We start from the raw sequence: 54,010 nt of genomic DNA, 5'->3' as shown, positions 1-54,010 counted from the left end.
TTCTCCTGCTTCCCCTGAGAGCGTCACCTGCACCCTCTGTTCATTCCTCTCGCATTGGTTGGGCCACTGAGATACAGCATGAAACAGATGGCACTTCCTCACTGCAGTGGGGGCAGCGGGGTGAGGCAGACACCCCCGAGGCCAAAGTCGCCCACACCTCTCCGCGCTGCCTTGAGAAAAGGCGGATAGGGACAGCCACGCACCATAAGGAAATGACATCGTTGGTCGATTTCTTTAGAGATCATGTCACTCGCTGCTGGCTCTTCTCGATGTTTTATCCAACATCTATTGAGCACCTAATGTATGCAAGGCAAAGTATTAAACAAAATAGACCCTCCTTCTTTCCTGATGGAGCTGCATCCAAGAGATTGAATGGTTAACTAGATCTGTGATCTGCCAAATGATCCAACCAAGAGGAAACTGTCATGGTGATGTTGTGCATGGGATTTATCTTCTGTCCTTCCCAGCAAGGATACGCTGGTGGGTGGATCCTGGAAGCAAGCACGTTCAGAGCACCTACTCTGTGCCAGACACTCTTCCAGGCACCGGGACACAGCCGTGAGCGAGGCAGACCCATCTCTGTTCCTCATAGACATGTTCTAGTCAGGAGAGATAGGCAATCAACCAAGAAATGAGAAGATGGCAAACGCTGGCGAGAGTCATGGAAAAAATGAAGTGGGGGAAGCGGGATTGAAATTTTAAATAAAATAATGAGAGAAGGCTTCAGCACAGGCCCAGAGGAGGGGAGGCAAAGCAGGCAGTCACCTGGGTGACACGGAGCCCTGGGGCTGGGGTCGGGGCATGTGCAAAGGCCCTGCCACGGGAGGCACATTCATGGAGCATCATGGCAGGAAGCAGGTAGGAGATGAGGTGAGAGAGGAAACAAAGGGGGTCCATTGCAGGAACCCAGGGCGCAGGGGAGGGTGCTTAGGCCAGGACAGATGTCCAGAGCAGGAGTAAGGCACGGCCCCAGAGCCAACTCAGCAAGGTCCAGACTCACCAGCTACATAATTGCTTTAACTTTTTAGGCCTCCATTTCCTCCTCTGTGAAATGCACGTGGCAAAAGCGTCTTCCTCCTCAAGTGCTTGTGAGCTGAGCTAACACGTGCTGGGCACGTGTCAAGCCCTGATTGTCAGCTCTTTAGGGTTATGGTGGACACCCAGCCAACACCAGGCAGTCCAGTTGCCACCGCCATGGACGTAGTCGGTGATGCCACACGCTTCTAATACGCCCTGAGAAGGCGTTTCTCCTGCTGTGTTTTCCAAAGACCCACAGCCCCAGACCCCCCAAGAGAAAAGCATCAGGCAAAGCCAAACTGAAGGACTTTCTAGAAAATACCTCAACAATGCCCCCCAAAACTGTCGAGATTGTCAGGCGCATCCCAGCAACTCGGGAGACTGAGGCAAGATGACCTTAAGCTGAAGCCGGGCCTGAGCTACTTCATGAGATCCCGTCCCAAAAACTTGAGGGAGGGGGTGTGCCTCATTGGTAGAGCGCCCCCTGGGTTCAATCCCCAGAACTGCAACAGCAACAACAACCCGACAAGGTCATGAAAACCAAGGAAAGATTGAGAATCGGTCACAGATCAAGGGACGCTAAGGAGACATGACAGCTAAATTCAGTGTGGGATCCTGGATTGGGTCCTGGGATGGAAAAGCACTTCCATGGTAAAAAAGTGGAAGCAGAAATCCAAGTCAAGCCTGGAGAGCAGATCACGGGCTGCACCGTGCTGGTCCCTTAGCTTGAGCAACGTGCTGAGGTCGCACAGGGCAGAGGAAACCAGGTGGGCCAGGGCCAGGGAATACGAGCTTGTGGAACACTCCCCAAGCGCCCACGTGGCATCTTTATATTATTCATTCAATAAATAAATAAAGCGTGGTCGGGCCGACTCCATTCAACCTGCAGGGTCCCAAGGCAAGAAGCAAGAGAGGAAGTAGGGAGTAGAACAGGGGAAGGGGGCGGTCCCCAACACTCGAGGCCATGCACCCCTGAAGAGGTGGCTCCTCCACCATGGGAAGGGCTCAGGCAGGCTGAAGAACCCTTGCCTGTAGACCAGAGGCTGCCATCCAAATGAGAGACTATAAAAGACCCACGAATTTCTAGTCCCCACCAGCACATCTGAGCCTCTGCCGTCCTCGAAGCCTGCTCCCAACCACCAGAAGAGGTGGCCCAAGTCATGCTTCTCCTTCCTACCCTTGACAAGGGCTCAGCTGGTGGAAGCAAGTGGTTCAAATCCTTCGCTGTTGACACAAACGCCCACCACTGCAGGTCATCACTATTAATCATTCAACAAACTTACTTATGGCAGAGCAAGTATGACACATTGTTCAGAACACAGGCCTTGGAGGAGTCAGGTCTCAGCAGTGCCACCCCCGCTGTGTGACCATGACTGAATGCCTTAACCTCTCTGAACCTGTTTCCTCATCCAAAAATAGGAATAATAATGGAACTACCTCAGGGTTGGTTCAAGTGCTCATTAAAAGATAACCATTATACTTATGTGGCAAGGACTGTATTGAACACAAAAATGATATGAAGTTGAGTAGATCAGACTCTGACATTCCTGGGACGGAAGGAGACATTTAGCAATTAATTACAACATAGGTGATAAGTACTATCAGGTCAGAGTAGCCACTCCAGGACCCCCGTCCCCAGTCTCAAGGCTTCAAGTAAGGAATCCTAGGGCCACTTCCTCAGAGGCTTAAGGATTCTGATCTTAGTTGGAGTTGACAACCTGCCAAAGACGGCTACCAAAACCTGTAAGAGGCAAGGAAGACATGATCCAGCAGAGACTGGCTGCATCTGAATTAGGGAAAAACTCTTTTTGACATTTTAAAGACAACGGGAGACAGTGTTGCCCAAATCCTCAAGACCAGTTCTCTGGTCAGCCCTTCTCCTCCAGGTCACACCACTGGCTAGTCACCCCTGCCGGCCTTGGCCTCCTGCAGCCACCGGGTCCTGTGGGCACCCTGGGCTCCACTCCCCCTCAGATGCCCACTGCCCTGTGGCTACACCACAGAGGCCTCTCCTGCCCCAGTGACGACCAGCTCCGGTTTGGCCAGTGGGCAAGGACAATGCGTCAGGACCAGGCTGTCTGGAGGCCAACATGGTGCAGAGGACCAAGTGGGTGGACCAGGAACTCGGTCAGCTGCCCAGGGCAGCAGGAGGGAGTCAAGGGCAAGCGCCTGCTGTTGGGGGCTGCGGAGCCCGTGGGTGGGCCGCGGGGCCTGGCTCGCGGGGTCGGCCATTTGTTTTGCACACCTAGTGTGGCAGGTGCTGGGCAAAGCCATCTCATCCACTGACTCACTGCCTCCTCAACCAAGGGGAGCCATTGTCCCCCATTCTGTAGACGCGGGAAGGAACACTCAGAGAGCTGGGAGCCCAGGTCAGCAGCGGAGGTGGCAGGGCCTGATTCCCCGTCCAGGCCTGCTCCGTGGCCACCACTAGCCTGCACTACTCGCTCTCCATGTCTCCGGAGCTGCAGACCTTGCCCTGGGCTGTCGGGACACGGAACTAAGACCCATCCCTGTTCAGCTCAGAGTGAGGTGGACCAAGAAGGGCAGGTACTTCTAAGAAATGTGAGGCTCGCCCTGACAGAAGGCGACCCTGGCTCTTCAGGGAGGAGTGGGCTGCTGCTAACTCTGCTCCGGTGGTCCTCAGGGACTTCCTGGAGGCGGCAGCGCTGGAGCGGGGCCTTGTAGGACTCGCTCTAGGAACTGTCTTTCCAGTAGGTTGAAGCCCGAGGCCCCTCTAACGTCTCGAGGCAAGTACAGGAAATGGGTGTTGGTCTCCTTCATCGGGCCTTGCGGGGCGTCCTGCTTCTCACATCACGATCATGAGCCAGGGTTTTAGAGTCAGGCAGGCTGAGGCAAATCCCCCCCGCCACTTCAGAGCTGTGCAGCATTAATATTCAAAACAACAATGATAATAATAATAATAATAATGTTCATGTGGGCACACAGCTCCTGGCTGGAGAAAGGTCCGTCCTGGCGCCTGGGCTGGGTTCAACAAGCATGCATTCATGCACAAAAGCAGCACACATCAGGGAAGCACCTACTATGTGTCAGGCACTGTTCTATGTGCTGGGGATTCAGCAGAGAGCGGATAAGCCAAAATCCCTGCCTTCGAGACCCTCAACTCTAGGGAGGAAGATCAACTATAACTAACAAAGTAATTATAAATACATCCCATCACCAGGGTTATGCTATAGACAAAGAAAAGTGGGATAAGGACCATAGGGAGGGCCCAGAGTAAGGAGGGCTTTATTCTTAAATTGTAGGGGTGAGAGCACATCCCCAGGGACCTGCAGGAGGCACAGGAGGGGGCAGACATCTGGAGAAAGGGTTCCCAGAACAGGGAAGAGTAGGGGGCACCGGGTTGTGTGCCGAGGTGCCCAGGAGGCCAGCGTGGTGGGGAGGCGTGAGGAGCTTGTGTGGCGAGGCGGGGGCTCAGGAGGCAGAGTGAGGTGGCAGGTCAGATAGAGCAGCCTGCTGCGCTAGGAAGAGAAAGAGCAGGGTGGCCAGCAGGGCTCTGCAGCTCCAGGTGACAGACGGCAGCATCTGGCCCGGTGGGAGGGGCAGGGTGAGTAGGTATTTTGAGGCAGAGCTCATGACACTTGCTGAGGTTGAACGCGGGTGTAGGAGGAAGAGGGGAGTCAAGGATGGCTCCCAAGTTTTGACTCTGGCAACTGGAGGCAATGGACTTCCACGCCGGGATGGAGAAGGCTGGGAGAGGAGCCATCCAGGCAAAGATGGCGGGCTGAACAGGGACGGCCACGTGCGCCTGCTTAGGTCAGCCCTTGGATGCTACAGCAATAAAGGGATTAGCCCTTCTCTAAGTGTTGGAAAGTATGGGCCCACAGGATGGGAGAACAAGCAGGGAGATAATAGCCGCCACATTTGAGAACTGGAAACATAAATGGACTTCTGAATGAAATGAACCAGGAAAAAAAATAATCCCCCCAAAGTTCAGGATTTGGAAGCACCAGTTACTTCTGGAAATTGGGGCAGGGGGAGACAGGATAGTTAAAATAAAGATTAATTAAGACCAGAAACCCTCCTTCTAAACTGGGGACACCAGGCACAGTACAGAGGGTGGCACTCGATTGACAGGAGGGAGGGTCTGTGAATGAGAGCAAGTTGGACGTCAAGACCCAAATCCTCTCCACCGACCACCCCTGCTCTCAGGTCACTGGAAGCCAGCTGTCTGCCCTCCAGACAGACTCTTGGAAGAGCCTTCCCTGGGGAACGTGAAGGACCAAGGACAAAACACCTAGAGAAACAAGAGGCCCCAGCGTGGGAGACTCTCCAGCTGAAGGGCCAGCCACAGCTCTCTCCAAGGAAGCCCACGGCCCAGAGCCCCAGCCCAGAGCTTCTCATCAGCCCTGCGTTCCTATTTTTAAATAAATTCAAGATAACAGGTTTGCTAGACATCGGAAGAAAGCCTCTGATCTGAAAGATAAGGAACAAAACAAAACAGAAAACACAGCTGGCAGATAGCAGAATAGCAAGGAGCACGAGATGCACAGGTGAGATCAAAATAGGATTCTAGTGAAAAAGAGAACAAAATAGAAGAGCTTTTAAAATTTAACCAAACACGGGCAGAAATTAAAAAGGAAATGGTGGAAGATAAGGTCAAAGTCTTCTAGAGAGTCAGATGTGGAAAATAGGAGAGAAAAATGTTTTAATGAGAGGACTTGTTCAGGATTTTCATCTTCAAATGATAAGAGTTCTAGAAAGAATAGAAAAAATGTAGTGAAAGAAATCATCAATATGATAATTCAAGAACATTCCACACTGGGTACCAGGGGGAGTGGCTCAGTGGCAGAGTACTTGTCTAGCATGTGCTAGACCCAGGCCCAATCCCCAGCACCCCCCCAAAAAAGGAAAAGAAAAACAAAATTCATAGACCCAAACAGCTTTCCAGAATTCAGGACTCACCATAGACCCAGTACAATAAATGAAAATGGACCCAAACCAAGACACATCATTGAGAAATGTTACTGCTCTGGAAACTAACAGTTCCTAAGCTTCCAGATTGAAAAGATTAGGAACAAGAACAGCTTCCTTCTCCTCACAGAAATCCTGAAAGCCAGAAGGCAGTACGGCAAAGACTTCAAGTTCTCTGAAGGAAAATAATTGCCAACCCAGAATCCCACACTTAGCCTAACAGGCAATCTAGTATGGAGATGGAATAAGAACATTTTCAGATACACAGTCTCAAAAAACAACACTCCATGTATCTCTTCTCAGGAAGTATTGGAGGGCGTGCTCCATCAAAACAGAATAAACTGAGAAAGAGGAAGACGGATGGGGTCCCTGGAAACTGAAGATCCAACATGAGAGAGAGAGAAATGCTCTGCCCACTATCTGGTTGATAGTGAAATCAGATACCTACACACCAGGTGTAGGGAGCAACCAGCCCAACTTCAAGCAGGTCAGAAGGCTCTGGAAGACTTATGAAAGATGAAATCAGCAGAAACCATGATGCACCTAAATGTCTTGAGAGGAGACTCACACTATTGGCCAAGAGATTGGGCAGCCATAAGCAAACAAATGTACTTTTAAAAAAAAAAAAAAGTCAACTAGAAACTCCAGGGAAAATGAGAACTTGCACATAGCATTATTGGGAGGAAAGGGGACTGGGAAGAGCAAGGTAAGGACCAGGGAGGGGAGCAAGAGCTGAGCCTGCCTTCTTGGTGGAAAGTCAAATAGTGAGAGTCGCCTTCTGGCAAGCACTGTGAGCTCTGCAGACTTGCTCCCCAGTGAGACTGCTGAAAATGATTTTAAAACAACAATCTAAAGTCTCTAGAAATGTCCTGGGGGTATACAGCAAATGAAGTAGTGTTTATTCAGAATTTCATCAGAAAAAACTACTGTGTGACATTCGAGTCAGGATCCACTTCCTCCCGTTCCCATCCCACCTCAGCTATATGGAAACACCACTCTGGAGTGGTGTACCAAGCCACACAGGGTATTTACCATTACAGAGGCTGAGTTCTAGGGGATGCAGCTGAGAAAGGGTTCTCCCAGCCCACACCAGTCAGATGGAAGCTCTAATTTGAACATGAATGATGAGATACATGGTGGTCCCAGGTGCCCTCGCCTTGGCTTATTCCTAAAGCAGAGGCTCCACACCAGGAGAGGCAAGCCTACACCACCAAGTGCCTACCACCAAGTGCCCAACTCCTGAAGTAGAAGTGTCCCTGACAAAGAAACATGCCACTACCCTCAGCCCCATCTCCAAAACTCTGGCTCAGATATTTTTCCAGAGAGACAGAGCATAAAATAGTGTTCAAAGCTTGTCTCAAGAGAACTGATTTCATTTACAACAGAATGTGGGAAAGTTAAGCTCAAGGGTGCCCTCAAAAAATAAAATCAAAGTTGTGTTGAAAATAATTAAAAGGGGCCTAATAGATTCATTTGTGATATGAGCTAAATTATAGGCTACCCAGTTCACCAGACAAAACCTGAGAAGAAGACAGCTAAATAAATAAATAAATAGGATAAATGCAAAGTTGTAAAAATGTTGAACAGCAAAGAGAAAGGGAAGAAAATCTCAGAAGCAGTAAGAGAAAAATGAATCATCATTTCCAAGAGAACACAATAAGATAAACAGCTAACTTCTCTTCAGAAACAATGACATTCAGAAGGCAATGGGATTAAACTGACATATTCAAAGAGTTTTTAAAAAGCTACCAAGAGCCCTAGACCCAGAAAAATTACCTTTCAAAAAGGAGAGATAAAGACATTCCCAGTATTATTCTGATGCCAAAACCAGAGAAAGGCATCAGAAGAAAATTACAGAATTATGAATATAGATGAGAAGTCCTGAACAAAATGCTAACTAACCAAATCCAGCAGCACACAAAAATAATCACACAAGGTGATCAAGTGAGATTTGTCCCAGAAACACGTTTGGTTTAACATCTGAAAACCAATTAATGTGACACCCTGAATCCATGAAATTTTTAAAAAGCACACAAGCATCTCATTAACAAAAAAAGTCAGTAGACAAAATTCAACACCCTTTCAAGTTAAAAACACCCACCAAGTTAGGAATGTAGGGGAACTTTCTTAACTTGATAAAGGGCATCTGTGAAAATTCACAGCTAACATGGTACTTAGTGGTGAAATACTGGATGCTTTTCTCCTAAAATCCACTAATAAAATGAGGATACACACTCAACACTTGAACACTGTGCTAGAGGCTCTAGCTAGCAAAATTAGGCAAGAAAAAAAGAAAAGAAGAAGTAAAATACTTCTAGCCACAGATAACACAATCATGCACATAGATAATCCTAAGGAATTCACTAAAGCCTTTTAGAGCTAATTAATTAGTTCAGCAAGGTTGAAGGATAAGGATCAGTAGTGGAAAAAATTGTCTTTCTTTACATTTGCTAAGAGCAATTCAATTCAAAAGTGAAATTAAAAACATAGCTCTATATATAATACATCAAAAAGAATAAAACAGGAATAAATTTAACAAGAGGTGTTAGAACTTATACTCTGAAAAGTACAAAACATCACAGAAAAAAATTTAGAGAAGACCAAAATAAATTCAAAGACACCCTATATCCATGGATCATCAGAGTTAATATTTTTAAGATAGAAATCCTTCCCATACTGATGTACAGACTCAGGGCAAAGCCTGTCAAAAGTCTCAATGGTATTTTTTTTTTTTTTTTTTTTTGCAGGAATGGAAAAGCTAATCCTGAAAATGTAACCACAGGAAGCTCCAAACAGTTAAAACTATCCTGAAAAAGGAGGACAGATTTGGAAGAATCACACCTTCCAATTCCAAAGCCTACTACACAGTTGTAGTAATTAAAACAGTGTGATACTGGCATAAGGATGGACATTTAGATCAATGAAATAGATTGAGAGTCCACAAATAAAGCCAGGAATCTATGGGTGATTGATTTTTGATAAAAATGCCAAGAGCATTCAAAGGGGAAATAACAGTTTTAATAACAAATGATGCTGGACAACTAGGCAGCCACATAAGAAAGAAGGTTGACTCTTACCTCACACCATCAACTCCAAATGAATCAAAGATCTAAATGTAAGAGCTGAAACTATAAAACTCTTAGAAGAAAACACAGGGTGAGTCTTCACGATCTTGGATTTGGCAGTGGAATCTTGCATGTAACACCAAAACTTGTGCAACAACAACAACAACAACAACAACAAAAATCAGACTTCACCATGATGAAAAACTTTCGTGCATCAAAAAAAACAGTGAAAATAAAACCCAAAGAATGAGAGAAAATATTTTCCAGTCACAGGTCTGATATGGCACTTGTATGTGTAAGGAACTCTTACCAACTCAATAGTAAAAGGTCAAGTCATCCAAGCTGAAAATACACAAAGGATCTGAAGAGATATTTCTCCAAATAAGATACACAAATGCCAAAAAACACACAAAAATATAATCCACATCATTCACTTTCATGGCAATGTGAATCAAAGTCACGATGCAATATCGATGCACACCCTCTAGGATGGCTAAAACAAAAGGTCAGAGAATAGTAAGTGTTGACAAGGACATAAAGGACTTGGACCCGCATACATTGCTGACAGGAATGTAAGATAGTGCAACCAACCATCTGTAAAATGGTCAGGAAGTTGCTTAAAATATTAAATATAATATTTCCCTATGACCCAGTAATTCTGCCCCTATGGATTATAGGGGAAAATGTTTGTTCACATGAAAACATATACATAGATGTTCACAGCAGCATTATTCATAATAGCCAAAAGGTAGAAATAACCCAAATATCTGTCCACTGATGCATGGATGTGTGGGTAAACAAACTGGCATATCTATCCAGTGGAATATTATCCCTCCAATAAAAGGAATAAAGAGCTGACACATGCCACCATATGGATGATGTGCTCAGTGAAAGAAACCAGCCCCAAAAGGCCACCCACCCTCTGACGCATTTATACGAAATATCCGGGATGAGCAAATCCACAGAGAGGGCAAATCCATGCAAATCCGTGATGGCAGGCGGAGACGACGCAGCGATTGGGAGATGAGAACGGAAAGGTACTAAGTTTCTCTCTAAGGTGACGAAAATGTTCTAAAATTGATGGTGGCAATGCGACGGCCACACGAACCACCCCATTAAATGAGTGAATTGCATGGTTTGCAAATTGTATCTCGATAAAGCTATTACCACAACGTCAAATAGCTAGCCCCCCGAAAGGAAGCATCAGCTGAGAGATGCGAGCATTTGTTTAGAAACATGAATACAAATACCAAAGTCAGCCGCGGAAAGATGCCAAGTGGCTTCCCCTCTGGGACGGAGGAGCCAGGCGTTAAGGTCAGGGCTGCTGATGTTTATAATAACGCTTGTAGAGCTCTTTAATTCTTTAAACTCCATGCATGGACCACGTGGATGAAAAATAAGTCTTTTTGAATTTGAAGGGCAACTCTGGCCTTGGGGCCTAAGCTGCCCCACTGCAAAGCTTGGCGGGGGAAGGGGAGCTGTAGGCCGTGCAGCCGGCCGGGTGCCCCAGATTCGCTCTGCAAGCTGAAAGCTCATGCAGTCAGCCAAGGTCCAGCCCCGAAGAGAGGGGACAGGTGGGGCTCTGAGGGTGCTCCCAGGCTGCGGACCTGCCCGATCCTGCCCACTGCCTTGCAGACCTGGGCTTCGTCTCAAGGGGGATTCTCTGAGAGTACGTGATAGTCTAAAGGAAGCAGACCCACTGCCACCGACCCTCAGTGCTGGCACCCACCCAGAATTCACTGGTTCACTTATTGAACACCGGCTGAGTCCTGGGCACCTCCACGGATGTCCTCTCGTAATCCTCTCAAGGACTCTGGGAAGTGGGTAGGTTTATTCCATGTTACAGATGAGGAAACTGAGGCTCAGAGAGGCCTAGCTAAAAAGAGGTCCCAGGTCTGGCTGCCTCCCAGTCCAGGGCCCTGTTCACTAGGAGCTTTCCCATCCAGAGGAGCCCCGCAAGGGCCTGGAGAAAGGGGAGCTGCTTCCTCTCTGGGCAACAGAAGCCACAGTTGAGCCCAGGACGTGGGTTGCAGTGAGCAGCCAAGAGTAATCAAGAGTCGATGGAGAGATGCCGCCACGGGCTTGGGTGTGGGAGCCCACCCAGCCTCCCAGACCCCCCAGCAACCCCGTCACTAGTTGGCCCGTCCATCACTTCTTACCTCTCTTGGGAGCACCCAGGTGTAGAACTGGATTCAGGAACATCCTTGGGCCTCTGAGGCCGTTGTGGCTGCCCCCACCCGACACTAACAACCTTTTGGATCTGGAGGAGACCTTAGTCATCACCGGCTTCGCTATCATCGGGCACAGGCAGAGGAGAGAGGGGCTGGCTCGGGTCACGAGGCAAGCGAGTTAGTAGCAAAGCAGACCCTGCCCATTAGTGCCCGTGGCCTCCAGCCACCCCCAGCAACACCCCCCAGATGCCCTCTGCCCTGTCACCTGTGCCCCCTTACTACTGTCCCCTCTAACACCCAATCTCAGCACCACTGAAGAGCGACAGAAGCCTCCACTCACCCAACCTCCTCCCCGGCCACCACCGCCATGACATACAGCTGCTGCTCAGTTACCTCGATGACAAGTGGGAAAGGTCACAGCGCACCACAAACACGGCGAGCAACGAGGAGGCCAGGTTTGGATTCGGAGTTGGGGTTTAATTTAGTCACTACACAATCTTGCAAAGTCACTCAAGAATTTTCTTTCTTTTGTACCAGGGACTGAACCCAGGAGGGCTTCACCACTGGGTCACACCCCCAACTCTCTTTTTTAATGCTTTATTTTGAGACAGGGCCTCACTAAGTGGCCAAGGCTGGCTTTGAACTCGCAATCCTCCTCCCTCTACCTCCGGAGCTGCTGGCATCACAGGCCTGCTCCACTGCGCCGGCTCAAAGCCACTCAAATTTTTGAACCTGTTTCTTCACTTATGAAGTGGGGACAAGAGTGTCCACCTCTCAGGGACATGGCAAGTGTTAAGGGAGGTGATGCTTGGAGAGTCCTTTATACACTGCCCAGAGCGAAGCAGGCAGCAGAGGACGTTGGCTACGGCAGGTAGACCCCAGCGGGACAGGCGGGAGCCGGAGCATCAGACGGGCTTCCTGTGTTCGGGGACATTCTGACGTTCGTGGCTGTCTCAGCACGGGCCTGTCTCTCCAGCTGGAGCTCCCTGGCGCCTGAAGCATGGCTTGCACTTCCGAGGTGCGGCACAGCCCAGGACTGGCGGCAGCTCCCGAGGCTGCGCGCAGGTGCAGGAGGAGCGCTCAAGGCAGAGCCGCAACCTTGATCTGGTGCCGGCAGACTCCTCGCCACAAGTTCAGGGCAGCCGTCTGGGGTCCCTAGGAGGTGATCAGAACCAGCTCTGTCCATTTCACAGACAGGTAAACCAAGGCCTCGGCAACAGCACCAGAGACCCAGGATGCTGACTCTCCATGCTCCCCTGGACGCTGCCGGTCGGCTCAGCCTCCCACGGCCACTTAGATCCCCTTCTGCCCACAGCTAAGCCCAGCGTAGTGACACACACCAACGCCCCTGCTTCATTTTTAGATGCTCCGAGACTGTTATGGAAGATAAAATCCACTCTCCTGCTCGAAATGCTGTCACCACTTGAAAACGCCACCTCTTCTCTGCCACGGGAATGCACCTGGGCCTTCTGCTTGCACATCCGCTGCTCCAGCCCACCGGCCCACCGGCCATCCCCAGCCGGTACTTCCCCGCTGCCCCCCACCACGCTCGGCCGCCCTGGGTGCCTGGACGGTGCTTCCCCTCCCACTCACGAGCCGCAGCCCTGCCCTCTCGCTCCTGCTCCCGTTTGGATATGGCCTGTCCCCAGGAATCCATGGGAGCTGAGTCCCCAGGCTGGCAACGATGGGACCTTTAAGAGATGGGACCTTTAAGAGATGGGACCTTTAAGAGATGGGACCTTTAAGAGACAGGACCTGCGGGAGGCCTTTAGGTCACTGGGCTCATGTGGTCAGTAAGGCCAAAGGTGAGGTGGTTGTAAAAGCCTGCGCCTGGCCCACCCAGCCTCTCTCCAGCTTCCTGTTTGAAATCTTGATTCCCTGCTCCCACACACACCCCATCACCATCCACCATTGATGTGATGCAGCCAGAAGACCCTCACCAGAGGCGAGCAGAGTCCAGCCCCACACCCCTGGGGCCCCAGAACTATGAGCTCCCGGAAACCTCTTATCTTTATCAAGTAGCCTGCCTCAGGCATGTCATTATGGTGAGGAAGCTGACTAAGACCCTCCTGTGTGGCTGGCCCCTCCTTTAGCACTTACTGAATGTTCGCCATCAGTCTCCCCTGGTGTGCCACATGCCCCACACATTTACAATTACCTAAGAATCCAGGGTTAATTTTTAAATAAGTTTTCGCTTATGTCTAACGATTTCACCCCCACGAGGTTGAAAGATCCATGACACTAAGCCCGTGTCTACCTGGTTCCCTGCTGTCCCTCAGAGCCTAGAAGAGGCCCTAGCACGTTATAGACGCCCACTATGCTTTTGTCGACTAACGAATGGACCTCGCTGGGCTAAGGAAAGTGCCCTTTGAGTGCCTATGGTGAGACGTGTTCGTCCGTGTCACTCTGCCCTGCCCTCCCTACTCGCCTCTGAGGCTGGTTTGGTTGCCCCCACTTCACAGAAAAGAAAACGAGCCTGAAGAGGTGACGTGAGTGGTCCCAGGTCACACCCCAAGAAGCGTGGGGACTGGGATGGAAATCAGGTTCTTTCCTTTCAGGTCTCCACCCCGCAGCCCCCCAAGGCGCCCCCAGCTGGACTTCTGCTGCTTCTTCCTGGGGTGACCATGGCACCTGAGCGCCCTCTAGTGGTGGCAGGAAAGAGTCTACCAGGAGGGGAAGGCAGGGGGAAGGGAAGGGGGCACCCCATGGGGCAGGAGGGAAGGGGGCACCCATGGGGCAGGAGGGGCCATGGGAGGAGATGGGAAGAAAGCAGAGCAGGGAGAGGTGGGGCGAGGGCAGAAGGAGGCAGGCGGGCTTGCCCCGGCCTCCAGAGTCCTTCCCCACTCCGAGGCTCCTCTGCTGGCTGAGCTCGGGGTTTCCGCCCTCCAGCTGGGCTGAGGCTCCCAGGGGGGCCTCAGAAGAACACCCCTGTCCCAGAGAATCCTTGAGACAAGGGACACCATCCTCTGCCTCCACCTGCAGCCGTCCACTTCCTGGGACAGATCTGCCACCTGCCCTGGGCAAAGGCTGTCACCCCAAAGTAGGAAGAAGGTGCTCCTTCCCCCTCCTGCCTTCAGCCCTCCTCCCCATCAGGGAGAGACACGGGCCCCGAAGATGACCCCGAAATCGCAGGGACGCACAGGCCCAGGTCTGCCCCAGCCCCCCTCACGCTCCTGGCCCAGCTACCCCCAAATCCCAGCAGCTGCCGTTGCCATGGTGACAGCACCCCCACCCCACCCCACCCCCTTGCACATAAATAAACTGCAACCTGGGGAACGGGAGCTGCTGGCAGAGGCCGAGAGCGCGGAGCCAGCTCATTTCCCGCTCCTCTCACTTCGGGATAATTAGTGCAAATTAAACTTCACACCCCTTCTCCCAGCAGTTAGAGCTCCGGGAACGGGTAGCACAACTCCCGGGGAGCACGCTTCATGCCTCCACGATGCGGTGCGGACGGAGCCAGAGAACATTCCTCCGCTGCGCCTTCCCAGCGATTCCTGCAGCACCAGGACAGAACCCAAGCCCCGGCCGGGACACTTGACTCCTTCCCTGTCCTGACCCCCACACAGCCGTTTCTCCTCTGTGACACTAGGAAACTGGGCCACGTCGCCATAGGAAGGTGGGCCTGCGGGCCGTGTCCCCACCCATGCCTGCTTCAGGGCCCCCTCGCACATGTGGCAGGTGGGGTCACGCCAGGCCCAGGGTCCCCGTGGTCGGGTTGAAGGCACTGCCTAATTTTCAAACGAGGGCTCCTCTTCACCTTCACTTCCTTCTGGAGCTTGAACACTGCATCCGGGTCTCCTTACTCTCATTTATCTATAAATACGAAGTATGGGGTGCTGGGGGGCGTTCCGTGGGACAGCGCTTGCCTGGCGTGCGCAGGCCTGAGTTCAATCCCTAGCGCTGATTTTTTAAAAGTGACTGAGTAAGAAAATATACGTCACCCCCTTTGACGCAAATCATAATAAGAGCGCCAGTGGGGCCCGGATGTACCAAGTCCCCAGTCCTCGAAACCCCCAGTGGCTTAACCCTGAGCTTCCCCAAGGTGCCGGCCTGGGATCCTGTTACACGGCAGGCCCTGGGGCCACCATTCTTGGGGAGAATCTGTGACTCTGCATTTCTAACAAGAGCCCAGAGGAGGCTGGCGTCCTAGTCCTGGGACCTCACCGGTGGGCTCGAGAAGGTCCAACCTCCTGCTGCGGCTGAGTTGGCTTCTAAGGCAAAATCAGCCACTTGTCTGGAATATCGCCCTCGGGCTCCGTCACTGACAGATGCTGGGAGACATGTCCCCTCCACGGCCCAGACTGGCTGTCAAGGGCTGGCCTCCTACCTTAAGGGGCCATCGATGCCCTGCATGGGATCAGGCTGGGACCAGATGCCAGCCAACAGCACAGCCCCTCCGTTCGTCCTGTTTCCCTCGTTCCTTTTTGAGCGTCTCCCACAATAAATCGCTTGCGTAAGACGGCCTGTCTCGGGCTCAGCTTCCAAGCAGCCCAGCCCACGATGGGGAGATGCCCTCCTTTGTTCCGTTCATTCATGCAGGAACTGACCAAGAGGTCAACTCGCTCTGGACACGCGTGTGACCGAGCCACGCTGTGAACAGATGGTTTGGCCCAACTACCTCTGCAGGCTTGAAACGCAATGCCATCCACGCCCGTACCGGCAGACGGGCGCTCACACAGAGGCACACGTTCTCTGCATGCAGATCCACACCGGCCTCACACACGTGCACACGCCCCGGACACCCATACCCCTGAGGATGCCGGTGTGCACGTTCCCTCCCCGAAGAGCGGATGGTCCACACACGCTTGGACGCCTTCCTCGGGTCTCAGCTCAGACGGCCTGCCTGCTGGAGACTTCCCGCCTCCCTTCCTCCCATGCTCATCCCTGTCGCCCCTGGGCAGGGGACCTGGTCTGATTTGTCAGAGCAGCCCTGGGGCCTGGTTCAGAGCTGGCCCCACACTGGGGTTCCGTATGTATTTGCTGAGCTGGATTTAAGCCAGCTCTGCCGTTCACTGGCCATGGGGTCTCGGTAGGTCCCTTCCTTCTCTGAACTTCGGTCTCCTCGTGTTCCCGCCTCCTCGAGGTGGCACTGAGGAAGACGGTAGCGGGTAGAACCAGTCCTGTCTTAAGGGAGGCACTAGGAAAGACTCCTTAAGAGAAAGGAAGGTACACAGAGCTGAAATCTAAGGGGTGAGCAGGATTTAACCATTTGAAGAGGGAGATGGAGAGTTCCAGGCAGATGGAACAGCGTGTGCAAAGCTCAGAGGTTAGGGGCCGGGGCTTGTTCAAGGAGCTGAAAGGGAAACCCAGCCCGTGCCTGGATTGCCTATGGAGGGAGACTTCCCCAGGAGGAGGCAGCTTGCATTTCACCTGAGGGCAGTGAATTTTTGTTTATTTTTTGGTGGGGGGTTGTTTGGGGGTGGAACCCAGGCACGTGCTCCACCACTGAGCTAGACCCCCACTTCCCGGGGGGCAGTTTACCTGGGCCGACTGGTTTGGGCTTTTTAAAGAGCACCCAGACAGCTAGTAGAGAATGGGTGGAGGCCAGGGTGGGGGCAGTGGACGTGCTGAGACCACTTAGCAGACGTGAGGGATGCAGGGTCAGCTGAGCCACAGGAAGTGGATCATTTAAGGCAACTCAAAAGAAGAAGTGAGAAGCCTAGCAAAGGTTTGGATGTAGAAACTCAGGGTCAAGGAGGAATCAGCTGGTCTCCCCGACCTCAGATGGACTCGGATCTCACGCGCTTCCCTGCCGCCCCCATCCCCTCGGGAAGCCCCGACCAGCCCCTCTGCCCTCCCCGCCATGGCCAACCCCTTAAGTGTCCACGGCCAACCCAGGCATGGGCTGTTCCTGCCACCTGTCTGGTCCTTCCAGGCTGTGGAAGCTTTGTCCTTCCGGGCCTCATCTCCAGCAGGGATCCTACAGGCGGAGACCCATCACAGTCCCCCTACAAAGACCCAGCAGGCAGCTCTGCTCAGTCCACCCGGGTCCAGCTGACCCCAGGCCCCAGCTGCAGCAGAAACAGCCCTACCCCGAGCGCCAGTCCTCGCTCCACCGCTCACTCCCTGTGTGCTCTCGAGCAAGTCTCTTTACCGCTCTGGGCTCCAGTTTCTCAATCTGCCATACAATTTTGCCTAAGAATCTTGCCAATCAAAGCACCAAATCCCCAAGACTGCAATGACCAGATCCAGGGTGGGCACATGACCCAAACTGAGCCAGTGAAAGTCCATCATGGAGCTCAGGCTGAAACTGTTGTATAAAAGTATCTAGGGAAACAGCCTGCTTGAGAACAAAGCCGATACTTACCCCTGAGGGCATGGTTCAAGCACCTGGATCCAGCCATGCCTGAAATCAGTTACATGGGCCAATAAATTCTCCTTTTTGCCTAAGCAGACTGAATTGCACTTCTGGTGCTTGTATCTGGTGGAGTCCTGACCTATATAAGCCTTTCCACTCAGGGTATCTAATGCTTTCTCCCATGGCGCATTTAGGATGCCTCCTTGATCTTACCTGATTCGCCCGTCCTCCTATCCTTGATTGACACTATTGAGGCGCCTCCTCCTCCGGGAAGCCTTCCCTGGACACCCTGGCATTTCTCCTACTTAATAAAAAGGATTCTAAGGCCAAACAAGCTTGGGAACCACTCCGTACTGAATCCTTTAGAGGACTCACTGCGCCCGTTGAGCATCCTGAGTTCTAGGGTAAAGAAACAGGTTCGGTCCAGTGTTTTGCAAACTAACTTCACCTTGGAGCCCTTTGTTGTCCCTGGAAAACTTATTATCGCCCTGCAGGGTGGCGTTTTAGGGTCTCGCCTGGACAAACTTGACTTTCTCCTTAGCTTCTGTTGAGTCTCTCTGTGTGCCCTTCAGAGGGCTTCCCAGCTTCCCTAGAGCTCATTAAATGCCTACTGTGTGCCAGGCCCAGAAAAGCTGGCTGTGAACACAGCAAGGAGCAGACACGCCCAGTCTAGGAGGGCACCCAGGCTGAGGGCTGAGCCTCTGTCCCGGGCTTCCCGCGGCTGTGTGACTGAGCAGGTCAGCCTTCCTTCTAGCTCCAGCCCATCCATCTGTACAATGAGGCCCAGAGATGCCATGACCCTGAAGATGGGGCCAACCAGGGCGCCAAGTCCCTAGGCTGCAGCAGCGGCGCCAGGGCGGGCCCGTGACCCGAGTGCAGCCCTGAGTCCATCCTGGAGCCCTTCGGGAACCAGTCGTCCCCTAAAGTCAAGTGCCAAAAGTGGGTTTGAGTGCATGGGGCAGGGGACAGAAGGTCTGTGGTGTTCAGAGCATTCTCCAGTTTTGGCATGACCCAAAGGAGGTTTATAAATGCCAGCAGTCATGAAAACGCAGTAACAGGAACACGTTAAGGTGGGGGGTTTAAAGCCCTGTGGGAAAGGGTAAGCAGGTGACGAGTGTGAGCCCAGGGCAGTGTGAAGGGAGTGCTTCACACTCACAGAGAAGGTGCTTTCCATCATCTGGCAGGTTAGCTTGTCTCTGATGAATTCCAGTGACACCACTTAATAGCTGTGTGTCCTCAGGCAAGTTACTTAACCTCTCTGCACTTAAGTTTCTTCATTTGTGAAAGGGGGCTATTTCCAGGTCTGCTCTCATAAAGAGAAGATTAAATGAGATCACTTAAGGTGGAGTTTTTAGTCCAGGGTTGGACACAGAATAAACATTAAATAAAGGTTAGCTAGTACCGTAACAGCATGGTGAAAATTAAACAGAAAGAGAGTCTCTAAACAAATAGAACATTCCTGAACTTCTGCAGGATTCCCCTGAGAGGAATCCCTCGCTCCCTCTCTTGCTTAGAAAGAGCTTTGCAGACCCCTCACCCCAAGGTGTCCCCAAGATGCCTGTCAACCCTCCTTACCTGACAGTTTAGAGACTGATTTTGAAGCTCAAGGCCTTTCCGGCTTGGGGCCTTGAGGCTGAGGGTCTGGACCCCTTGCATCCCATGACAGCTTCAAAGATGGACCCAGCATATCCCCACCTCCTGGTCTTCTTGTCCTTGAACAAGTCCCTCCTGCTGAGTGCACCCTGGACCAGGTGGCTGACCTCGAAGGAACAGAATACAACAGAAGGGTTGGGATGTCACTTTAAAATTAAGGTTCCAAGGCAGGCTTCCTGTTGCTTGCGAGGCCCTCTCAGCCTCTCCCTGGTTTGCTCAGATGGAAGCCATCTGCCATCTTGTGAGTGTCCTATTTAGAGGCCCATGTGGCAAGGAACAGAGGGGATTGTGGCCAACAAAGAGCAAAGAACTGAGGACCTCAATCCAAAAGCCCACGAGGAACTGAATTCTGCCACAGGTGAGTTGGGAAGCAGCTCCTTCTTCAGTCAGGCCTCGGGAGGCTGCGGCCGGAGCTGACACCTTCCTTGTCAGCAAGATCAGAAGGGAACCAGAGCCAGAGGACTCAGCTAAGCCACATCTGCACATCTCACCCACAGAAACTGAGATAATCAATATTGTTGTTGACAGCCATTAGGTTTGGAGGTCATTGGTTTTGTAGTAAATAGGTAACTGATATATGTAGAAAAGAAAAAAAAAAAGTGGGAAAATTTTTGACCCACTTACCTGGAAAGCCCAGGAGTAGAGTTGGTTTCAGGTACAGCTGGATCCAAGTGCTCAAAAGGCAACAGGAATATGCCTGTCTTAGTTCAGGTTTCTATGAAAGCAGATCCTGAAGTCAGGACATGGGTGCAAGTAGTGTATTTGGGAGATGATTACAGGAAGCCAGAAAATGAAAGGGAGAGAGGAAACTGAGAAAAGAAAGGAGGAAGAGCCAATAAAGGGTGTGTTTTCTAATTTTCTGCAGTTAGCAACAGGGACTGGACTGTTCTGGAATCTTTGAAAAGCTGAAAAGTGTCCTTTGGAAGAATAGGAGCCACGGTGTTTCCCCACTAGCTCTGGTTGAGACTGTACCCAGTTTCAGGCTAGAAGACCCCTCCAGCTCCGGAAAGCCCGGCTGGTGTGCACAGGACCGTCCCCTGCGGCTGTCCCCGAGCTCAGGCACAAGGAGATGAGGCAGGATGCCAAAACCCTCTGCACACTGCCTCCTCCATCCTTCCACCCGCCTCCTGGGGCGTCACAAGTCAGGCAACTCCCTCCCCAGTGGTGGCAGCAGCACCAGGGCAGCCCCGGGCTTGCTTCCTCCAGCTCAGCAACCCCAGGGGAAAGCACCTCTCTTTCCCAGGAGTTGGAACAAAAGCTCAGATTGCATCTCATTGGATGACAGAGATCACATGCTCATTCTGAGCCAATCACTGCTTCAGTTGATCTGGGAGTGAGAGGAAATGAATACTGGCCAAAAAACAGATGACAGCCAGATATCTGTCAAGTCTACATGAGTGGTGACTCCTATTTGTGGGTTATAAGATCAATTTAGTAGGTGGTAAATCAGTGTTTTTAAAATTAGGAGTAAAACAGTAGTAATCAAATGCTAAATGCATCAGAATTAGCCAGAACATAAATTGTTCTCACCCAGAGTTTCTGATCCAACAGATCTGGGTAGGGCCCAGAATTGACATCTCTAACCGATTCTAAGTGATCTTGAAGATGCTGGTTCAGACACCGCACTTTGAGAACCACTGGTATAGAAGGCATCAGAGTGGACTGTAGGTAAGATTGGCTGAGTTTTGTTCCAGAGAACTTTCCTTTCATTTGCATATGGATATGAACATTGTGCAGTCATGTGAAAGGTGTTTTTTCCTCCTTTTTTTTTTTTTTTCTTCCAGTACTGGGAATTGAATCCAGGGCCACATGCACGCTACACAAATGCTCTACCTCTGTGAGACATCCCCAGAATTTTCCTTTTCTTTTTATTTTGAGACAGGGTCTCTCTAAGTCACCCAGGCCAGCCTCAAACTTGGATTCTTTCTGACTCCTAAGTAGCTGGGATTACAGATGTGCACCACCCTGACTGTGAAAGTCATTTCTTATTGAAATCACCCTAGTGCAAAGACATCAAGTAATTTTCCCAAAGTCACACAGTCACTAGGTGAGGGGCAGAGACCAGGAGCAGGTCTAATGTGCCTTTGACCACAAGGCTATGCTGGTTCTGGCACTGGCTAAACTACTACTACCAGCTAACCACAGGATATGGGTTAGTTACCAAGCCACGTATGGCACATGGAGAAGGCAGGATGCAAAATAAGTTGTTGAAGCAAACAGACCCCAAAACATGCTGGTTTAAAAAAGATCAAAGCAACAGTTCAGAGGTGCATGTCCAGCAGGGCAGCTCCACCAGCCTCATGTGGCCTCCATCCTGGATCCAAGGGGTCTGCTCCAGTGACAAGAAGTGGGAAGGGGAAGGGGAAGCACACCCCCGTCCTGTTAAGAGCACAACTCAAAGTTGCCAGCATCTCTTTCATTCACTTCCCATTGGCTGGATCCCAGTCATGTGGTCAAAGAGTTGCAAAGGAGGCTGGGAAATGTAGTCTTGAGCAGGAAGTCCATGAATACTGGGGGAAGACTAGTGGACACTCTGCCACCAGGTAGGATGACCTGAGGTGCCTGCTCGAGTCACCATCGGGAAGGAGGGCAGCTCCAGAAGGACCCCCAGGTGGTCTTTCATCAGGTCCCACAGGGATCAGTGTGGTGGCATTACTCCCAGAGACAGGCTGCTGCCACCCTCCCAAGCTGCTGTGAATCTAGCGCCCAATCCTTACCCAGATCGTTCTTGGCTTAACACTTTCTAACAGGTTTCTACCGACAGCATGTTTTCCAGAATATGATACTACGTCAAGGAAAGCTTTCGATTTTCAGCTTCAAAGTTTATTTACTTAAAAAAAAAAAATGCTTGCTGGATCTGAAAGACTGCCGTGTAGCTATTAATAAAGCCGTGTACCTCCAGCCAAGAAAAGAATCGCCTCTGGCTGAATGGAAGTGGGACCACACTAAACTTTATGCCAGGGCTCATTTTTTAACTGGTCCTGCCATTGAACTTCACCTCCCTGTCTTATTCCCAAACTGCAGACGCCTCTGTTCCTAATTTTCCCCATAAAACAGTGACTCATAAACGAGAACAGATTTCTCTTGCTTGCAGAAAAGGTAAATTGCTGGCAGAAATAAATTTGCAGATGCTAGAATTTCACAGAAAGGAGCTCATTGGTGGGGAAGGTTTGATGTTGGCCTCCGTCCCCTCCCCCACCTATCTGTATCCTTTGTCATCCTCCCAAGCAAAGCTGGGTGCCGTTGAGGCCCGGGGTGGGTGTGGTGGGGAGGTGGGCTCCGCCTTTGTTAGTGACTCCCTGTTTATCTCCCGTTGTGTCCCAGTTCCTGGGCCTGGGTTTGGGCCGGGGCCCCTGAGGCAGAGGACGCCGGCATCCCAGCTCCACCCAGTACACCGACCTGGATTTATTTGGGTTACACTCAGTTAGACCTGTCTCCAGGAGAGGAGAAGGCCTATGGGACCTGCCTAAGGCCAGCAGGAGGTGGTTCCTCGCTCCAGCAGATTGCAGGACCCAGGCCAGCCTGAGATGACCTCAGATGCCAGAGGATCCTCCCTCTAAGAGTGAACACAAAGGACCAGGTCTAGAATCCTCCCTCTCTGACACAAAGTCCACATCAAATGGGAAGAATAGTGTCAACTGCCATTTCCTTAGCAGCTGCTGTGTGCTTGCCCTGTGCCAATCCCTCTCCCTGAATTTTCTCTGGTCCTCACAGAGTCTCAGGCAAGTTATTGTACCCATTTTGCAGACATGGAAACTGAGGGGAAACCGCTCACCCTCACACACGCACTGCCCTCTGGTGGCAGATCACAGTCTCAACGGACCCTGGGACTAGCCTCGTTCCCTCAGGCTTCTTTCCACCTCTGGGTGAAGTTCTCCGCCCCACCCACCTCATGCCCATCTCCACGCTGCTTCCCTCTGCCCAGCCTCCACTGGAATCCTGACTCCCTCCTCCTCCTCTGCGCTGCTTCCCTCACTAAGCACAGAGCATCCAAGGAACAACATTTCTCCAAAGAAAACAAATTTAAAGGAGCCAGGAGCGAGGGAAGGGAGAATTTCTGAGCCCAGCAGAAGAACTCTGCTTACCCACAGAGGCAAAGGCCTCAGAGACCCAGGCCAGATGGGGCGTGGGTGCCTCCTGCCCCTCATCCAGGCATCCAAGGACGAGCTAGATTTGCAGCAGACCACTGCAGACCCAGAGCTACCTTAGCAACTAAGTTTAAAATTATTTTATATTCCTACACCTCCCTCTCATGGCTAAAATCTTCCCTCTTGATGGTGTGTTAATTTAAGCCACCAATTACCATTAAAGTCCGGGTTTGGATTGGGGCTCTAGCTCAGCAGTGGAGCGGTTGCTGGGCATGCACGAGGGCTCTGGGTCCAGCACCGCAAAAGTAAGTAAGTTTTAAAAAGTGGAAGTCCAGAGTCAGATCACCCCCCAACCCGCCGCCTTGCCAAAACAGGTTTAATCTTCTATATTCGAGTGTGACCACATCGACCCTTCCCTGGGAGAGGACGTAACTGGAGAGACCGGCCCGGGAGAACCCCGGGCTCTCTGTCCACTCTTCTCCCGCAGCCGGGGGGACTCGGCTTCATTATCTCCAAACACTCCAGGGCTGAGACGTGCCAGATGTGGCCAATGACTTTCCCGGAACAAGCCAGCTGCCTTCCTTCCCACGGTAATCCCTAGGACGGCAGAGGCCCGACTGAGGTCCCCACAGGCAGCAGATGGCAGGCCAACTTCTGCGTTGCCATGGCAGCCCTGGACCAGGGGCGAGGAGACTGGCCGACGTGCAGACACCGAGGCCTAGGTTACACGGGGGGATGCGAGTTTCAGATGCCACCATTCCCACCCCGACCCCTCCGGCCACCGCAGGGGTCTCTGGAGGTGCCCTGGAAGGGAGCACAGCAGTCGGGGCTCAGGACCTGGATGAGAACAGGCCCGGGCTCCAGGCTGCCCAGCCCTTCATCCTGGAGGAGCAGGGCCAGCTCTGGTCTCGGGTGCAGCAAAGGGCGGCCAGGTGTCTGTCCCCTGCAGAGAGATTCAAGGACCTGTTTGTGTTGGATACTCAAAGACAAGCGAGGACCCTGAACCCACAGATCTTTGGAGGTCAAAAGTCAAAGAGCAGATTGTTCAAAAGAGGTCCCAGGACCTGCCTCTCCTGCCTCCACCAGGGGGAGAAGCAGGGGCCCAGCTCTCTGAGAGGGACAGGGTCCAACCCCAGGTGACCCGCCCACCTCCAGCTCCCTGCAGGCAATCCCCACTCCCTGGGCCAGGTCCAGCCCCTGTGTGTGTCCACACTGCGCACACACGCAGAGTCCACGCTCGGTGCCCAGCACCGTGCAGAGGGCGCTCTGGGTGAAGCCACCTTGCACCGCTCCGAGGGCCCCTCGTCCACCAGTGCACGCACACACACGGTACACAACGCGTGCACACAACCCAGGCCTCGGAGGCCCACACGCCAGGCAGAAAAGAGTACAGCGATAGCTTGTGGGAACACACCCACGCGCCTCCGAGCCGTGTACACAGTGTGCCTGCAGAATCCGCACGGCGGGCCTGGAAATAGTGCCCGTCCGGTACAGCGGCAGAGGGGGCACGCTGCACACGCACACACACACACACACACACACACACACACACACACACACAGGCCCAGGAGGCGTCAGGAAGACCCCCTCCCTCCCCTGGCAAGTGAGCGAACGCTGGAGAGTGGTCCGCAGGGGCAGGTGGAGGCCTGGGGAGCTCCTGACTCAACATCTGCAGGGCCCCCCGACTGTGAGCTCAGGGGCTGAGCCCCACAGGGGTCCAGGAGGGAGTGTCTGGGCCACAGCCAGGCCTGGCAGCCCTGTAACCACCTGGGACAGAGGTGGGGCTGGAGGACAGCCGCAGGGAGGACAGGCTCCATCCTGCCTGCCTGCCGCCTGCTCTCTGTTACACCCACGGGACAGGAGCCCAAGGAGACGCAGGGAGGACGCGGAGCGGAAAGCCCAGCGGAGGGGTTTGGAGACCTGGCTTCCAGGCCAGCTCTGCTCCTGCCCCACTGGGCGCCTGGGCAAGGCCCTGCCCATCCCGAACCTCCATTTCCCCGTGGATACCCAGAGGAAATAACCTTGGTCCCGCTGCCCTCTGACCTCATACTGAGGTGTGGGTCACATGGGTCTCTTGTCACCTAAACCTCTGACTCAGTCTTCAGTCAGTGTGAAGCCCTCCACCTCCCAGCCCTGGATGACTGACTGCTTGGAAAAGACGAGTGAAACGTGTTCATCGCCAGGAACAGCCTTGTCCTTCCTCCTGCCTGTAGGACAGGGACAGGGACGGGGCCCAGCATGGTCTGCTCTTCTGAGCCACCCATCCCAGAATGCATGCCCTTTGCAGGGGCGCGACAGACCTAGCATCTCCGAGGAAGCATCAGGTCAGTGCGCAGGTCCAGGCACTGATTCTCTGGGACTCTGGGCAAGTCCCACGCTGAGCCTCAGTTTTCCCATCTTTAATAGGAAGAAGCTGAACTTGAACTGTTCTCCAGGAGACAGGCCAATCTGTGACTCCTACCCCTGGAAGCAGCAGGGTCTGAGCTAGGGCAAGGAAAAGGAGAATCTGGGGGTGGCGGCCTCCTGCTGCTGAGATCTCCTGCGCATGCCCGGGCAGGTGCTGGGTCTGGCCCTCTGTGTACCCTACCTCACTGGTGAGGAATAGGCTGGTGGAATCCCCAGTGTCCAGATAAGGACCCACAGTCACATCCTCAGTAAATGGCAGAACCAGGATTCCTGCTCTCACTTATCTGAACTTGAACCTGTGAACTCAATGCCCAGCTTTTTGAAGCACTTTCTACGTCTTAATCCACAGAACCACCCTGAAGGTGAAGTCTCTGACTACCTAGATTTTAGAGGAAACAGTCCTTTCCTATTAAGTTACGTGGCCAAGCCACACAGCTAGAATATGGAAAAGCTGGAATCGCGTCTCCATTCAGAATTTAAGTTCAGCCATTACAATAAACCCACCCTGCCTGTGTCCACCCCCACCCGCACCAGGAGATCAGTAGAGTCCCTGGCCAAGGTCACGTGGATCAAAGCCTCACTTCCTTCTGCTGACCGTGGGGGTGGGTGGTCTGTGGACATCAGCACCGCTGGAAACAATGTCCACGCACCCTCAGCAGCGCACGGCCACGGCTTTGTTTTCCCTCCCTAGTCGCAGGTGGGTCCACTGGTCTGGACCAGCCTGGCTGATCTCCGCTTGTCTTGCTCCAGGTCCAAAGCTGGCAGGTGGACTGGGGGCTGGGTGGTCCAGAACTGTCTCGCTCACGTGTCTTAGCCATTGTCAGGCCATTGGCCAGGGTGATCCAAGTGACGGGGCCACGTCCGTCATCCTCTGCAGGCTGGCCCAGAATCGCTTACCTGGCCATGACCAGGGGCGGGGGTTTGAAGTCCTCGAGGCCACACTCGGAAGGAGCACTGCCCCCTCCTCCGCTGTCCCTGAGCCAGAGCAAATCACCAAGGCAGCCAGAGTCAAGGGCCGGGGAAACACTCCACCTCCCGAAAGGAGAAACTGCCCAGTCATTTGGTAAATGGTGCGACAACAGAGGAAAAGAAGAACGGGCAGGCGGGTGCAATGCGTCCTCCACGCCACGTCGATTCCCACTCTCCTGTCCACGTCCTCTTATCCCATCAGTCAGAGGAAATCAGGGCTGACCTCGGAGGCTTGGAAATCAGTCTCTAATCACCCACTCTGCAGATGGAGAGACTGAGGTCCAGAGAGGGCAAGGAGCATACGGGGGTCCCAGCGCCAGCCCCTCCCTCTGGCTCCGGAAGCCGAGCAGCCCTCCTCCGCCCCTGCCCTGGAACACTCTCCCCACCCCCCTGAGCTGGCACCTGGCCCTGGGTGCCAGGAGGATGGCTCTCCTCTCAGTCCCCAGCCCTCCCGCTGCCCAGACTGAACACTCCGTGTTTACATGAGTCACACCAAGCCTGACATTGGGCAATTGTCTTCCCCATACAAAGTGCCTATACACATTATTGGATCCTCGCGATCACCCTGAAGGGAGGCATGGAAGCCGGAATAATCATCCCCCTGGATGCTTATCGAGCACATTCTAAGGGCGGCCCAGTTCCGGGTGCTGACGCATGGTAACTTGTTCAGTGCTCACAGCGACCTCATTCAGTGGGACATCAACCCGAGGCACTAAGGTCGTCCCACCTTGCAGAGGGGAGAGCAGGCCCCGAGGTGAAGGGTTTACCCCGGGTCACGGAACTCAGAAGTGTCAGCACACAGACGTGGGTCTCTCTTGCTCCCACTGACTGCCAGTGCTTCAGGAGATGGTTTTAATCTCCCCAGAATTCTGGCCTGAGTGGGGATGGATGCAGCTGGGTTCATCTCCTGAGAGAGGAGTCCAGTCAGAAGAAGGAGGACAAGAGAGCATCGAGATTGGCACGTGGAGCTAAGCTGCCCAGGTTCAAATCCCGGCTCTACCACCAGCTGCTCTATGTCCTGGGGTGATATGTTTAACCAGTCTATAAAATGGCCCTAATAATAACATCCCCACCTCCAGGAGTTGCTGTGAAGATTAAATGAGTTAACATATATGCAGCAATTACTGGCATGTAGTAAATGCTCAATAAACGTTGACCGTGATTATCATTATCTGGCCCTTTTGGCTTCTGAAACACCAGAGGGCAGACAAGTCAGTGCTCAGAGCTTCTCTGCAAGCCTGGAATCCCTCTGAGATGGATGAGCAGGTAGCCAGTACTGCCCAGAGCCTGCTCCCCTCCCTTCGTGCCCTCCAGGAACGGGGTCCTTTGGACATTTAAAGGCTCTAAGCAAGGGAGGAACATGGTGACCCCACTCCCTGCACTGTGTAATGCTGGAGCAAAATGAGCTCGAGGACGTTAACGATGCTCTGATTTGGATGGGGATGATGACGCTAATGATGTGTCTCAAATGTCACTCGAGTTTATTTCCGTGCCTGCTTCTGGTTGGCACCTTAAGCACGGCTTGCTCGATCTTGGCATGACCCTCTGCTGGGCTCCCAGGTGGCCTGAGGAGTCGGTGGACCCTCCAAAGGTGACAAGCAGATCCTCACTCAGGAGCACGGCAGCCTCCCGGGGGGATGGGGGAGAAAACCCCCTCTCGGAAGGCTAAAAAAGCCTCCCACCAGCAACGTGGCAGCTGTGGTTGCCAGGGAAACGAGGAGGGATGTCTGCGCTGCCTCCCAATCAGCGGAGCCCCTGCCTCCACCGCAGGGGGCATCCTCCCGAGTCACGGTGGGGGCGAGGGGCCAGGCCTGGAAACAAGAGCCCCAAGATCACATTCCCCCGTTGTCCTCAGAGCAGAGGGCGTGGACCAGACAATGGGCTGGTGGACAATAGGAAACAGCAGATGGTCTCCCCACCTCGCCCCACCCCCACCCAGACCCCAGCCCACCGCCAGCTGGTGCAGCCGCCAGCCAGGGCTGCCAGGAGAGGTCGGGGCAGAGGCCCAGGGCCGCGGCTGCAGAGGCCCGCTTGCACCTGCCTGCTGTGGGTTTGGAAAGAGGCACAGGCTGGAATTAAGACCCCTAGTGATGGAGAATCAAAGGCAGAATAATAACAGCTAACTCGTGTCTAAAATAAACCTGTTCTTTATATAAAATCCACCCCTGGGGCCCAGTGGGAGCAGATCCCAGCCCACCTCTCCTCCTTCTGTACTACGTCTCCCGGGCCTGGGGACCAGGGCCACAGAGCCCTCCTTGCTGTGCCCAGAGTACGGGGGTCTCTGCCAACCTGGCACCTCTGCACCTGTGCCCACCACTCCCCAGGAGGTCGACTATACCCACCTCCAGGCCCCTCCCTACACCAGCTCTTCCTGGAGACTGTCCCCCACCCTGTCTGAGGTCAGGGCAGTTGGGATCCTTCAATACCAGAGTTGCAGGTCCTAATAATTGATTTTATTTGTAACCTGTCTCCCTGACTCTCAGGAGGCTGCATGAGCAAAAGGACTGTGTTTATCTTTTTCTTCTTTATTTTTTAGTTGTAGATGGATATAATGCCTTTATTTTATTTATTTGCATGTGGTGCTGAGGATGGAACCCAGTGCCTCACACATGCTAGGAAAGCGCTCTACCACTGAGCCACAAACCCAGCCCCGACTTTGTTTATCTTATTCTCCACTATTTCCCTGCACCAAGAACTGTGCCTGGCACAAAGGAAGCATCCAAGAACTAGTCCATGACATATCACACTCCAAGCCCTTAATCCTCCCAATTCATGCTATAAGGTTGCTTTTGCTCCCACTTTAGAGAAGGAAAATGGAGGTTCCAAAAGAGGCTAGTAACTGAGTAAGCAGAGACCACAGTCTGGGGCTAATCTAACTCCAAAATCCCTCCGTTTACTGCACCCTCCCTGATCTGCCAGGAACAACTCCTCTGGGACTAACACAGGCCCCTTGTGCTTTGGGGCCTCTGTTTTTCCATCTGTAAAATGGCAACACAGCTCAAGGTCTCCTGGAGGCTCTCGATCTCACAGCCTGGGACCATCTCCACCACCCACCTGCACTCCTGCATTCACAGTCCTTCCACGGCCTCTATTAGAGGCCAGAGTACTGATTTCGGGCATTAACAAGGATGTGGAGGAGCTTGGACTTTCAGGCACTAGTGGTACAGACACACAATACTAGAGTTACTTGCAAAAGAGCATAGACTTACCATTGGATCCAGCGATTTCACTCCTAGATAAGTTACCCAAGGGAAATGAATCCACACACAGAGTCCTATGTGACTCACAGTAGCTTTATTGATAATAAACCCAAACTAGAAACACCGAGTGTCCAACAACTAGTGGATAAAATGAGATACACCTATACAATGGAATGCTATTCAGCAACGAAAAGAGGTAAGCCACCGATGCAAGAAGCAACATGGGAGACTCTTGAAATAAGTACACTGAGTGAAAGAAGCCAGACACTAAAGACATACACCATATGATTCTGTTTGTGTGAAATTCTAGAAAGCACAGACTACAACGACAGAAAACAGATCAGTGGTTACCTGGGCCCAGGGGAAAGGGATGGGGATCAACTGCATAGGGCATAAGGGGACTCTGCGAGGTGATGAAAATGTCACCTAACATTGTGACATTGACACATGGTCAGAAATATACGTTTGAATTTCCTCCTCATTCCTGGCATAAGAGCTTCCAAAGCCCTTGGAATTTCCTGAGTGACGGGGTGAGAGGATCATCTTTTTATTCATAATAAGTCCCTTCTGCCCTTACCTGAGTTATGCTAATGAGGTGACTCACAGGATGGAGGCTGGTTGCCAGGGGAACCAACTAGTTGATTAGAGGATGGAAATTCTAGCTCCACCCCTTGACCTCTGGGGAGGGGTCAGGGACTGGAGAGTGAGCTAATCACCAAGGCCCAGTGATTTCATCAACCTTGCCCACGTAACTGGACCTCCAGAAAAACCCAAGGAACTGGGCTCAGAGAGCTTGCAGGTTGATCACCACGTCTTGCAGGTGTACCCCCCACTCCACGGAGGCAGAAGCTCTGCCCTCACCTCTGTCCTCGCCTCTGTCCTCGCCTCTGTCCTCGCCTCCACCCTCGCCTCCGGACCTCTTCATCAGACTGCTCGTTTGTCTATACATATCCTTTATAACAAATCAGGAATAATTAGCAAAGTGCTTCCCTGGGTCCTGTGAACCTGAGGAGGGGGTTGTGGGAACCTCCAACTTATAGCCAAGTCAGACAGAGGTGTGGGTAACCTGAGGCCCCACGATTTGCAATCAGGGGCACTCTGTGGGTCTCTGCTGACTCCTGATAGTTAGTGTCACAAATGAATTCAACTGTAGGATGCTCAGTTGGTGTCCACCGGGAATTTGAGGATTGCTGGGTATGGAAACTGGAATGTCCCTCAAAAGCTCATGAATTGAAGCCCTGGTCCCCAAGCCTGCAACTTCCAGAGGAGGGGCTTTGGGGAAGAGAGCGGTCATGAGGGGTCCGACCTCATCCGAGGATTAATCCATTGACAGCTGGGTGGACTACTGGGGGTGGCAGAAACTGTGGGAAGGTGGGGTGTGGTTAGAGGAAGTAGGTCACTGGAGCTGTGCCCTGGGGACTCCATCTTGTCCCTGACCCCTTTCTCTTTTTCCTTTCTACTTCCTGCTGCCACGAGCCAAGCAGCTTTCCTCTGCCACAACCTCTGCCATGATGTTATTCCTCTTCTCAAGCCCAGAGCGATGGAATCAGCTGACCATGGACTGAAACCTCTGAAAGCAAGAGCCAAAAAAAGACTTTCTTCCTTTATGTTGTTTGTGGCAGGTATTTGCTGATAAAAAGCCGGCATAAACAGAAAATTGGTACTGAGAAGTGGGGCTGTTCCCTGAACATACCTGACCATGTGTTTCAAAGTCTTTAGAACTAGTTTGCAGGAGGAGTGTGAAAAAGTTTGGAGATACAGGCTAGAGAATTTTTAGAGTGTTGTGAGCAGAACTTAATGGACAATTCTGGTGTAATCCCCAAAGACTGGAAAGATGATAGGAATGCAGACAGTAAAGACTGTGCTCATGAGTTTCAGATGGGAATGAGAAATTGATTCAGAATTGAATTAGAGGTCACACATACTACATCCTGATAAAGAACTTGTCTACATTTTGTCCTTGTCCTGAAACTTTGTGTGAGGCTAAATTTAAAGGTGAGGGACTAATTAACCTGGCAGAGGAAATTTCAAGAGAGCACAGTATTCAGGCAGTGGCATGGGTATTGCTGGAGGGTTTTAGCCAGATTTACAGTGATAACCACAAGTAAAATTCAGAGAAGAAAGATTTGGAAAACTTTCAGTTTGGCCAGAAAACGTGCATGTTAAAAGTTGGGGCCAAGGAAGGTATGACTGCTGAAGAGATTAGTGCCATTAAAGAGAAGCCAAGTACTTTGCATGGAGACAATAGTAAAGATGCTTTAAAGGCATCTCAGGAATCAGCACGATCCCACCCATCACAGGCTCAAGGGTATAAAAGTGAAAATTCATTCGAAAGACTACTTGAAGAAGAGAACACTGGCGTACCCTGTTTCCATAGGGTTGCCTAGAAAGTTGATTCCCAGGATTCCTTTCACTGTGTTCAGCCATCCAGGCACTCAGAGGCTCCTCCAGTTGTGGCCCCAGGAGGTCTGGTAATTGCTCCTACTGTTGACAAACTTTGATGTCATCTACATGGTACTAGTTTAACAGGCATGCAGAAAGCAAGAGTAATGAGGTTATGGAGGCTTCCACCAAGATTTCAAAGACAGGCCTGTAAGGCTAGGAAGTGTGTGTCAGGGTTGGAAGTTTGTTGGGGAGCCTCTTAGAGGACAATGGGTGAAGCTGTGAGTGTGAAGACAAAGCTGCTGCAGAGACCCCAGGACATTAAAGATGTCAAGAAAATGGACTGTCTGCCAAGGAGAGCTGTAGGCAGTGAGCAGAGCCAGCCCAAGGAGAGACCATGTGAACTGCAACCAGCAAAGCCCTTTAGGGCCCACATCTCACCACCACATGCCCCAGATACCTGATGTAAATCTATCGGATTTAATGTTTTCCCTGCCAGGCGTCCATCTTGGTTTGTTCACGTCCCCTTTTTCTATGCCCCTATTCTTTCCTATTGGAATGGGAGTGTTTACTCTGCCATTTTATGTTGGAAGCAGGTTACTTGCTTTTTGATATTTACAGGAGTTCACAGACATGAGTTTGCCTTGAGTCTCAGAGGAGACTGAACTTGGACTTTTGAGCAATGCTGGAACTGGTAAGACTCTGGGGACTCTTGGAGATGAGTTTTGTATTGTGAGATGAGCATGAATTTGGAGGGTAGCTACAAGTGGAACGTTATGACTTGGATCTGGAATGTCCCCTTTCAAAGCTCACGTGCTAAAGGCTTGGTCCCCACGCAGCAAAACCAGAGGTGGGGCTTTGAAGAAGAGAGCGGATCATGAGGGTTTTGATCTCATCCATGAAGTGATCCACTGATAGCTGAATGGAGTGCTGAGGTGACGGAAACTGCAGGAAGGCAGGGCATGGTGGGAGGAAGTAGGTCACCGGAGCTGTGTCCTTGTTCTAGCCCCTTTCTCTTTTTCCTTTCTACTTCCTGCTGCCACGAGCCAAGCAGCTTTCCTCTGCCACAACCTCTGCCATGATGTTATTCTTCTTCTCAAGCCCAGAGCGATGGAATCAGCTGACCATGGACTGAAACCTCTGAAAGCCAGAGCCAAAATACACCTTTCCTCCTTTAGACTGTTTGTGTCAGGCATTTGGTCACAGTGACAAAAAGCTGACTAAGACTAGGGGAGAAACCCCCATGCATCTGGTGTCAGAAGTGTTGTGAGTGAAAAAAAAAAAAAAGATCCTAATTGTAGAGATAGTTTTTCTGTTGTCATAATTATAGTCACAGTGACAAGAATTCAGTGTTTTTTTTTTTTTCAAAACTGAAACTACACTTGAAATTGGTGAATTTTATTATATTTACATTATACCTCAATAAAGTGACCCCAAAGGGAAGGGAAGGAGCCCAGGGCTTTGATCCCACTCTGCCACATGTCCTCAGCAAGCCAACTCCCTCTCCAGAGCTCAGTGTCGACCTGGGCTGCCTCAGCCTCCTGACACCAGGCTGTGATCATGTGGTGAAAGCCCAGCTCTGGAAGCTCTGCCACTCACACAAGTCCCTAACCCAGCTGCGCCTGGCACTGCATCCGCAGCAGGCCCAGCTGTGAGGGCTCTAGGGTCCCTCTCCCTCCCCTGTCCCACTCCCCTGTTCCCTTTCCTTCCGCCACCCCACCCCAGCTCCCAGGCAGAGCCAATCAATGCCCCAGAGCCATGAGCTGTGGCACCCCCTCCTTAGGACTTTCAGACATCATTCATGGCCATCGTGTCCCCTAGGTCAGGACATGGACAGGCAGCCTGTCCCTACCCAGAGGTAGTGCCAACAGAGAGGGAAGCTCCAGGTCCAGAGGACAGAAGAGGACCTTCAAAGCACAGGGGTCTCCAGGTCCATCCTCCACACCTGAGCAGCCCTCGCTCCTGCAGGTAGGTAAAAGGGGCGGGGCCCAGGTCGCTAGACCCACCCCTCGCATTGGCCAGGCCAGGGACCACCCTATGAAGGGAGCCTCCGCTCCCCCGGCCTCTTCCCAGCTCTGATTACAACCCCTCTGCAAGGGCCTCACATGCACACGTGTGTGTCCCAACACCATCTGCAGGTCTGACGAGTGACCACCGCTTGCCATCCCTAGGACACGTGGAGGCACACACTGGAAGTGGGGTCCAGCTACAGGAGGATGACCCAGGGAAGAGGCCCGTGAGGTCCTGGAAGCAAGTTTAGGGCCATTTGAGTGGAGAATCTGGGGGCCAGTTCTCCAAAGTATAGTCTGGAAGAGAAGGCACAGCCTCTGTGTGGACCCAACCTTGGTCTTGGAGACTCCTTGGCTCAGGAGTGGGCCTGGCCAGAGGAAGCCCAGGTCAAGTCCTCTGGAAGCACAGCTCAGCCCCAGTGGCCCAGGTCTACCAGCCACAGGAAGTCCTAGCAGGAGGCCACTCTGGGCTCTGGCCAGTGGAGGTTTCCAATACCTTGCTCTTCTTGAAGGGTTCTGGGGCAGCTCTGGATTCTGGAAAGATTCATTTAACACCCATGCATGACCATCTGCTATGCGCCAGGCCTAAAGCTGTGATCATGACCCCAGTGTGTGCCACACCAGTGCTGAGGAAAGAGAGCCCTGTGTGAGGAGGGAGACGGAACAGTTTATCTGAGCTCCTGCTCCCTGCCAGCCTCAGCACTGCGTGCTTTAGAGAAACCGATTTGGTTAGTTAATCCTCCCCTAGAAGGGGGCACCACTCTCCCCATTTTACAGATGAGGACACTGAGGCCCAAGAAGCAAAGGAAGCGCTCAAGATTTCATAGGAAGAGGTGGAGCTTGATGTGCAACTGGGTCTGACTGCAAACCAAGGTCCCTTCCTCTTGCACAGAGCGGGGCACTAGCTCCCTGCAGTGGAGGGGAACCTTAGGAGCTGGGGATGCTGCACAAAAAAAGGGCTGATGTCCTGAGCCACCAGCCAGCCCCGAAGCCCAGCCAGCTAGCATGGACAGAGTCACTTTCTATTAGAAAGAATTGAGACCCATGCAAAGCCATCAACCCCGGGGGACCTACCTGCGCGTTCCCAGCGACCTCCCACTCTCACCTTCCTCCAGCCCCTTTCCAGGCAGATCTTCCATAAGCCTCTCCAAAGAACCAGAAGGGGCTGAGGAGGGGGCGTTTCTTCTCCAGAAAACCCAGCAGTTTGCATTCTCTGGAGGGACTGGTTTGGAACCAGCCAGGGAACAGCCCAAAGAAGTTTCCCCAGGATTTTCTCATGGCGGGGCACCAACCAAGGCCTCACCTCCATTCCTGTGTGTGTGCTGTGGATTTGTGTGTGTGTGTGTGTCCACCTGTGCATGCAGTGGGCTTGCGTGTGTGTGCCTGTGTCTGTGGGTAGCTGACCATCTAGTGGCTTACGGAAGGTGCTAGCAGTGCGTCTAGTCCCCTCCGCACTGCTCTCCTGCTGTGACACCCTTGCAAGTCACCTAACTCCTCTGAGCTCCCTTGTCCTGCCTGTGAAACGGGAGGGCGATGCCCTCATCAGCTAAGGTGTGAGGAGGATTGTCTCAGTGATGTATCAAAAGGCTCTGAGAACCTTTCAGTCTGGCCTCTTCCTGAACCTCTGTCTCCTACACACTCAGCAACCATTAATGGAGTCTCCTTTACGTGTCAGGTGCACCAGTTCTAGGGATAAAATACGCTTTCTCAAAAGTTGGAGAAGAGGGAAAGAAGCCAGACTCGAACAGACCTAGTTCTCATTCATTCACTCTTTGCTGGGCCCCTTTCTAGCTGTTTGACCTTCAGCAAGTCATTTTCCTCAGTCACACAACCATTTTCTAATCTATCAAAAGGACATGGAAATAATGCCTTCTGGTCCTGTTTAGGCATTGGGTTGAAGTACAAATGGACTTTTTCACTTAAAACATTGCAGAAGCTGGGTGTGATACCACATGCCTGTAATCCCAGCTACTCAGGAGGCTGAGGCAGGAGGATCATGAGTTAGAGGCCAACCTGGTCAACCTAGAGAGACCTCATCTCACAGAAAAAAAAAAGAAAAGAAAAAGAGAAGAAGGAAAAAATTGCAGAAATCATAGTTCTTATTGGTACAAGGAGCCAAGCCTTCATTTAGGATACAGTGCTAGACACCTAAAGCCAGACGAGCTCCCGGGCTTCAAAGGGCAGACCCATGGAGGCCAGCAGGTGCCCAGCTGAGACCTGTCATCCATGTTACCAGGAGGGTTTTGCTTTGGCAGGTGCATCCTGACTCCTGGACACCCGGGCCCAGGAACTTTCTTGGAACTTTCCTTGAGACATTCTTTTAAGTGGCTCCCAGTTCCAGGAGATTTCTAGTTCATTAGCCTGGGGTCAACTCGCCCCCAGAGAAGCTTGGTGGCCTCCATCACCAGAATGCAGTCTGTCCTCTTCCCCAGCTGTACCTCCAAATAACTGCTCCCCACCCCCACCCACTCCTCCTTCCGGCTACCACCCCTCACTTTCAGGGCTCACCAAAAAGCACACCCCCACCCCACAGATGCTCTTCGAGAACTGGGGTCACTCATACTCAGCCTCAGGGACAATTCTGGCTTGCAGTTGCCCCTGCCTGGGACACTCCCTCTTGCCCACATGCACAGGTTCTATGCACGTTCCTAGGGAAGCAGTCATGGGTAAACCCCGGCTCCACCCAGCACACCAACTGTGTGCCTTGGAGGCTGCGTCTCCTCTGCTTCCTCATCTCTAAAATGCGGGTAACAATTGTACCTACCTCACAGAGAGAATTCAGTGAGTGCACCTCAAGGGCTTCGAATAGTACCTGGGAAACGGTCCATTGCTCAGTAAAAGTTTGTCACTCTGCCTCACAAGGCTCAAGTCGAGATGTCTCCCCTGTCCAGCCGTAGTTGGCAACTCTCTGGGGTTTTGAAGGACTAGATAGATGGTTGGTGGATGTGGATGGCTGCGTGAATGGATGATTGGATAGGGAGAGGGGTCCTTGGTTGGTTGGACAGACATGGATGGATGGATGGATGTTAGGATGGAAGGATAGTTGGTTTGTTGATGGATAGATTAGTGAATAGATGGACAGACAGGTGGAAGGATGAGATGCTGAGCTGTAATTACCGGTACTCCTGACCTCATCGGGCTCAGAGCTGAATGGAGAACAAAGACACGAAAGGAGATGCAGAACCAGCCTGGGAGGGCCCGCAGGGCAGGCGGGAGTTAGCCTTTCAGAAGCCAGAGATAATGAAGGCATTTCCTGCCCTGGAGGAGCTCACAGTCTAATTGAATAATTAGCCACTTCGGATTCCTTTTGTAACTGAGCCAGGTATAAATAAATCTGTAAGCAGAACCGTTAAGTAAACAAGGTGTTCTTTAAAAGGCAGTGAGCTCAGATGTATAATAACTCCTGATTCAAAACATCATTTTCTCCTTGGAACAACCTCAGAGTTAATTCCCCAAATTTGCCAGAATACACACATTTCTTTGTCCCTCGCCCTCCCTCCCTGGGCTGCCTGTGCTACTGTGATAGGAAAATAAATACTCAAACCCGTCTCCAGCCTGCACACCCACGGCTGCTGTGTGCAGGGTGAATGTGGCCCAGCCTCTGTTACAGCTCCATCCCCGTCCCCTGAACAGGAAATCAGAGGCAGGGGACCCAAAGTCCCTAAGTTTGTGCAGCATTGGCCTTCTCAGGAGTGGTTAAAGTTTTAATCTTAAATGGAAAATACTGAGGGCATGAAATTTGAAAAGCACCCAACCAAGAGTAATTGAATGAAGCCCAGACATAGCCTTGGCCCCAGCTCCGCTGCTGGTAGTTATACTACTTGGGGGACAGAGGGGGACTAGGGCCTCAGTTCCCTATATCTGTCAAGCCAATGAACAGACGGGATGATTTCTAAGCCCTCTCTTAGTGCTGATAGTCAGCAGCATGTATGTACGTTTTCATCTGTAGGTTAAAAATGGGGAGATCTCAAGAGGTTTCCAGAGACTGAATGACTTGAGGCAAGTCCCTCCACTCTGTGCCTCTGTTTACCATGTGACACCAGAAGATGGTCCTGCCAGCCTCGGTGCTGCGTCGTGGGTCAGATTCTACCTGAGAAGATGCAAAACAAACTGTAAAACTCTGAGCCTGCCGGTAAGGAGGTGCCTTTCTGGACATCAGAGGGAGTGAGGGAGAGAGACTCAGAAGCCCCGCGGGGCACCTGCAGGGATGTGGACCTCACAACACCAGCTCTAGAAGGGACCTTGGGGATCCACTGGCCACCTCTGGTATACTAAGTCAGGGCGATGTCGAGACTAGAGCTCAGGACTGCTTGCACAGCCCAGGCCTGGCCAGAACCTGGGTGCTGCAGGGTCTCAGGGTGAGGGCAGATGGGATGGCAAATCTCCTCCCCCCGCAGCTTCTGCAGCTGCACCATCCCCACGGGCGGCCCAGCAGGCAGAGTTCCACCCTGGCAGCAGAACCCTGGTGTTACACTGGCAGCTGGGGAGGGGGCGGCCGAGGGAGGTGCTCTGTCCCCCGACGTCGGGAGACCCAGGAAGACTGCTGATGCTGCTACTCTCCTGGCTGCTGGCACGATCAGGGAACATGGGGCCTCCGAGCAAGTGGCAATGGCCCAAAGTCACCCTCAGCCGCAACTGCAAGGCAGGGAGGGATGTTCACTACCTCCTGCCCCTTGCGACTGCCCGGCACTGGCTGGGCTCCCCATGGTGGCTGAGAGCTGGTTCTGGAGCCAGGCCCTGTGTTCCAATCCCAGTTCTGCCACTTTCTCCCGGGGTGGTTACAAGCAGTTTAATCTCTGTACCCCACAGTTTGCGTGTGTCTAAATGGTTTAACCACGGTGTCCCCTTCAAAGGGTTGTTATGAGGATCACAGGAGACAGGCTGGCAAGGGCTGTCCTGGGGCGGATTCACCTGGGAAAACACCTGAGAGGCAGTGGGCATCCAGGACTGGGCTCCCTCTGGAGCTGGGCCCTGCTCTGCTGTGGCCACAAACTGGAGCTCAAGGGCAGGATCCACCACACTTGTGTCGGTGGGCGACACCCAAGGAAGGGGTGTGGCCCTGACTTAGACTGAAGGCAACTCCAGGGAGACACTCAGCAGGCTCCACACCAGGAAGCTTTGTCCTGAACAGGAGACCTCAGCAGTGCATGGAAAGGGTTTTTAGGATTCCATACCTGTTAGCTGTTAATATCCCCACCCCCACCCCCATCCCATCCCCATCCCCACCCCCATCCCATCCCCACCCCATCCCATCCCCACCCCCATCCCCATCACCATCCCATCCCCATCCCCATCCCCTCCCCCATCCCCATCCCACCCCATCCCCATCTCCATCACCATCCCCACCCCCATCCCCACCCCCATCCCCACCCATCCCATCCCCATCCCCATCCCACCCCCATCACCATCCCCACCCCCATCCCCACCCCCATCCCCATCCCCACCCCCATCCCCATCCCCACCCCCATCCCCATCCCCACCCCCATCCCCACCCCCATCCCCACCCCCATCCCACCCCCATCCCCATCCCCACCCCCATCCCATCCCCATCCCCATCCCCACCCCATCCCCATCCCCATCCCCACCCCATCCCCATCTCCATCACCATCCCCACCCGCATCCCCACCCCCATCCCCACCCCCATCCCATCCCCACCCCCATCCCCATCCCCTCCCCCATCACCATCACCATCATCACCACCATCATTATCATAATCGTCTTGCTTAGTCCTCAAAACCACCTTGAGAAGTAGATGCTATTAATGCTCTTTTACAAATAAGGAAACTGAAGTCTGGGGAGGTTAAGTGACCTCCCCAAGGATGCCCAGCTAGTGCGTGGCAGAGCCAACCCTGGGAAACCAGTCCTGTCTGTGCTTACCCGCTTCACCACAAGGTGAAAGTCTGTCTGTCCCATTCATCCTTCCTTGCAGGGACCGAGCGATGGCCGCACATCACCTCCACGGGCAGAGTTCACTCCCATCGGGCAGCCAGCCCCAGCCCCGGGAGACTTTGCTCTAGAGCGAATCTGTCTCGCTGACGTTTGTGCCCACTGAGGCCCCAGATCCACGCTAGAGGAGTCTAGCTCCCCTGCACGCAGGTTCCAGCCGTGACTGCGTCCTCTTCCGGGCTCAGAAGAATGGAGCTCCGGGAAGAGGGTGTTTAACATCTGATGTCCCGGAGACCCACAGCTCTGGGATGTTCTTGACCAGAGATGCTGCTTGGGAGTATAGAAGGTACTGAGGAGGGAAATCCGAAGCCCCCACCTCGCCTCCGGCCCTGGGCCTCCTTTTCATCACCCTGGTTCTTTCAATTCTCCACACACCCCGATGGCTTGGCATCTGCGCCTCCAGAGACCCCTCTCTTCTGTGCTTCCTCCCGCCATCGCTGTCCTGACTTTCCAGTCACCCTTTGGGTGCCAGCTTGAACATAAGCTTCTTGGGGAAGTCTCCTCTGACCTCCAAGGCCCAGCTCTGGGGTCTTTCCTCAATGTCCCCAGCACACCTTGAGGACAGCAAGACCACCTCTTCACGGCACCGTGCAGCACTGAGCATGCGGTCTGTGATTAATAAACAGCGAATGAGTGAACAAATGATGGAGCGGTGGAAGAAGGTGAGACACAGGGAGCCATTTCCCCAAAAGAGAGAGCCCTGGACCCAAAGCCTGCATACGCCCGTCTCGCCCTGGTCCTCTCCTTTCTGCCCCCACGTTGCCCCCCAATCTGATGTCCAAGGAACCTCCAATCCAATCGGAGAGAACTAAATCTGCTCCCACACAGGAAGGACAAGCTGTCCTAAAATCAGAGCCTCTAAGTGTCCTTAAAGCTAGTTGAAGCCAGAGGAGGAAACTGAGACCCAGAGAGGGCATGGGAGCTACACAAGATCACACAGCAAACTCTAAGCCATGCCTGCCTGGCTGTTCTCGCCAATCACCCTTCCCAGACCCCAGCAGATCCACTGGCAGCCTCGACACCTCCCTCTCTGGGCAGCAAGAGGAGGACACCTCTCTTCACCTCTTCCCTGAAGAGGCCACTTGGGGCACCGCAGACCCCTCTCCTCCCGCTGCCTGCCCTCCATTCTCCTCTCCTCTCCTCCTGCCTCCCCTCTCCGGCCCGAGCTCTGCAGGGGCGGCAGGCGTGGGAGGTTGGCACCAGGGAGGCTGCAGGTTGGAAATAAATTCTAATCAAACACAGAATCACTCCGTCTCCTCCCTCCGCTCCGAGGACAGAGCCTCGCCGGGTTATTACTCATGTGTGCGGAGAGAACTCTTCTGAGGCTTTGCAGAGCCGGAGGGGAACTGCAGGATGGGGAGGATAAAACTCGTCTCTTTCCCCCGAGGCTGGTTCTTGCTTTTATTACCTTCTCTCTTGCCTCTCATTACGGCGGGACTTTGAGGGGATGGATTTCATGTGGCCCTTCTCATTCCATCTTAAAGGCACAGGATGCTGGGACACGGAGCTGACAGGAGCCCCAAAGCAGCAGCAGGAAATAGAGAGGGGACAGGAGGAGCCCCAGGGGGTGGGTCCTCACAGCCTTTCCCAGGAGCAAGACTTGAAGGAGTTGAGATGTCTGTGGTTTCTGAGGACTTAACACCTGTCCACCCTCAACCCAGTCTCTGTCCCCACATGGGTGCAAAATCCAGCCACCTCTCTGTCCTCACAGCCATCACGCTGGCCATCACATTGGTTCCCCCTGTCACTGGCCCTTCTTTAGATCACTGCAGTAGCCCCTCCCCAGATCTGGGACCCCCACTTCCAATCTTACTACCCAGTCGCACAGGTGAGCCTCAGAAAACTTGGAGCAGGCCCCAGCTGACCCTCCCAGCAACAACCAGAACCAAACCCAGCTCCCCATGACACCTGCCTGGCTCCTGCTGCCCTCCCAGCCTCCCCCTCCTCCCCAGCCCCAGCCCCCTGCCCCTGCCCCTGCCCTCCTCCTGCAGCATGGCTGTCCTCCCCAGGTCTTGTTGCAAACGCTACTTCCACAAAGGGGCTTCCCTCGCCCACCTGCACTAAAGTGAAACCCCATCTGTCACCGTGGACCACGCACGTCATCCCACTCCATCTCTGGGCTCGCTGTGCTCGGCATCAGTTTGACTAGCACAGTACAGCTGAGCAAACTGGAACGAGGGTTCCCAAAATACCCTTCCCTGGGTGGTGCTGGGGTGGCGTGGGGAGCAGGAGACATTTGCGTGAGATTTGGAAGGTGGGAGCGGAGCGGCAGCAGCTGCGGGTTTTAATCACGCTCTGCAGGTTGGCCGGGAGCGCCGCCGCTGCTCTCAGGGTCCCTCTTGGTGGTGAGGGGCAGCGCCCGGGCCTGGGCTCCTCTGCCCGCCCAGAACTCCCAGCTTCCCAGTGCCAAATCCTGGCCCAGCGTGCATGCAGCTCCACACACGCAGCCTGGACTCCGTGCTCCCCTAAACATGCGAAGCAACAAGGACAGCCCTCCTTCCACCCTGGCCACATCCTACCCAGAGATGTCCCCAGCCCTCGCTCTGCTGCCTAGCTTCTCCAAAGACGGGCCAAGGTCCCCCGTCTCCCACCCTACCTCCTTCTGGCTAACTCCCTGTGCTCTGGTTTCTGCCTCCTGGTCAGAGAGGAGACCCTGCCCGAGGTCACCAACGTCCAGCTGGACAGGGAGGGGCCCTGGGTCTCCTGGCTTTTGACTGCAGCCCCTCCCTGAAGCTCTCTCCACCAGCCCTCAGAACACCCGCCTCCGGCCTCCAGACGTTCCACTGATTGTTCCCAGGGTTCTCCCCCATCACCCACTCAGGGTCCTCTCCTCCCTTCTCTTCCCCTCACTTCTCCTTCCAACCCCAGTCAGGTGACAATGCCCGCCCCTACCATTTGACCCATAGCCGGCATAGCCATAACCTCAATTCAGCCTCGGTTCCAGCAACTCTCCTCTGTCCCCCATTTCTAGAGGTCTGTGAGAGCTGACACGTGTTGTGGTCACAGAAGCATCAATGTGGATGTGCTTCATGGTAAGTCCATGCTCTTGATTACCGGTTACAGTTCCCAACCTCCGTTGCCGACCCTAAGCCTATTAAGGCTTGTGAGCACAGACCCTTTCTGGGAAGGGGATCCCCGGGAGAGGCTGGAACCACAGCACTGGTCACCAGTGGCACCCCGTTGTCCCTCCAGGGCTCAGTAAATGACAGGACTTAATGAGGTTTGCCCAAGGAAGGCCTGAATGGATTAGTGGGTGAGGGGCCTGGCTTCTCCAGGGATCTCACACGGGAGAATCAGCTTTTTTGCAGATTCAAAATCCAAGGAAGGGAACTGGGATACTTGGCAAGAAGCCAAAGCACACCTTCAGGCCAGAAACACTGAGATCTGAGAAGTGGATGACATGGATCCTCAGGGGAGGAAGTAAGGGGTCATCCAGCAATAGTGATGGAGACCCTGGGGACATCAGTGTGGGTGAAATCTTATAAAACTTCCTGCAAGGTCCTTGATAATTAGACCCAAAGGAGGACAGTCAGATGCCAGTCTGTCTTAGGCCACTCCGTGGCCATATGCCACTCCCCTACAACACATGTCACAGACAGCCCAGGGCTGCAGCCACAGGGACCACGTCCCTCTCCAAGTGGCCCCGCAACCTGGGCTCCACCTCTGAGAGAGGATGGAATCCACCCAACCCGGAAAGTTCCTTAAAGAACTCTGAACAGTGCAATACAGTCCCTCAGCCGCCCAGCAGGCAGGCACTCCATTCTCCATCTAACTTAAGCAAACAGGTTCAGAGATGTTCAACAACTCACCCAAGGACATAGAGCTAGTAAGAGGTTTGATAAGATTTGAACCCAGGCCTGTGTGACTGGGACCTCCCCACACCCTCACTGTCCCTCCAAGAGGCTGTCTAGGTACATGCACACTCACATGCACACACACACATTTACACATGCTGGGAATCAAGCCCAGGACCCCCCACACACCAAGGCAAGCGCTCTACCACTGAGCTACACCCCAAGCTCAACGTACAGACTTTTGAAGAAAGTGGAAACCCAGATTCAGTTGAAATTTACAATACATACAGTTGGTGCTTAAAATACATAATTGCACACAAATGGCACTGAATATTGCATGGTCAGTATTCACAGTAGGTGGCTTCATAATGCACAGCAATTGCACTTACCAGATACCTGAAAGTGTTATGGTTGGGATCTGGAATGTTCTCCAGAGGCTCATGTTGTAGACTTGGTCCTCAGTGCAGCCATGTTCAGAGGTCGGGCTTTGGGGACTCATTGGATCACAAGGGCTCTGACCTCATCAGTGGGTTAATCTACCAAAGGCTTCATAAGTGGTGCCCATCCCCTTCCTTGATCTCTCTGTCTCTCTGCTAGAGGTGAGCAGCTCTGCTCTGCCATGTGCTCCCACCATGATGTTCTGCCTCACCACAGGCCCACAGTTTTGGAGTCAAATGACCATGGACTGAAACCATGGACCAACATAAATCTTTCCTCCTTTAAGTTGATTTTTCTCGGGTATTTTGTCACAGTGATGAAAAGCTGACTAACACAATGATACACAAATGAAACCAGGAAGGGGTGTCACAGGTACATATTAGTGACACTAATCCATTTGCACAGCTGAGTTACCAGTCTAATAAGTTGTCAGTTACCAAGAAGCAGGCCTCTGGAGACAGGTGCATTTGACAGACAGCGGGTAGGGAGAGTGGAGAAGGGCCAGGGGAGACAGCAGAGTAGAGCATAGGGGCCGGAGGAAGAAGAGTCAGAGTGCTGGAGACAAAGAAGCATGCCAGGCACCAGGCAGAAGCTTACAGGCTCGCCTTGCCAATGACCACAACCCCATCCCTGGAGAAAGAAATCTCGGGGTGAGGACGATGGGAATAAAGTGTCCAATAAAAGCCCCTCCAGCACCTCCTGGGAGACTCCAGCCGGGTGTCCTCCCGTGCCCACAGCACCTGAGCCTGCACAGCCACCTCTGTGTAGGCCTGCCTGTCGGAGCCACTTAAACCCAGGCATTTGGACTCTGAGGGTCTCATTATTTCCTACCATTGTACTGCTTCACTGTACACAGCTGGATGGGATGGTGGAGGGATGGACAGAGTGTTAGGTGGTTAGATGGAAGGATGGACACAGGGATGGGGGGATGGATGGAAACCTACATAGTACAGATGGGGAGGTGAGAGGTGGTAAGGTCTTTGGCAATGGCGGTTACCGTGCTCATTTAAACCTGCATCCCAAGACAGATTAGGAAAAAAGTTAGCTCGAGGTCTAGCATGGACCCCTTGCACAGGGCCACTATCCCCAAAATCCAGAGCTCATAACAGTCTCAGTAGAAAGGCCTGAAAAGATCTGCTGGCTTTTGCTCCTTAGCAGGAGGAATATCCTCAGCAACCCAGCCGCACCGCACCGCACCACACCACACAAGTAGGTAGCAGGGTGTGTGCACTCGCTGGGGCTGACGACATTCCGACTGACTCGGTAAGGAGTAATTGCACGCCTACTGTGTGCTCGGCAGGGTCTTTTGCTGACCGGCTGGCTGACTGGCCGATTTCTCTGGCGGGCTGCCAGCCTGGCCGGATGACGGACAGGGATGACGGACAGAGCCCGTATCGGCTTACGCAGCAGTGGGCGGTTCTTTCCCTATGAATGCCCCTGTCTCCCTGGGTAGAAGGAGAGTGTGACAATGACAGCCGTGGTCAGAATGATTCAGTTTCATTTCTGATGTGTGCCACCTGGGGAATTGTCACTGTCATCGGGTGGTGACAGGTTATGGTTGTGAGTGTTTAAACAGCTTGGCTATTTGTTCCAATAGGCATCATATAAAATTATAAAACAAGCAGAAGAGAGACGGAAGGCACGGACTGATCTGTTTGGAGAAAGATTACCTGGGAGCTGCCATTTCAGAAAAGCAAAATATTGACATAGGTGTGTTCTCACTCACGGGGTTTAATTATGGAGGTGACGCCCTGTGGCCACCCCACTTGTGTCCAGAAGGAAAGTGTTCCTGGGTCTATCTTCCTGCTATCGTCATTTAGGAGAAATAAAGTTTATTCTTTCATGATAATAAAACTAACATATTCTCACAGTAAAATGTTCAAAGAGGCCTGGGGGTGTCGCTCCATGGTAGATGCTTGCCTAGCATGAGCAGGACCCCGTGTTCCAACCCCAGCACCGCAAATAAAATATTCAGAGAATTCAAGGAAGTGGGGTGAAAGTGAAAACCGTCCATTAACCCACATCCCAGAGAAAACATCCTTAACATTTTTTCCAGCTCTTTATTTTTTTATACATATTAGACATAGCTGAGATGATAAAAATCACTAATAATAACAACAACAACTTACAAATATATGCAAGGCGTTATTTTAAGTGCTTGACAAGAAATAATGCGTTTAATCCTCCCGCCAGCTCCCTGAAGTAAGACTATTTTTTATCTTACAGATGAGGAAACTGAGGCACAGAGAGGTCAGCTTGCCTGAGTTCTAGGCTAGCAAGTAGCAGGGCTGAGTTTTAGACCACTGTCCCTCCTATCATAGGTACAATTTCTATTTTCCTTTTTTCCCTGGATTTATGACAAATGTACTTTCCCATGCTATGGCAGGAGCTGCAGAACCATTATTCTGGACCAAACCCAGGACCTCCTATGTGCTAGGCAAGCGCTCTCCTGCTGAGCGACAGCCCCTGAAACATTAATTTAAATGGTCCCCAACTATTTCAAATGGATGAACGACAGTTTCCTAAGTCATGCCCCTGTTTGGAATATTGGGATATTTTTTCCCTGAGTTTTCTGTACTCTAGATCATCCCCGGCATGGTGGTGAAAGAACCTTCCCAGAGAAGAGCCACTGGCCACTGCGGTTTGGCCTCCTGGGAACACAGTCACCATCAGGACCACTGTGCAACAGTGGCCCCAGCGCCTCACTGAGCCTTGAAAGCAACAGCTCCTGGCCTCCTCCCTGCCACCCCCTGAGACAGAGAGCCTGGAATCAGCTCTGAGGAGACTCCCACTCGGAACCAAATATATCACAAACACAGCTACAACTGCCTGGGACGAGAGAGGGTGGGCAGCCGGCCCAGGCTGCAGCCCACCTAGGCAGCATACCTAACCCCCTGCCCGCCTCGCACAACAAGTTCTCTGTGAGGAGCAGGTGAGAGTTGCCTCAAAAGGCTTTTGAAACTGGAAAACTACATATGCAAGAGAGGGTTATTATTATAACATTAACTCAGCTGCGTTCCCTGGGGGACGGCTATGTGCCTGGCATTTGTGCGAAGCCCTGGGGATATGGAGACAAACAAGAGAGCTCCGCAGCTGCCCTGGGGGACAACATGGTCTGATAGCAGAGGAGAGACCAGCGTGGACACCCCGGGATGAGTGCTGGGACGGAGGGAGGCACCAGGCTGCCAGATCCTAAGAGGGGGACCCAATCAAACGGAGGGGTCTGAGATGGCTTCCTGGAGGAGGTGCCGTTGGGGCTGAGGCCTGCAAGGGAAGAGCAGGAGGCTGAGAGAATGACCTAAGCAGCATATGCAGAAGTGCAGAGGCACAGGTACCACCTTCTGGAAAGCACGGTGTGGTCAGGGGGCGGGGCCTCATGGAGACCTGGAGGTAGACGAGGCTGGCGGCGCAGAGCCTCCCCATCTTCTTTCTAACCTGTCAGTCATCCCTGTAACTGTTTAGAGAATGGGCACGACGCCACTCCATGCCCTCCCCTGGGGCTGGATCAGTGCCACATCACCCCCCTGACAGCTCAAGGGTGGCCCAGCACGATGGGAAGGGACCCTCCACTGGTCCCTGCTTCATGCAGCAGTGTGGGGCAGTCCTTAGAAGCCCCTCTCAAGCTCTGCCCACCTTCGTTCCCCTCTTCTAAAACCCTTCCCGGCACCCCCGTCCCAGGGTTGCCCCAAAGCTCAGACTTGAGAATGGACCCCTGGGAGTTCAAGGAAATAACTTGCTACTTCCTGAGCCTTGGAGGGGCTGGGGGTTTCATTATTACTACCGTCTTTCCAGCATCCTCTGAGGCTGGGACTGCTGTCCCATTTCACCGATGAGGACCAGAAAAGCAAAATAATAAGCCTGGGTCACTCACGGGCTATGTGCCGAGGGTTCGGTTAACGGAGCTGTCGTCCAAGAGACCAGGGCGAATCGCTGGTCCTCAGCCTTCCAGTGGGTATCTCAAACCAAAGGTCACAGTGATGACAGAGATGCATTCTCTGCCGGGGGCCTTGCTGAGAAGTGTCCCCAAAGCAGGTAGCATGTGGACTGCACAGCCGCTGCCATGACTGCCTTAGACCGTGCTGACCCTCCCCTGTGCCCTGCAATAGCCAAGGACCCCCATGAAAAGCAGCAGTCCTTGGATTAAGGGATCAAAACTCTGAGCGGGGAATGAGACAGTCAATACCCACAAAGGGCCAACGCACGCCAGGGACCCTAGCTCCTGGCTTGTCAGCTCTGCAGAGCGGGGTGCGTGCCTCTGCCTCCCCTCTGACTCACGCTCAGATGCCCCATCAGCCCAGAAACCAGTAACATCATTAAGGACAGGACGCCCTCACTATGACTGTCCAGATGAAGGACCAGCTGCTGAGGAGCCACCAAAATAGCACGAAGCCAGGACCCTTCACTTGTTATTCGCAGGACCTGGGTTTTCTTCCGCATGAACCACCCGCACGCGTTCTCTGGGGAGTGCCGCAGCCGGAGCACAGACGGACATGATTCCGCAGGGACAGGTGTGGCGCTGGGCTGCAGAGTGACCACTGCTCTCCAGGTTGAAACTGCTCAGGACCCACCCGCAAAGAAAGCACCTCAGAACGCGTGCCCAAAGCCATTTAAAATCCCTAGCCCTTAGTCCCCGCGTGCAGCCCTTACACAGGAGGAGAGCCTGGCTCCTTTCTTTGTCCGGAGCCAACTAGACAAGTGCTAGCTCAAGGTCGTGACTCCCTTCTGCTCGAACAAAAAGTCCCACTGAAGGGTCTTGTTCCCAGCGCAGTGTGGCTTCAGCTGATCCTTTTGGCGGAGAGCACCAGGCCGCAGAGCCCTTACCCCCTGCAGGCTCCGTTCCCTGAGGTCAGGACCGGGTGGGGGTAAATCTGAAATCTCCCGGTGTTCGGCCTGGAGGGGACCGAAGCAAGCACTGCATGGTGCTCTGAGCTGTGTGCTGTGGTCACTCTCCACCACGCGGTCCTTTCCAGCTCAGCCAGATTCCAGGGAAAACACCCTGCACCCCTCTGGGCCTCAGAAATGCCCGCACAGACGTGGGTCCCTCTCTGCCCGTGGTAGGAGCACAGTCAGGCTCCAGAGAATCTACCCAGGCGCTTTCCCAGGACCTCAGCCAGAAAGCAAGAGGGACGTTCCTGCTATGTGATTCCCGTCAAGACCCTTGACCTCTCTGGGCTTCCGTTTCTTCGTAATTTCAGGAGATCCATGAAGCCCACGGAGGGACTATCTATTTGCTTCTCAACGAATATCTAGACAGTGTTCCAAAGCTCGCAACTAACAAGACAGACACGGGCCTGGGGGAGCTTCCATCCTCTTGTGCCTCTGTTTCCCCATCTGTTAAATGGGGATTACAACAGTGTCTGCCTCACAGAGTCACCAAGAGGATAAAATAAATGAATGAACACAAAGAGCTGAGCACAGGGCCTGGCTGTCCATGCAGCCTGCCGATGTTGAGGGGTGGTGTGGTTTTCTTCCCTGGGCAGTCAGGAGCTGGCGAGCTGATCCAGGTATTTGAACTGCACTCAGTAAGCATGAACAGCTGGCAGCTATTTCCTGTGGCATTAACTGTTATCATCAGCCCATTTTAGAGAGGAGGTGACTGAAGTGTGAGAGGCTGTAACTCATCCCAAACCTCACCATCAGCAGACTCTGAAACAGGATTTCTTAGCCTGAGCTCACTGAGTGTGGGCTGGGCCTCCACTGTGGTAGAGGCTCTGCACTGGAGGATGGTTCCTAGCAGCATCCTGGTCTCTGCCCCCAAGATGCCCACAGCACTACACACAAAGTGAAAACCCAAAATGACTCCAGGCCTCGCCAAAGTCCCCTGGAGGATCAAACACCGCTCCCAATGGACCCCTGGTCTCCTGTTTCAAGAACCCCCATAGTCTGACCCCAGCCCCCTTCTCCCCAGCCCAATACCACCAGAAACACTTTGTTCCCACCACTGCCCAAAGAACCCGTCCTTTCTCAAGCAAACCCAAGCTTGTCAACTGTCCCTGTTTGGTCTTCTCTACGCCAAGAGGGCCCTCCCCAGAACACACTGTCTATGCCCAGTTCTTGGCACTGCAAGTCTCTCTCCATCTTGGGTAACTAGTACTGAGCACGTCTGTCCTCCCCTCGTCCCTGTCTGGGTCCCACCCCCAACTGCAGACTGAAGAACTTGAGGGCAGGGCTGTGACAGACTCTTGCACCCAGCACCCAGCACAGGGCCAGGTGCTCGGGGCTGGGTCTTGATGCATTTGGCTGTCACAGATGTGACTGGTGTTCAAGTGACCTCTGAGGAGGCTAAGGAGGTAACACAGCTTGGGCACGCGGATTAAAAAACCCGGGAGCTGGACTTAGGCTCAGTTTCTACTTCTGCTCCTTCCTGACTAAGAATAGGTTATTTATTCCCTCTGGATCTCAGTTTCTTTCTTCTATGAAATGGGGATCATCTACAGTGGCTCCAATTGATACAATTGCTGAGAGATTTAAATTAGAAAATATATGCAGAACAATTAATACTGGGCACACAGTAAAAATTTAAAAAATTAAAACACACATAATGATAACACTGTGCGCTGATACAGTGCAGAGACCATTCCGTACTTTGTGGAGTTTGATCAGCACGTTACCACTCTCACAAAGGAGGACGCTGAGGTTCCTAGGGGACCCAAGCAGAGCAGCAGTGCCCCTGGCTCCCACCTCTGTGGCCTCCGCTTCCAGGACCAAGATTCCAAGTGAAGGCTGGAGAGCTGGGGAAGCACCTTCCCCTAGGTTTCCCTAGGGCCTGTCACTGGAACTTCTTGAATAGTGAGAAAAAAGGGGACATAGAACCAGGATGTGAAGACGCCGCGGGGGCAGGGAGGGCGGAGGGAGGGAGGCAGGCGGCGGGGAGGCCGGCGGCGGGGAGGCCGCCAGACACAGTAAATAATTCACACAGATGAACTGGAGATAGCGCGGTGCGTGGGGGATTGAGTTCAGGTCCAGGAGGCTCAGACGGCTGGAGGGGACTTGTGGTCTGCCCTGTCTGAGAGGGCAGAATTGTCGTGGCTCTGGCTGCCAGGAAAACACAGCCCCAGGTGTCACTTGGTGCCACTCCCTGCCATTGAGGGAGCTAACTCCCCGGAACTGCCCCGCGGGGCAACCGGGTTGGCGGCTGCCTCCGCCCAGCGGTCTCCATGGCAACCAGCTGGCCTGGTCCAGGGTTCACGCCAACCAGCTCCTCGGCCTCCCCTCCCCCGCGGGAGGACGGCGTCTTAGACGCCCATCCCGGCGCCCTAGGAGCTTCCAGAGCTGCAGAAAATCGTCTTGTGTGACCCCTCCTTACATGGGAGCACTTGGGACCGTGGGCTCCCGGGGCCAGCCTACCTGGGTTTCAGTCCCAGTGCCACCACTTTGCAGCTGTGGGATAGCGGCAGGCAGGTGACCTTGCCACTCCGTGCCTCAGTGTCCCTTAGCCGGGTGGTGATAGTAGTAACTACCTCATAGGGGTTGCTGTGCAAAGTAAAAGAACTAAATGCGAACAGTGCAGACCCTCGGGCTGTTACCAGTGCTGGGTGTAGGCATGGGCCACACTGAGGGACCGAGGCCCAGGGAGAGGCCACACCGCCTGCTACTGGCACATCTGGGACTGGAACGCAGTGGCCCAGGGTGGATGCTGGGCCTGCTATTGGGGTTCCCCCAAGGGTTGCCTACACTTCCTGTGGGCCCGCCCATACCCCCACCTCTTGAAGTTCACAGTCACTGAAAGGTCATCAACCAGGCAGTGAGGTCCCTGAACCGGAAAGAGGCCTCCCCGCCGCTGGTCTCCCCAGTGCCAAGCACAAGACCCGCCCCTCCACGCCTGCCAGAAGAGTCGTTGAATGAGTGTGGGTTTAATTAATTAATTACACAGTGTCTTTTACCAACACCCTCCCACAGCAAGCGCCCCGAGCCCCTGGCCGGCCAGCTCTCTGCCGGCACCGCTACCCCGACCATTTCCCATCACTGCCCCGCCCCGCCCCGCCCCGCCCCCATCGCACCGGTCCCAAGGCCTTTCTTGTAGGATTTCCCATGGCACGTTTCCCGGGTCCTCCTCCTCCCTGCATCCCATCCTCCCTGACTTCCCTCCCCCTGTGTGACCCTTTGTCCTCAAAACAGCTGTTTCTGGGTCAAGGACCATTCTCTAGGCTCCAGGGGTGTCTACTTCCCCTAGCTTAGGGACAAATCCCTCCGATGTGAGGCCAGCAAGGTGAGCCAGATCCTCATCCGGCAACCTGAGGGGAATGGAAGGGCCAGCGATAGCGAGGTGGGGGTGAGAGAGGTCCAGGGGCTGGGCTTTCTGGGACGCTTGGTCCCTCTGGGGAGGGGCTCTGGATACAGGATCTCTGTCCCCAAGGGCTACCCCACCAGCTCCAGTCCAATTGCCAGGTTTCCTCGGTTACCCTGTCCCTGGGGATTTGTTTTTGCAAGCAGTTTGAGAGAATCTCTGTCGCTGGAATAATGACAATCTGTTCCCCCCCTTCCCTCCAACAGCAGATTTTATAAACCAGATCAGCTGCCTGAAGGTTTCCAAGGAAAAAATTCTGCACAGTTTCTAGCCAGGGTGACAGTTCCTCCACAGGAAGTTGCTTTTATTAATTTTTTAATCTCTCTTTTTGTAAGGCTCCATCTATAGGCCCTTAGGCAGCACCTTGGGCATTGTGGACATTTCGAGTCCTGTCCCCCACACCCCCGACCCCCCTTTTGCCTGGAACCCATGATTACATCTAAACCACAGGGAGTTTGCTCAATACAGGGGCAAAGATCGAACCGCTGAAAAATGGGTCACTCACATGGCCTGTGCAGAAGAATCCCAAATAATTTATGGAGGTATTTCTCCCTCAAGGACGAGGAGCAGAATTCCCTGCTTCGTAAGTGTGGCCCGAGCATAATGATAGCCTTCCCAGAGCCCCGTATGGAAAGGGAAGAAGGAGAGTTACTTTGCAGGACAGAAACCTGACCAGCAGCACTTCAGCCTGCGGATGAAAAGTAACGTGGTCTGTGATGAGTCATGTCTCTAGCGTGCGCCCCTGATCCTGTCGCCTCCAAGGTCTTCCTGCCAAAACCCATAACCCCAGGTGAACCATGAGAAAAACATCAGACAAACCCCAGTGGAGGGCATAAATGCCTCTGCAGCGTCCATCAGAAACGAGGCAAGTCTGAGGGATTAACACAGCCGAGGGCCCCTCAGGCCTGGTGACGGGATGCCCCGTGGTATCTCAGGTAGAATCCCACAACGAAGGGATAGGTGCAAGCTACTGCGATCAGAATAGACCATGGGGTTAAGTTAATAGGAAGGTACCCAGGCTGGCTCCTCAGCTGTGACATTGTGCCACGGCTCTGAGCCACAGGAGGAATGGCAGCTGCGAACAGCAGGAGAAATGGGCAGGGTGCTGGGTACTCTGCACTGCTCCCAGTTTTCTGTACCCCTAAAACTATTCTAAAATAACAAGGTTTCTAATGGGTCACGTTTGAGTTTCGGGCAGTCCCCAGGACTTTTGCTTCCCTCTTCTGACCAGCACTGAGGATCTGAGCTGCAGATTTGAGGTGTGTCCAAACCCCCAGATCCCAATCTCACTACCATTAGAAATAGGATCAGTTTTAAGGCCCCCCTGGGAGGGCGTTTTGTCCACCATTGTGGTG

The 54,010-nt window shown here is 53.0% G+C and overlaps 1 long non-coding RNA gene across 1 annotated transcript; it reads right to left on the bottom strand.

Moving 5' to 3' along the window:
- Positions 1-11,736: 11,736 nt before the first annotated feature.
- Positions 11,737-20,291, bottom strand: LOC124966793 (uncharacterized). The gene is made up of 3 exons (XR_007105406.1): positions 19,761-20,291; positions 19,059-19,243; positions 11,737-12,340 (listed from the first exon to the last, which is right to left on the bottom strand). It is a non-coding gene; the product is annotated as an uncharacterized LOC124966793 (long non-coding RNA).
- Between the last annotated feature and the right edge of the window lie 33,719 nt (positions 20,292-54,010).

The sequence above is a fragment of the Sciurus carolinensis genome, chromosome 1 (genome assembly GCF_902686445.1).
Source record: "Sciurus carolinensis chromosome 1, mSciCar1.2, whole genome shotgun sequence".
Lineage (NCBI taxonomy): Eukaryota > Metazoa > Chordata > Mammalia > Rodentia > Sciuridae > Sciurus > Sciurus carolinensis.
This window is presented reverse-complemented; position numbering and strand designations above follow the sequence as displayed.